Consider the following 60,948-nt stretch of genomic DNA (forward strand, 5'->3'; position numbering starts at 1 on the left):
TATGCTCTGGGTAGATATCAAACTGTGCAGGCTGGCAGGAGTTGACCGGACTGAGGCTGGCAGTCCGAGTTAACGGTGATGACCGCTAGCAGTGGCTAACTGAAGACTAGCTAGTAGCTAGTTAGCTGGCTAGCCTCTGAAGGGGGTTCCGGTTCAAAAGTGTAAAAATAGCATATCCATAACACATTGGGTGAGGCAGGTTGCAGGAGAGTATTTTCAGTCCGTAGATGGAAAATGAGATTTAAAAATAATACAAATATATACGAAGAAAAACGATATATACAAGGGACGGGACAAGACAGTCAAAACAGACATCCCACTGCTACGCCATCTTGGATTTGTTTTGTTTTTAAGATAGCTTCATACGGTCCACCACCTACTATTGGGTATTACTATTGGCCTTTTTTAACATTTGAATAATCCTCAGCATGCTTTGCAATTGCTAATATTTACAAATACATTTCTAATTAGTTCATTTAGCAGACGCTCTTATCACACCATAGTGCTTCTTCTGATAGCAATACAGGGTGAAAGGGGGCCACAAAATTGTGGACAGATGTCATTTTTTATAGAAAAGTATTTTGTATTTTGAAAATACAAATTATAGCTCTCGAAGGTATCTTGTTACAAAATACATTAGAGTGTAGTTCAGTCCATTGTAATAAAAAATTGCTAAATACTCAGGAGTAATTTAAATACATATTTAAATATATTTATTTATTTATTTATTCAGAAATAGTGCCCATCTCTGCTCCTGACCAGACATGGTCTGGTTATCAATAATCTATAGGAGTTATAAGGGAAGGATGAGAATAGCTATCTTGTGAACAAGTCATTTCCTATTGTATGTATAATTTAGCTGTGAAATAGGAAGGGATGGAGAGGAATTCACAGCCACCAATAAATCAGATGACAAAGGGGGGGGCTTTATGGCTTTATGGCTAGGAGAGATGTAGAGAAGAGGAGCACCTGGTAATCATCTTTATAAAGATCCCTTTGAAAGTGCTGATTCAGGAGCTGTGTATTCTGGTGTGGCAGTACTGGTGAGGCTCAGGATGCTGACAGGAGTTTGGGTGAAATACTAGCCTACATCTGTTCTTTCAGCCATGCAGGATTGAGGGCACTAAATGTAATTGATTACAAGGGGTAATGGATCCATTTTGCCACAGTTTGATTATCCAACAGGGCTCTCTTCAGAAATAAATAACACAAGCAGATTAGGGTTTAACCATTAATCTCCTCAGATGGGCCACTCCTCTATCACTCCCACACACACTGAAGTCCCCGTCACAAACGGCATGTGTGGTTTTAACGTCATTATCCTAGCCTATATAGACAAATAAATATCCTCCCATTATACTGTCATTTCAAAAAGGTTAGGAATGCCTCTCCATGACATCCTTATTGGTTGTTACTGTTGTGTCCATGCTGTAGCAATGGCCACAATGGCTCTATTGAAGAGATTGCTACCAATGAATCCATTTCAACATATCATATCTAAGTGAAAAATCCTTCCAAAGCAACCTCCCCCAAGCAGTAGTCAGCCACTTAATTATTTTTTATTGCTCCATGACAACTGACATCAGACAATCTGAGACATCTCCTACTGTACATATAATACATATTACACCTAATATACCACCCCCTGTGCAGTCCTTTCAATTGATGCATAGAAGGGGTTGACCGTCTTGAATGGTCCTATCTCTGGTATACTACGGGAGGCATAGCCGCAGGATGTAGTTTGGGGGTGCTACTTCCCACAGCTAATATGGAATGTATGGGATTTGGCAAAATGTTTATGACTATGTTAAAAACACTGTCTAGTAACCCCTCTTTTATTTTTTATATTTCACCTTTATTTAACCAGGTAGGCTAGTTGAGAACAAGTTCTCATTTACAACTGCGACCTGGCCAAGATAAAGCATAGCAGTGTGAACAGACAACAACACAGAGTTACACATGGAGTAAACAATAAACAAGTCAATAACACAGTAGGAAAAAAAAAAAAAAATGAGTCTATGTACATTGTGTGCAAAAGGCATGAGGTAGGCAATAAATAGGCCATAGGAGCGAATAATTACAATTTAGCAGATTAACACTGGAGTGATGAATCATCAGATGATCATGAGCAGGTAGAGATACTGGTGTGCAAATGAGCAGAAAAATAAATAAATAAAAACAGTAAGGGGATGAGGTAGGTAAATTGGGTGGGTTGTTTACAGATGGACTATGTACAGCTGCAGCGATCGGTTAGCTGCTCAGATAGCAGATGTTTAAAGTTGGTGAAGGAAATAAAAGTCTCCACCTTCAGCGATTTTTGCAATTCGTTCCAGTCACAGGCAGCAGAGAACTGGAAGGACAGGCGGCCAAATGAGGTGTTGGCTTTTGGGATGATCAGTGAGATATACCTGCTGGAGCGTGCTACGGGTGGGTGTTGATATCGTGACCAGTGAACTGAGATAAGGCGGAGCTTTACCTAGCATGGACTTATAGATGACCTGGAGCCAATGACCTGGAGCCATCTGCGATGGTCTTGATGGGTCACCAATGCTCCTCACAGTTCGTCATCAAATAGGGAACTCGCCAAGGCTGTCCAGCGTCCAGCCTCCTATTTGCCCTATCACTGGAGACTTTAGCTAAAAAAAAGCATGTCAATCCCAAGGTATAGGGCAAATATCAGTTAAGGACACGGGCCACCAAATCTCATTATATGCATATGGCATATTATTGTACCTTGACAATGTACCACAATCCCTCCCTAATGTATTAAGTATATTCAGACAATTCAGCAGTATATCAAGTGTTAAGATCAACTTCACTAAATCATGTCTGCTCCCACTTAACAAAGCAATGTTAAATCTCAATATAGAATTGAAGATGCCAATTGTGACCCAATTTAAATATCTGGGCATTGACATTTTTCCCTCTCTAAATAAAATTGTTTTGGAGAACTACAAAATGTCACAACTGCAATTATAGCAGATCTCGCCAGATGGTTTAAACGAACATTAACTTCATCAGGTCGAATTTTGATAGTCAAAATGAATGTCTTGCCTTGTCTTGCCAATTTCTTTGTTAGCATGCTTCCTTTGTCCTCGCCATTAGGGTGCTGGGTGTCACGACTTCAACCGAGGCAGGCTCTCCTTCCCGTTCGGGTGGCGCTCGGCGGTCGTCGTCACCGGCCTACTAGCTGCCACTGACTCTTTTTCCTCCCCCTCCTTATGTGTTTATTTGTATCACCTGGTTTGAGGTAATTGGTAATTAGTGTGGCTTTATTAGTCAGCCAGCCTGTATGCTTCTTTGTGCGGGATTGTTCGTCTGTAGCTGTGGATTTCGGGAGTGGTTATTGTATTGTGTACTGGGTTTGTCTCCCGTGTTTGTAGACAGGTGTTTATGACACCCAGTAAGTCCGTGTTGGACATTTTGGTTTGCCGGTTGGGCATTAAAAATCACCGTATTGAAGCTCTGCTGTTCCTGCGTCTGATTTCACACCCCCCGACACCCAGGTCGTTACAGAATCCCGCACCAAACAAATGGAGTCAGCAGGAGCAGCAGCTAACCCTCTCCCATCGATGGAGGAACGGGTTCTCCACCACACCACCGTCCTCCATCGGATCGGATCAGCCATGGACCAAATGATGGAGAGAATGGAGCGATGGGAGAGGAGTGGGCTCCTCTCTCCACCTTCGGCCCCCCCCCCCCCAGGACTCTCCATCCCCCGGCTCCAGCGCGCTCCGTCTTACGCTCCCGAGGGATTATGATGGAACAGCGGCAGGTTGTCAGGGGTTCTTACTCCAACTGGAGCTATACCTGGCCACTGTTCGCCCCACTCCCTCGGGAGCGGAGAGGGTGAGTGTCCTCGTCTCCTGCCTAACGGGTCGTGCTCTGGAGTGGGCCAACGCAGTCTGGAATGGCCCGGACTCCGCGAAGGAGCACTACCCGGAGTTTACCCGTCGTTTTCGTGCCGTGTTTGACCACCCCACAGACGGCCGAGCGGCGGGTGAGAGACTATTTCATCTCAGGCAGGAGAAGAGGAGCGCACAGGATTTCGCGCTGGAGTTCCGGACCTTGGCCGCGGGATCAGGGTGGAATGACAGGGCCCTTATTGACCACTACCGGTGTAGTCTCCGGGAGGACGTCCGCAGGGAGCTAGCGTGTCGGGACATCGCTCTTTCTCTAGATGAGCTTATTGACATGTCCATCCGACTGGATAATCTGCTGGCTGCCCGCGGGCGTTCGGAGAGGGTCCTGTGCGTTCCACCACCCAGCGCCCCGGCTCCCATCCCGATGGAGTTGGGAGGGGCCGCGCCTAGGGGTACCGGAGGAGGAGGCCCCCCCTGCACCAGCTGTGGTCGGAGAGGACACACGGTCGATCGGTGCTGGGGGGGTCTGTCTGGGAGTCGAGATGTCAGGCGGAACGCTTCTCGATCACCCCAGGTGAGTCAGCACCAAACTCACTCAGAACCCCCTGTTGGTCACATGTTTGTCTCAATTTTTTTCCTTTATTTTTTCCCCTCTTCCCAGCATAGGGCACTAGTCGATTCAGGTGCAGCTGGGAACTTTATGGATTGCGGACTCGCCCTTAAGTTGGGCGTTCCGCTTGTGCCGATAGATTCTCCCTTTCCCGTTCACTCCCTAGATAGCCGGCCATTAGGGTCAGGGGTGGTCAGGGAGGCCACAGTTCCCCTGGACATGGTGACGCAGGGGAATCATAGGGAACGTATCAGTCTATACATTATTGATTCGCCTGCGTTTCCAGTGGTGCTGGGTATTCCCTGGTTGGCCCGGCACAATCCCAATATTTCGTGGAGACAGGGGGTTCTCCAGGGGTGGTCAGAGGAGTGTTCTGGAAGGTGTCTGGGAGTTTCCATTGGTGCCACGTCGGTGGAGAGTCCAGACCAGGGTTCCACGGTGCGCATTCCCCCCGAGTATGCCGATTTGGCAATCGCTTTCTGTAAAAAGAAAGCGACGAAATTACCACCACATCGACCGGGTAGGGATTGTGCGATAGATCTCCAGGTTAACGCTGCGCTTCCTAAGAGTCACGTGTACCCTTTGTCCCAAGAGGAGACGTTGGCTATGGAGACATATGTCACGGAATCTCTGGGACAGGGGTACATTCGGCCCTCCATCTCACCCGTCTCCTCGAGTTTCTTTTTTGTGAAGAAAAAGGAGGGAGGTTTGCGTCCGTGTATTGATTATAGAGGTCTAAATGCCATCACAGTGGGGTTTAGTTACCCACTACCTCTCATCGCTTCGGCGGTGGAATCATTTCACGGAGCGCAGTTCTTTACAAAACTGGACCTCAGGAGCGCGTACAGTCTGGTGCGTATTCGGAAAGGAGACGAGTGGAAAACCGCATTTAGTACCACATCGGGCCACTATGAGTACTGCGTCATGCCGTATGGGTTAAAGAATGCTCCAGCCGTTTTCCAATCCTTTGTAGACGACATTCTCAGGGACCTGCACGTGCAGGGGGTAGTTGTGTATATCGATGACATTCTGATCTACTCAACTACTCACGCCGCGCATGTATCTCTGGTACGCAAAGTGCTTGGCAGACTGCTGGAGCATGACTTATAAGTCAAGGCTGAGAAGTGTGTGTTTTCCAAACAAGCCGTCTCCTTCCTGGGTTATCGCATTTCCACCTCGGGGGTGGTGGTGGAGAGTGACCGCATAAAGGCCGTGCGTAATTGGCCGACTCCGACCACGGTAAAAGAGGTGCAGCGGTTTTTGGGTTTTGCCAACTACTACCGGAGATTTATCTGGGGTTTTGGCCAGGTAGCGGCTCCCATTACCTCACTGCTGAGGGGGGGTCCGGTGCGGTTGCGGTGGTCAGCGGCGGTGGACGGAGCTTTCAACAGGTTGAAGGCTCTGTTCACGGATGCTCCCGTGTTGGCGCATCCGGATCCCTCTTTAGCATTCATAGTGGAGGTGGACGCGTCCGAGGCTGGGGTGGGTGCCGTGCTATCACAGCGCTCGGGTACGCCACCAAAACTCCGCCCCTGCGCTTTCTTCTCTAGTAAGCTCAGTGCAGCGGAGCGTAACTATGATGTGGGGGATCGGGAGTTGTTAGCGGTGGTCAGGGCTCTGAAGGTGTGGAGACACTGGCTTGAGGGGGCTAAGCACCCTTTTCTCATCTGGACCGACCACCAGAATCTGGAGTATATTCGGGCAGCTTGGAGACTGAACCCACGTCAGGCAAGGTGGGCCATGTTTTTTACCCGCTTTCGGTTCACGTTGTCCTATAGACCCGGCTCCCAAAACGTAAAGGCAGACGCACTGTCCCGCCTTTACGACACGGAGGATAGGACCACCGAACCCACTCCCATCATCCCCGCCTCGAGGCTGATCGCGCCAGTGGTATGGGAGGTGGACTCGGACATCGAGCGGGCGCTACGGGCGGAACCCGCGCCTCCTCAGTGTCCGACGGGCCGTAAGTACGTACCGCTTGGTGTTCGGGACCGACTGATTCGGTGGGCTCATGTCCTACCCTCCTCGGGTCACCCTGGGGTGACGAGGACAGTGGGGAGCCTTCGGGGGAGGTATTGGTGGCCTACCTTAGCTCGAGACGTTAGGGTTTATGTCTCCTCCTGTTCGGTATGCGCTCAGAGTAAGGCTCCTAGGCACCTTCCTCGAGGGAAGTTGCAACCCCTCCCCGTTCCACAACGGCCATGGTCTCATCTGTCTGTAGACTTCCTGACCGATCTTCCCCCCTCTCAGGGAAACACTACGGTTCTGGTAATTGTGGATCGGTTTTCTAAGTCCTGCCGTCTCCTCCCGTTGCCCGGTATCCCTACTGCCCTACAGACTGCGGAGGCCTTATTCACCCACGTCTTCCGGCACTACGGGGTGCCGGAGGACATCGTTTCTGATCGGGGCCCCCATTTCACGTCCCGAGTGTGGAGGGCGTTCATGGAGCGTCTGGGGGTCACGGTCAGCCTGACTTCCGGTTATCACCCCGAGAGTAATGGGCAGGTGGAGAGAGTGAACCAGGAGGTGGGTAGGTTTCTGCGGTCGTATTGCCAGGACCGGCCAGGGGAGTGGGCGAGATACATTCCCTGGGCTGAGATGGCCCAGAACTCACTACGCCACTCCTCTACTAATGTGTCCCCCTTTCAGTGTGTGTTGGGGTACCAGCCGGTCCTGGCACCATGGCATCCGAGCCAGACCGAGGCTCCTGCGGTGGAGGAGTGGGTACAGCGCTCCAAGGAGACCTGGAGGGCCGTCCAGGAGTCCCTTCAACAAGCTACTAGAAGGCAGAAGAGGAGCGCTGACCGCCACCGCAGTGAGGCCCCCGTGTTTGTACCGGGGGAAAGGGTCTGGCTCTCGACCCGAAACCTACCCCTCCGCTTGCCCTGCCGGAAGCTGGGGCCGCAGTGTGTAGGGCCCTTCAAAGTCCTGAGGAGAATAAACGAGGTGTGTTATCGATTAAAACTCCCTTCCTATTATCGTATTAACCCCTCGTTTCATGTGTCTCTCCTCAGGCCGGTGGTAGCTGGTCCCCTGCAGGACGGTGAGGTGCCGGAGGTCCCTCCTCCCCCTCTGGACATCGAGGGGTCCCCGGCGTACACGATACGGGCCATTCTGGACTCGAGACGCCGGGTGAGGGGCCTGCAGTACCTCGTGGACTGGGAGGGGTACGGTCCGGAGGAGAGGTGCTGGGTACCGGTGGAGGACATTTTGGATCCATCTATGTTAAGGGATTTCCATCGCCTCCATCCGGATCGCCCTGCGCCTCGTCCTCCGGGTCGACCTCGAGGCCGGTGTCGGCGCGCTGCGGGAGCCGCGCGTCAGAGGGGGGGTACTGTCACGACTTCAACCGAGGCAGGCTCTCCTTCCCGTTCGGGTGGCGCTCGGCGGTCGTCGTCACCGGCCTACTAGCTGCCACTGACTCTTTTTCCTCCCCCTCCTTATGTGTTTATTTGTATCACCTGGTTTGAGGTAATTGGTAATTAGTGTGGCTTTATTAGTCAGCCAGCCTGTATGCTTCTTTGTGCGGGATTGTTCGTCTGTAGCTGTGGATTTCGGGAGTGGTTATTGTATTGTGTACTGGGTTTGTCTCCCGTGTTTGTAGACAGGTGTTTATGACACCCAGTAAGTCCGTGTTGGACATTTTGGTTTGCCGGTTGGGCATTAAAAATCACTGTATTGAAGCTCTGCTGTTCCTGCGTCTGATTTCACACCCCCCGACACCCAGGTCGTTACACTGGGAAAAGATCCCAAGTTTAGTCTTACATTTTATATGGAAAGGGAAACGTCACAGAATTAAAATGACTACACTCCAGCAACCCAAAGGTTTTGGGGGTCTAGGTTTACCCAACTTCAAGTTCTATGCTTTGTCTCTAGTGCTCTGCCCACATAACAAATGGTTTGATCAAGATAAATGTCTTCCTTGGTTGGAAACAGGAAAATATAGTGTCACCATTTACATTGAAAGATGTACTATTCTCTGCCTTAACTCCTATATTTTGCCGTACTCAGTTTGGACCAATCGTCGCCCACTCAATACAGACCTGGCAACAAATTGAAAAACTGGGTAATTGGGAAGTGCAATGGCATACCCAAACACCAATATTTAGGAATAACTCCCTACCTTTGGGAGCGAAACATACTTTTTTTTAAACAATGGTCTGAACAAGAAATTAAACTTTTGGACATAATGAATGATGAAGGTTTATTAACCTTTCATGACCTAAAAAATATGTATAATTTAACTCGTTCGTCATTTCGATTTTTTTTGTTGCAGTTAAGAGCCGCTATGCGCACTTATAGAGTCAACCACTCCCATTCCATCCACTCACTGAGATGTTAGCCAGTCAAAACAGAAGTGGAGGTTTTGTATCCAATCTATATTAAAAAAAACTGCTAGAAGCCCTCCGTAAACCAATAGGAATAGTTATGGTATGGAATCGAGATATTAAAGACTACAAAAAAAAACAGATTGTAAAAGACTCTAAAACAATATCCCAATGTCCTCCCAGAATTTGAATCATCAACTAATACACTACAAATTAATTCACAGATGTTATTTGACTCCGGAAACACTGCCAATTTGCTTCTATTCCAAATTGTCTGTTGTGTTCTCAATTCCCTATCTCCCCAATATATTATTGTTGAAGTATGACTCTTCACTGACTCTCATAGTACCACAGAAACGAGCATGGTTGTCTGGACTGACTGCGGCAAAAATAATGTTAGTGACCAGATGGAAGCCTCCACATAAACTCAGCATAACTCAAGGGGTACAAAACTTCCATGACATTCTTTCACTAGAGCTCTCCATAGCTCTTTTGAACAGCGCCAAGGAAACAATATTAGATACATTCAGTAGAGGAATCGAAAAGGTCAAAAGCTTATTATTAGTTCATGTAATGTAATCACGTTTGAACGTATCAATTGTATTTTTAATATCTGTAGCGAATATCGATGTATGCAGGCTGATTCTATTCATGTGTGCCTTGGTCCCACAAACAATTATACAAACATAAGATGAGTTGCCCATGACGTTTTGTTTCATGCATAGATATGTCCACAACATGAGCCAGTGGGGGGAGAGAGGGAGGGAGGTGGGAATAGGAATGGGTCACACCTACTGAGAACGGGGGAAGGAGAGAGGAGATGGGACAGACAGGACAAATATATATATATTTTTTTAATCTACTGTTTTTTGTTTCTATGTACTATTTGAAAATTATTGCCTGTCTGATCTGAACCCCTCACAAAAAAAATAAAAAAAATAAATAAAAGTTGGCCACAAAAAAAAAGAAGGGATGGAGGGTCACAGCCATCAACAAATCAGATGACAAAGGGGAGGCTTTATGGCGAGGAGAGTTACAGAGGAGAGGAGCACCTGGTAATCATCTTTATAAAGATCCCTTTGAAAGTGCTGATTCAGGAGCTGTGTATTCTGGTGTGGCAGTACTGGTGAGGCTCAGGATGCTGACAGGAGTTTGGGTGAAATACTAGCCTACATCTGTTCTTTCAGCCATGCAGGATTGAGGGCACTAAATGTAATTGATTACAAGGGGTAATGGATCCATTTTGCCACAGTTTGATTATCCAACAGGGCTCTCTTCAGAAATAAATAACACAAGCAGATTAGGGTTTAACCATTAATCTCCTCAGATGGGCCACTCCTCTATCACTCCCACACACACTGAAGTCCCCGTCACAGACGGCATGTGTGGTTTTAATGTCATTATCCTAGCCTATATAGACAAATAAATATCCTCCCATTATACTGTCATTTCAAAAAGGTTAGGAATGCCTCTCCATGACATCCTTATTGGTTGTTACTGTTGTGTCCATGCTGTAGCAATGGCCACAATGGCTCTATTGAAGAGATTGCTACCAATGAATCCATTTCAACATATCAAGCGAAAAATTCTTCCAGTTAATGCCAAACCTGAGACTTTCCCCTCCTCCTCGTCCAGATTCAGACAGAAATGACATTAGTATTCTGAAGCGGCCTCCCCCTAGCAGTAGCTGGTGCCAGCCACTTAATTTGTCATTTATTGCTCCATGACAACTGAAGTAACTGAACCTCTACCCAATGGAACATCTCTGCCAGCCTGGTGGCCTTTTTCCTCATTGTGGCCGAGGCAGTGTTGAGAGGACCTTGGTGGAAATAAGGGCACAAATACAATTTTGTGGGGAAATGAGTTGGTTAGTAGGAACCCTGGCCACTAAGCCTTCTGAGCTGTTTATTGTATGCACTCCCATGAAGGCTGGCTGAGCTTAGGGGAAGATAGGAGAAGGGGGAGGAAAGAAAGAGGAGAGAAGAGGAGAAGGGGGAGGAAAGAAAGAGGAGAGAAGAGAAGAGAAGAAAGCGGAGGGAAGAAGAGAGGGTGGTTTTTCCTCACTAAAAACTACATCAGACCCCCGTTGAGGACAGATGTACAAATGCTATACGAGCATTCATGTTGTCAAAATAACCAAGCCAATGCAATACAAGTAAATTCAAGCGAATGAAATTTTCCAAAACAACTAAAAGAGTGCTAAAAAACACATTGCAGGTTTGTATTCAGATGCTGATTCATTGCAGTCTTGTTTGAGAGGCATCAGTGACATGGGGATCCAAATATCAGTGCAAGTGCTTTTGAAGTGTGTAAAAAAATATGGAAAACAAATGTAGCCTTCTATGTCAGGCTCGCACAAACACAATCCAATGTCAAAAAGCACCATGTTTTCTCAGATTTCAGCCTGTTTGAACTCCCTCTGCTTGTCTGACACATAATATTTGTGAGCCCCAGTGTAGGACATGAACTCAGCATCTCTCCAGAGCCAGCTACAGGCCCCTGTTTGTAGAGCTGCTCTCTGGGTCCTGTCTGCTGATTCACAAGGCATGACCTTCAGAGGGACTGGGCCAAAGCGCAATGTCTGTGTCACCAGCAAATGATTAATGAGAGGCAGAGATAGGAAGGTGAGAGGGAGAGAGCGAGATAGAGAAAGAGCGGGAGGAAGTTGAGAAAGAGAGAGAGAGGGATAGGAGAGAGAGGGGGGGGGGGGGGGGGGGGGAAGTGAGAGAGAGAGCTATAACTCAGTTGGTCTAAAACCAGGCAGGTTGTCAGTGCCCTTAAATCTTGACACTACCTCACCAATATTTACCTCCCCATCTTTCCTCCATACTATGTACTGCAAGCTTCAGATTTAGACCCTCAGATTTCTGTAATGGCTGTATAATGGGTGCTAGCTGATGAGTATTCAGTGATGCATACACATAATTCTGTAATAAAACAGGCCTACAACTAGTCTGTGAGAAATGGGGTTTTATCAACATATGTTTGAGGTGCTTTAATTCAGCTATAGTCAACCTGACGTCTCCAACTACAGTTTGTTTTGATCAAAAGAGTTGAGAACAAGGTTGCCATGAGCAGTGTGAGTGTGATGAAATCAATTGAACCTTTGAGGGCGGTATAACCAAAAAGTCAAAAGTCCCTCCATCAATCAGCCTCATGGTATCTGACAGCTTTTTGAGCAGCATATTGTTTCTAACTTCTCCCAAAGCAATTGTGTATAAGCTTCAAGGCTACCCCCTGTCTCATGAGCCATTACCCATCTTCATCTCACCTCAGACACTGCTAATTTGGCATGTCTAGACAACCTTGACATCAATCACTGGATAACGACCAATTAACCTTTTAGCCTGGGCTCTCACAGGGCTCCATTACATATCTGAGTTGGCAGCTCTGCCAATTTGCTACAATACACTTCAATCAAATAGTTTCTAAGAATATCAAAACAATGCCCACTCAACATATGTTCAAGGATTGGCCTTCAATTGTGAATGAAACCAGACTCAATGTTAAGATGACACAATAAAGACTTTTCCATATGCAGAGCCTTGATTCAATACACAACCATACATATAATGTGTCAAATTCAGTTAATTCTCTAAGCATGCACACACACACACACCAGTTTGTGTCTTGCTCATCATATTCTTGGTCATTAGTACACAGATGGTCACATTGTGTTTTATAACGCCTGTTTATTTGGGTACAAATGCATTTATTTAAACAACTTAACTTCTTCTGTCACTCATGTAAACACTGGATAGTACCATTCTCTTGCTAAGCATGCCCTCCAGCATACTCTCTGGACGTTGGGCTTCAATCACTACAGAAAGAGATTGACTGAGATCGAGAAGAATTGCCATAAACGGGAGGATTCAATAATGTCAAACATGCATGGGGAGGGAGATTGATCCACATTCCTGATCTCCATTTGATGAACTGCTTCTGTTCTCCGGTCAAAGGATAATCTCACCCACTGATTTATCTGTGATGACAATGTTTTACAGAACATTGATCTCTCTCCCTTTCCTCCCAATCCACTTCCATCCGCTCACTCTCTCTGTCACACAAAATGTAATGTAACAACAAAACAAAATGGAGCACATGACAACGACATGGATGCAGCGCAGAACAGCAATAACCTCACATTTAAAATGTCAGCACCACTGAAGATGTCAGCACCACTGATATGGACAAAACCGTATCAAACTAAATCATAATGGATCTGATTACGATTCTTCCATAGAAAAAGAGTTGGAAATATCATGTTTTCCATTGCCAAAAGTTCCATCTATTGATATTCTATAGGCTACAAGAAGCTGTAGCAGAGATGATAAATGAGGTAAGAATGGTATAAAACCATGGGAACCTGTAAACAATTATCAGTCAAATATATTTCCATTCAGAAAATGGAGGGAAAATTGATCAGTATAAAGGACTGGGTCATGGCATCTCCATTCTGATTAAAAGATTAATCTGAATAGTGGTATCATGAACTAGCCATTGAGTGCTGTTGAGGAATATTAGGAGGATGCTGTCCACCTGTTTAACCAAGGAGATTACTCTATGTCTGATTCAGCCATACTCATACTCTAATCTAAATTCTATAAATCAAATCAACCTATACAGAAACTCTTTCCTTGATTTCAAAGAAAGGGAGTGATACTTGAAACATAAACAGACCAGGGGAGCCATAGAGGAAGGAGAGATTCTGTGCTTTACTATATCATTACATCTCCCTCTCTATTGAATGACTCACAGACATGCAGCCTGGTCTCATAGACTAGATGTAACATAGTAAATATGGGCCACTCAAATTAGTATGATATGTTACGTTTGATATGGTTACATACACAGAAGGTTACTTAAGCCAAAAATGGAAGGAGGGTGGTTGGTCGGGGTGGATAAGTAGTCGTATAACACAAACGTCTAGCAACCCAAAGGTTGTGTGTTTGAACCTCATCACGGACAATTTTAGCTAATTAACAACTTACTACTTTTTAGCTACTTTAATTAGCATGTTAGCTAACCCTTCCCCTCAACCTAACCTTAACTCTTTTAGCTAACCCTTCCTCTAACCCTAACCCTAACCTTAACCCTTTAACCTATCCCTTAGCCCTAACCTTAACCATAAACCCTAGCCTAGCTAATGTTAGCCAGCTATTCAGATTTGTAACATTTTGTACATTTTGCAAATTTGTAACATTGTGTACGTTTTTCAAATTGGTAACATATCATACGAAATGGATCATGGACATCCACAAATGAATACATACCATACGAAACGTAACATATCATACTAAATGGTGTGTCTCGGATTTACAGTACCAGTCAAAAGTTTGGACACACCTACTCATTGAAGGGTTTTTCTTTATTTTTACTATTTTCTACATTCTAGAATAATAGTTAAGACATCAACACAATGAAACAACACATGGAATCATGTAGTAACCAAAAAAGTCAATATTTTATATTTGAGATTCTTCAAAGTAGCCACCCTTTGCCTTGATGACAGCTTTGCACACTCTTGGCATCTATATTTTGATTTGTTTAACACTTTTTAGGTTACTACATGATTCCATATGTGTTACTTCCTATTTTTGATGTCTACACAATGTAGAAAATAGTACAAAATAAACACCCTTGAATGAGTAGATGTGGCTAAACTTTTGACTGGTACTGTACATACAGAATAATACAAAATTCTCTGAGACCAGGTTGTAACATGAGAGCACAGCTTGAAAACACAAACTAACAGCTTTTACATTACAAAGCAAGAGGGAGGGCAAAATGAGATTGTAGAGACAAGAAAGTAGGGCTATTGGGGCGTGAAATGTTTACACCTGAAACCGGAATGTGACCATAAATGTAATTCAAATGTTAATTGTCTCATATTCAGAGGACATGTTTAAGCTTGCTCTGCATTCTGATGTTTGGCATAAAAGAGAACTACAGAAATCCTATTACATTTCCAACTGCTCTGGCTGCCCATTGAGGAGGAGAGGACAAGGGATAATAGAGATGAGGAAAACCTCTGCTCTATTCATCTGCAAGGCTATTAGTTATTCTGCCAACAGAAACCAGATTAAGTATTCCATTTAGTGCTCTCATATACCACATTAGACAAATCCAAGCCAGGACAGCCCGAATTTTTTGGGGGGGGATCTCAGATTGTTCTGGAAATTGTCACATAGATACTTCATTGGGAGGACTGACCAGGTAAAAGCTATGATCCCTTTTTTGTGTCACCTGTTAAATCCACTTCAATCAGTGTAAATGAAGGGGAGGAGACAGGTTAAAGAAGGATTTTTAAGCCTTGAGACATGGATTGTGTATGTGTGCCATTCAGAGTGTGAATGGGAAAGACAAAAAATGGAAGTGCCTTTGAACGGGGTATGTTAGTAGGTGCCAGGCACACCGGTTTGAAAATATTTTTTCCAAGCAACATGTCTAGAAATGAACAAAATCAAAAGGAGTACATTGAGATAATATAATATCTTAAAGCACACTGTAAGGAGTATAATGACACCAAGATGTTGTCTGTATCATGTGCGGTTCACGGATCATAGGATTTGTCACGATCGTCAAAAGGACTGAGAGAGGACCAAGGCGCAGCGCGTGGAAAGTACATCTTCTTTTTATTTCAAGAAGGAAAAACAAAACAACAAACGACCGTGAAGCTATCAAACATAAGTGCTGACACAAAACACTTCGACATAGACAATTCCCCACAAACAGCTAAAGCCTATGGTTGCCTTAAATATGGCTCCCAATCAGAGACAACAATAACCAGCTGTCTCTAATTGAGACCCAATTCAGGCAACCATAGACTTTCCTAGATACCTACACTCAACCATAGACACAGCTAGACTTCTATACTAAACATAATCCCAACTACTCTAATAAACCCCCTAAACCAAACAACACCCTAGACCAGGGGTGTCAAACTCATTCCACGGAGGGCCGAGTGTCTGCAGGTTTTTGGTTTTTCCTTTCAATAAAGCCCTAGACAACCAGGTGTGGGGAGTTCCTAACTAATTAGTGATGTTAATTCATCAATCAAGTACAAGGGAGGAGCGAAAACCCGCAGACACTCGGCCCTCCGTGGAATGAGTTTGACACCTGTGCCCTAGACAATACAAAAATACATACTTCACCATGTCACACCCTGACCTAACTAAAATAATAATGAAAACAAAGATAACTAAGGCCAGGGTGTGACAGGATTTTACAGGATGCAAGGGTACTTTTGAAATATTAATATAAATATTTTTGATGTTGAATAAATTAATGTAACATTTTGTGAGCATAAATATACCAAGATGTTGTTTGTATCAGGTACGGTTCACGGACAATAGGGTCTTACAGGAGGCATGTATAGTCTAAAAAGGGCCTAAAATGACAACTTTCATCTTGCTTGGTTACCCAAACTTTTTTTGTATAACACCCCTTGTGCCCATAGTCACCACAAATGACTTCAATGATGGCAGTCTCAGACTAAAGTATGCAGCGAACGATAGAGCAGCAGAAGGATTTTAATGTGAGTCGTCAGGCTAACTTATTTTTTTATTTTATTTAACCATAATTTAACTAGGCAAGCCAGTTAAGAACAGATTCTTAACGTTCATCATGATTTTCTAAAAACAAATTGTGACACAAATGTAAAAAGCATGTCAAACATCCTCCCTCCCTATTATTAAGTTTCTATGTGAGAACTGCCATGACAATTTCAGATACCCAAAATATTTCTGGGCTGTCCTGGTTTGGAATCGCCTCATTCTCATATAAGAGCAAGATAGACAGACTGCCTCAATTCTTCTCATCTCAGCATTCTCCTGCAGACTGTGGTTGAGAAATGTTCTGCAGAGGACGTCCTCCTGACTAGAAACTGTTCTGCACCTGTGCAATTAATAATGGATGACATTACTGAGAACATGCATCTAAAATACATTTGTGCTTTCGCCTTCGGTATGTTATGTGGGATTTGAGATACTTGAGGAGGAAATGAAGAAAAACATACTGTAACGAGGCAAAGCACTGGTAAATGGTGCTAAAATATTATAGGAAATAGAAACTACCTTCTATAATATTGGTGTAATTCATGAGCAACCTTTCTCCACTCCAATGTGTATGGGCTTTTTGGCTACCAAAGGGAACACTGAGTCAGAGAGAAAGGTGCAGACTTAAGTGGCCCTACTATATCTCCCTAAACAAAGCATGCCCTGTTAATCATTATCTACCATTCTGCCAAAAGCCAACAAGCAGCAATACAGGGAAAGACAGATACATGGCATCAGGGAAAGAGAGGGCACACGCAAAAGTGCCTAATTAAGCATGTGCAAATCAATAAGAATTTCTGTGCGACTTCCTCCCTCAACTCCTTAGCATCTGTCTGTGGTCCTGAGAAATGGTCATGTAAAAATAAGCTATGCAGCATGAATTTCCATCTTCAGTAGTCAAAATATGAATGCCATTGCTTTACTTTTGATAAGTATTATTTCAATGTATGGTATACTGTAATTCTGCAGTTGTAAGGTAAAATGTGCGAAATAGACTGGCTTAATCTGATTAGATGCCTTGTAATTAAGGGGGCCAGAGGGCCATAATATCAGTTCACATTATTATTATGCTGAATTTGTAAAGCTTAACAGTATGAGATCTACTGGGGCACCCTATGTCAGAATTTTTTTTAAATCTGTTTGCGCAATTACGCAATGTTCCTTCTCTTTCCAATAATTATTTTGTCTGGGAAACAAATCAATGAAATGATGACCATAAATCCACTTAATCTTTATCAAATGAGGCTTTGAGAGACATCAGAGGAAACACAGGTGGTTGGCTAAAATAGTGGTGATATGTTAAAGGGTAAAAGTAGTAAAGGGAAAACCTTCTTTCAACTTTCCTTCTCCTCACTACTCTACCTATCCCTTCTACCTCTACCTCAGTGGTTTCCAACCTTTTTCAAAACTGAATTTTGCTCTGCCCGGAGTACCCCTGAAGAACCCCTCATGTGCATTTTACCAGTAGGCCTATGGTCTCATGAGTCTTCTCAAGTACCCCCTGTAGTACCCCTGGTTGGGAAACACTGCTTTACAGTATACATTCCTTTGTTACTCAGTTCTAAACCACTCAGTGTAGCTCGCTACACAGCCTCTCACTCAGTCTCAGATCTCCAATGCAGACTTCCAATTTTCTGTTAATAAAATCAAGGTCTTTCTTACTGTAAGAAAACAGCCTGATTGCAGGCTTACAACATCAAGGGCATCTGCTTACTGTGGTACTACATTGTCAACAAAAACCTGCCTGGTTTTGCACCTCTTTGGCTAGAACCAGAAACATCTAATGAAAGAGGCATAGAGAGAGAGAGAGAGAGAGGCCAGGTTTGAGATAATACTGTAGATCGAACTTATCTCAATAGAAATAGAGTGTTTTCTACTGAGGATCTCCTGTACTTGATAATTCAATATCTTTACTGAGCTTTAATGTCATGTAATATACCAGCCATTACACCCGAGAGGTGATAAAGGTATAGCCTCTGTCAATTTATCACAATCAAGATAGTAAGTAAGAGAGTGAGAGAGTTAAAATAAGACAATAGTGACATTTTACCACATACTGTATAAAGCCATCGGCAAGGTATGCTGTTGTAGCGAATATACACGATAGGCAAAGACTCACTGCACAGTGACTTGATATGGTACGTAAAAAAAATAAAAATCATTCTATTTTGCCTACAGTAAGATATATATTCAAACAGGAGTGCAGGAAAGCTCAAGCTTCACTCTCTCTTAATCAATTCATGATACTTATTTTTTGACTGAAAGAGGCATACTGTACTTTACAACATGACCTGGGTTTACAAATGGATCTGAACTAGCCTGGCATGTTATGACTCAAGTCACGATGCATTGACTCATATTTCCTATCCAACAAACAAACAGCAAAAGGATAATGTAAAATATATTTTTATCCCCAAAATCACTGAGAAATTTACCTCTGGTGCCCCGCAGTGGAAATGGATCATACCTCACATTCTCTGGAGCCTGAGATTGTGTATGTGTAGGGTCCAGTCCCATTAACCAGCACATCCATAGTTGCAGAGTTTGCAGGTTTGTAGTCCACATAATACTCTTGCAGAGGTGAGCTGAGAGTGCTTTCTGTTTCCCGCACATTTTTTCGCCGCTTTTTGACCATGGAGCGCTGCTGGAGCTGCTTAATGCTGTTGGGGTAGCGCTTCCAGGACACATAAATAACCAGGAGAATTATAGCCACCGACAGGAAAAGTGCCACACAGCCAGCAATAATTTTATGGAGAGACACATACTCAAAGTCCTGCTCTGGGGTGGTAGGGGAGACCCCTGAAGGAGACGGAATGGTCGTAGCACTGCGAGTCAACTCCTCCTCAACCCTGAGCAACGTGGGAAGGGGCAGGAGCTCAGGCTGAGATGGGATGTTGAGGGAGGCTGTGGTTGAGACAAAAGGGGTGGTGGGAGTGACCTTACAGATACTAAATGTCTCTACTGCATCGATCACTTTCTCTCCCTGGGCCTCCTTAGGCCCAGCACAAATCATAGTGGTCTCCTTGTTCCCCTTGAAGTTCCTCAACCAGGCCACTAAGGGGCAGATGGTAGGGCTACAGTACCACACATTACCAGCGAGGCTGATGGTGGTGAGGGAGATCCAGCTATCCACTGTCTCCTGGGACATGTTGCTAAGCTTATTGGAGTCCAGGTTCAGGGTCTGTAGGTTGGGGAGACATTGGTACGTACTGGCATCCACAACTTGCAGTTCATTTCCAGAAAGATCCAGTTTTTGCAAGGACGTCCACGTCCAGGTTAGACCCTGGTTTATTGACTTAATTCGGTTCCATTGCAAATAGAGTGCCCGCAGGTTGGTGAGGCGGGGAAAGTGAGAGAAGTTGATCTTTGAGAATTGATTGTGTTCCAAATGAAGCTCGATCAACTTGAGCAGTCCAGCAAAAGCATTTCGAGTCAGGCTTCGCAATCGATTGTAGCCAAGATCGAGGAACTCCAAATTGCGCAAATCCTGAAAAACACGCATTGGGACCGTTTTCAGGGAGTTGGACCGCAAGTGGAGACTAAGCAACTTCCGCATGCCCTGAAATTGACTGGGCTGGAGGGCCTGCAGCTTGTTGTAAGAAAGGTCAAGATTGCGTAAGTTAGGGACAGTATGGAAAGTGTTGTTTTGTAGCTGTGTGATCTTGTTAGAGCTGAGAATCAACTCCTTGAGCCTCCGTACCCCATGGAAGGCTTGGCTGTCCACTGTATTAATGTAGTTGTGGTCGAGATAAAGCCAAACAAGCTGACTGAGGCCTGAGAACTGACTAGCTCTGAGATTCACTAAACTGTTGTAACGCAGAGAGAGGCCCTGGCATCCCACAGACACATTGTTTGGCACATCCCGGAAGGCATTGGACTCACAGTATACTATTTTCCCATCACATCTACAGCTTTGAGGACAGGCTCGCTCACGAACACTGATTGGAGACGCTAGCAGCCAGCCCTGCACCAACAATGGGATCATGAGCCATCTACGTCGCATCAGGGATCCTGCAGACACGGGGGAAAAAGATAAGGACACTCAAAAGGTGTATATGTTTGTCAGTATCTGTTAAAATGATCATGCTGAGAATAAACATGTTGACACTATGAATGAAGTGGGAGGGAAAATATTATCTACTTTTCTGCACTATTTTCTTAAACAAGCTTTATCAACTTGTTTTAGGGGACCAGCAGGCTATAGTCCTTCCCTGTTCTAGAACCGCTTACATTCAAACGAGCACTTGAGATGAGAATAAATCGGTTTCATCCCAGGGACCAGTGCCTATCCACGGTCAGAGGTTGAGAAACACTGATCTGAATGAAAGCACCGTACCTAGGGGTTGTTTAGGGGAATAGTGGAGAGTGGTTGTGGTACTGTGTGGTAAAACATCTAACTTACACTGAACAAAAATATAAATGCAACATGTACAGTGTTGGTCCCATGTTTCATGAGCTGAAATAAAAGATCCCAGAAATATTCCATACTCACAAAAAGCTTATTTCTCTCAAATCTTCTGAACAAATTTGTTAACATCCCTGTTAGTGAGCGTTTCTCCTTTGGCAAGATAATCCATCCACCTGACAGGTGTGGCATATCAAGAAGCTGATTAAACAGCATGATCATTAAACAGGTGCACCTTGCGCTGGGGGCAGTTAAAGGCAACTCTAAAAACAATGCCACAGATCTCTCAAGTTTTGAGGGAGTGTCCACCAGAGCTGTTGTCAAAGAATTTAATGTTAACGTCTCTACCATAAGCTGCTTCCAACCTGCTTCAGAGAATTTTGCAGTACGTCCAACCGGCCTCACAACCGCAGACCACGTGTATGGTGTCAAGTGGGTGAGCGGTTTGCTGATGTCAACGTTGTGAACAGAGTGCCCCATGGTGACGGTGGGGTTATGGTATGGGCAGGAATAAACTAGGGACAGAGAACACAATTGCATTTATCGATGGCAATTTGAATGTACAGAGATACCGTGACAAGATCCTGAGGCCCATTGTCGTGCTATTCATCCGCCACATCACCTCATGTTTCAGCATGATGATGCACAACCCCATGTTGTAAGGATCTGTACACAATTCCTGGAAGCTGAAAATGTCCCAATTCTTCCATGGCCTGCATACTTTCCAGACATGTCACCCATTGAGCAAGTTTGGGATGCTCTGGATAGACGGGTACGACAGCATGTTCCAGTTCCCGCCAATATCTGACAACTTCACACAGCCATTGAAGAGGAGTGGGACAACATTCCACATGCCACAATCAACAGCCTGATCAACTCGATGCGAAGGAGATGTGTCGCGCTTCATGAGGCAAATGGCGGTCACGCCAGATACTGACTGGTTTTCTGATCCACGCCCCTACCTATTTAAAAAGGTATCTGTGACCAACAGATGCATATCTGTATTTCCAGTCATGTGAAATCCATAAATTAGGGCCTAATGAATTTATTTAAATTGACTGATTTCCTTATATGAACTGTAACTCAGTAAAATCTTTGAAATTGCTGCATGTTGAGTTTTTATTTTTGTTCAGTATAAATACAAAAGCTGCATGCTGCAAGTGTTCAGCTGCTGGTGTGCTTTTATAGATTAATTAGCAATCACATCCATCAATCCCATCAATGTTGTATTCCTGTGGGTGATATTGAGAGTAATGTGAGGTAATATTGAAGGTTAGTAGTTCAAGAGGTATAGCAGCTATAAAGGAATCATGCGCTTGAATTGTTTTGGAATGAACTACTATTAAAAGAATGGCCAAGCAGTAATATTTGTAAATTAAAAGAGAATTGATGGGGATTTGTAATTTGAGAAAATATATTAGTGACCCATGCATGTGAGCTCAAGCCACAAGAAGTCTATGTGGCATAAAAGCTGTTATAAAAGTGGTTAACTTCCATCTCACATGTCATAATACTTTCATTGCAATAATTGGACATTTAGTGGAGTACTATATCATGGGGCAAGAGAGGTATCTGGAAAACAATTGGCCAGCCCAGTTGTGGGACTGTGAACAATGTATGCATAAATGCAAATAGAGACTGAGACAGAAAAAGACTAAAGAGTCAGTGGTAGGCTCGGCTATGTTTCTGGTTGGCAATTATACAGAAAAATCCATAAGAATCAGCCCATGATTCCCTTGCCCTGTTCATTTCTCTGTCTCTATGTAACACATTGCCCTGGGAAAAAAATGTTCCCACAACGTTCCCTTAAGAGTCTAATTTGGTCATGAACTAACGTTTTCATAGAAATGTTCCTGTGATGTGCAAGGAATGTTTCCAAGAGACCATTCCCTTAATGTCAAATATAACTTACCCAGAACGTGGTTACCACGTTCTCATAACATAAGATATTCATGTTCTAGACAAGTTTCATGGGAACGTTGCAAAAACATTTTGTGTCCAGTTTTCTGAGGGTTAGGAGACTATTCCATCAACATCCCACTAAACATATACAGAACACGGTTGCCATGTTCTCAGAACATAAGACATGAATGTTCTGGACAAGTTTCATGGGAATGTTGCAAAAATGTGTCCAAAAAAGATCATTATACATCATGTCATGTTACCAAGCTCATCAAGGCCCTGATTGGTGAACCACTCATAGTTCTTTGTCTCTTGGCAAGGTTAGGGATACTCACACACAATGCTTTTAAGATACAGTTTTTTCAGTTTACATATTTGACACACATGACAACATTGTGCGTGTTCAATTCATCCGAAATTATTATTCAACATGTCCTCACCTGGAATTTGAACTCACAACCTCTTGGTTCACATTACTTTGATCTTCCTGAATCCTGCTATACCACCATGTCTGTGTAAGGTACTGTATAAATTAATCTGATTATTCTCACTTCAATGAATTTATTTACTTATTTCAGCTATTTAAGAGCTTTCTATATAGTTGTCTGATGTCGGTGGGGCATGTTAACCTGTTTTAATGATACTCATGAATCACTATGATCGATAAAATATTTTCTTGAGTGTAATTTTAACAGAGCTGAGATTGACTCAGCACATTCACCCTATTGCTTACACCTATCAAGTTGTTTCAGATATACACAAGTGCCTATGGGAGGAGGGGTTAGGCCAGCGGTTCCCAAACTAGGGGTCGCGATCCCATGTGGGGTTACCTGATATTAAAATGGGATTGCGGGAGCATTTCCAAAATCCTGGTTAAAAATCTTTACTTTTTAAAAATAATATCGTCTTTGTCTCTCAAAATCATTGTAATGTGGTTAACCATAAAAATTTAAATTATTCAAATCTGGATGCTTTTCCTTCACTCTGCGGTCCAACTCATCCCAAACCATCTCAGTTAGGTTGAGGTCGGGTGATTGTGGAGGCCTGGGCGGCAGTTAGCCTAGTGGTTAGAGCGTTGGGCCAGTAACCGAATCCCTGAGCTGACAAGGTAAAAATCTGTCGTTCTGTCCCTGAACAAGGCAGTTAACCCACTGTTCATAGGCTGTCATTGTAAATAACAATTTGTTCTTAACTGACTTGCCTAGTAAGTTAAAACTCAAACAGAGAATGCCCTTAGATTGTGGGAAAAGGCTGCACTTCAATCATTTGGTGAATGACTAAGCTATGAAACCACGCACTATTACAGAGACTTTGATATTATCAGCTGCAATTGATATGATGAAAACAATGTATGGGGAGGTAGAGGCACAGGAACTCACATCAAAACCTTTGTCAGATAACCCTGTGAAACTAAGAATTGATGCTATAGCTAGTAATCAAAAGGAAAACGACTCAAAAACTCTATCACGGAACGGCTGGCAGTCCTCTGCACTCTAGTTATGTCTCCCTCTGCCATATGGACGCATTGTATGTTACACCCACTTAGCTATAATGGATACACCGAGAGCAACTGGTGGAAAAAGAGCTGAGTGCAAAACTCTGAGATATTCAGAACGTAATTTTGATTGTAAACTACATTGCACACGCCTGTTCGCAAAACTATGTGGAGATATGGGATCAGATGTTCTATTTTCACACCGAGAGGAAATATTGGAAATTGGAAATTGTTGGAAATATTTTTCGAATTGAGAGAGGAACTGTTGTCATCTGCAATGGATGTAAAAAACAGCCTTTGTAGACTTTCTGTGTAATAAAAAGAAATGTGTCTCCTTGCCTAGGTAACAGACATATTTGGGAAACTCAACAAACTGAACCAAAGCATGCAGGGGAAATACCAACAAATTCAACAGATGAGTGACCGATTCAGCTAAATCCACCTGACTGTGATCCTGGCTCAGTTGACATGCCGGTAAGTGAAATCGAACAGCTGATCGAGCTGTCATGTGACCGAATGCTGCAGACAACCCATTCACGGGTCACTACGGAAGAGCTTTGGTTCCTGACTCAGAGAATACTGTGCCGTCTCCCTCCAAGCATTAAAACTTATGGTATGCTCATTCAGTGCTCTCGTCTGCATAAAAAATAAATAAAGATCCAGGTTGAATATCGACCACGCCTCCTGACTTTGAGAAGCTCCGACGCAACATGCATCAAGCACACCCATCTCATTAGTGGTGGTAAGATAAGATAAATATGTCAGACTCATTTGCAATTGACTGTCATAGCCCCACATTAAAAGTATATGATGGTGAGTTGAGAATACAATCAGAAATACTGTTTTGCAATCGACTGCGATAGCCCCAATTAAAAAAGTAAACATTGGCTGTTAATAACATGGTTGGGGTCGCGAGAATTTTCAGATATCAAAATATCATTTGCGAACCTCTGCATTAGGGATTCCTCTGGACAGGGCCTAACTATACTGGCCCAATAAGCACATGCACTAGAGATATCCCTTATTGGGAGAGTGGTTAGGGAGCTCGTCATTGGTGCTGATAGCCTGGGTTTGAGATCCGGTAGGGGAATCATCTTAATGTCACATTCTTAGCAATTTATATTAATGTCATTATTTGGCAACAGTTACAACACACTTATCTGATCTATTTCAAATGAGTGTCTCATTGAAAGATTGGAATCTGTAGGATTACCCCTTGAGCATGAATTATGACCACATTTCCACTACCTTTCATGAATTATCAATATTTATTAATTCTATATAGCTGAGCATCTCTCCATTGTCTTCTTGACATCCACACCACATACCATCTATATCACGCATTTACAAGTTCAAGAATGGATGTTCAACTGCAGATTGCCCCCTTTAACATATTGTGATGTCTGTGATTTGTCCCAAGTGATTCTGTTGCAATTTACACATTAAAACCTGGAGCTGGAACTCTGTGTTGTGTATTGTTTTGGTATAACTGGCATCATCATTGCTTAAATGGCAAATGTGAGAAAGTATAAGACATGCTACTGTAAATATGCACATTTCTGATATTCTGAGAATATGGCAACCATGTTCTGGGCATGTTTCTATCAGAAGCAACACTACCACCTGGGCCATGTTTTGGCAACAAATTAGGAATGTTACAGATAGAAATGCACAGAAGCGGTGCTTGAGAAAACTCACCAGGGAAGCCAGAAAAAAAGGCATATTACAACCTTTGTGTTATGATAATCGCACTGTTTGCTCTATAACCTGTTAGTTCATATTCCTTGACACTGTGGTATACTGTATAGGCCTAAGGCCGAGACAATAAGAAGACACAGTGGCTGTCCGGTGAAGTGCATAAAACATATTGCATTGAACAAACAGTTACATGACCTACAGCATGGTCAAGCAAGGTAATGTTTCCAACATTTTCGGACAACTAAACAACTATTTATTTAGAACCACGGAGAGTTACCGCAAGTTGCAAAGAAAACAGGAGCTGCCTCCTATTTCAGCACCATTTCAACTTCAACATTTCAACATCATCTACCGTAATCACCTCTGCTTAGTGTAATACAGCGACAACTAAAAGATACCAAAAACGATTTAGTGTCCAATCAAAGTAATATAAATATGATGTTGGCTGTCCATGGTACTGATTTCTGTTGTGTGTGTGCCTGCATGCGCGTGTGTGTAGAAAAAACATGGTGACTCACCCTACTTGTAGAGAAATGCCGATGCCATCCTCCTCTTTCATTTTGCCTAAATGGTTTTATATTTTGTATTACTATTATTATTATTTTTCGGGCCTTTCGATGTAAAATGAAAAGTACCTTGTTTGAACATTCTACACACATTTACATACTGTACATGTTTTTTTTTACAGTAGTTACATAGCAAGAATAAAGTAAATTGATTTTTTGATATACATTACATCTGGATAGATAGTACTAATACAATATACATCATGTTTTCAGCCATAACTATTATTGAACATGAGCTTTTAAACCCACACCTCAGCTACTCTCAGTCCAACCCACCTATCTCCATAAACCGCCTGTTTATGATTTCCATGTGCCATATTTTTCAACTGTTCTGTGATGTTTAACATACATTCTGAACTGGTCTAATCGCATAGTATAGGTTAAAGATATATCTTTTTACTAAAAGTACTATTTTATTGTTGATTGATTGACTATGGCTCATAACAGTGCTATTTGTAGGGTTCATTTTAGATAAATGTGGTGATTTTTTCAGCCATTCCTGAACCTGTGACCGGAAACAAGCTATAGTACACGATTTCAATTTGTTGTTGTCCTAGGCTACCTGGCTAAAATGCTTGCTTGCTAGCCTAACTTCCTTTCGTGGGCAATGATACGCCAGGCCATCTAATTAACATTAGCATACTACATCTAGCTACATGTCGAACTTCCATCCTCTTAGGCCAGGGGCACAATGTGTGAATTTATGGTTGGATCAGAATCGTCGTTATTGTAACGACTCCCACCGAAGGGGGCTCCCCTTCCTGTTCGGGTGGCGCTCGGCGGTCGTCGTCACCGGCCTACTAGCTGCTTTTCCTCCCCCTTCCTTTTTGTTTAGTGGTTACACCTGTTTGTGGTTAGGGTGATTAGTGGGGCTTTATTACCCAGCAGCCCGGCCTGCTGGGTGTGCGGGATTGTTGTGTGTACAGGTAGTACATTCTTGTGTGTCACGGTTCGTGTACGTTGTGTCTTGTGATTTCGTGTTCTCACTTTATGTGGTGGAGCATTACTTTTAGAGTAGCGTCGTGTTTCACCCGTGTTGGGGAATTAAATTGGAACGCTACTCTGAACTCTCTGTCTCCTGCGTCTGACTCCGTCATCCACTACACCCCGGGCATTACAGTTATAATCATTGCTCAGACTAAATCCCTATCTCCATCCATGGCTGATTTAGGAAAGGGACAATTTTACCACCACGAGATGCAACAATTCAAATTTTTGTTCTGTCAATGACGTTTGGCTTTTGATGTGATTGGTCTGAAGCCAAATACAAACTAGCTTTCCTTGACACTTTTTTTGGTGCACCAGGACCATTCATAGCTGAGCTCACCCAGTTTAGCTCAACGCTGATTGGCTATTATTATTTTAATTTTTTATCAAGGGAGGCCAAATGGTCGCTGGCTTCCCTTGCAGTCAATCATACTGGCGGCAATAATGGCATTCTCTTTTTGACCAGACAGCATCAGGTAGATACGCTACACATACTGAGACAGAGGGGCGCTGTTTCATTCGCTCAAATGCTTTCTCTGGTGAGATACATTCAGCCACCTGTGAATTGAAGGAAATTTATGAAACACAGCGAGACGAAATAATAAATGATTTTGTTCATTTTTTTCTTGGTACATTTTTGGGGGAAGCCTGGCTTCCCTTGGCATCCATGAATACAAGCCACTGGAAATGCAATGAGGAGAGCTGATGTGATTCCTAATGAGAGACACATGTTAGTTCTACATAGTATATGTGGTGTGGATTTCAAAAAGAAGATAGCTGAGCATCTCAAAGAGAACTATCTAGAATTCTACCGATTCCCATCTTTCAATGAGAAACTAATTTGAATTAGATCAGATACGTGTGTTGTAACTGTTGCCAAATAATAACATTATTAACATATATTGCTAAGAATGTGAGTGTAGGGTGACTCCCCTAGCAGGTCTTGAACCCAGGCCACCAGCACCAATGACAAACACCCTAACAACTGTCTCAATAAGGGATATCTCTAGGGTATGTGCTTATTGGGCCAGTATAGTTAGGCCCTAGCCAGAATAAACCATAACCCCTCCTCCCTAAGCACTTGTGTAGATGTGAAACAACTTGATATGTGTAAATAATAGGATTAAGTACATCTCAGCTCTGTTAAAAGTACACTCACGAAAACTTGTATTGATCATAGTGATTGAGGAGTATCATTAAAACAGCTTAATATTCCCCACCAACATTAGATACCAATACAGAAAGTGCTTAAATTGTTGAAATAAGTCAATCAAATCAATGATGAGAGCATAGTCAAATGAACTGATAAATGACATAGACATAGTGACGTAGCAGGAAGATCTGAATGCTGTAAACCAAGAGATTGTGAGTTCAAATCCCAGGTGACAACATGTCGAATAATATTTGCTCTATAAATGATCATGTACAATGTAATTGTGTGTCAAATATCTAAGTTGAAAACACTATGTTAAAACCACTGTGTGTGAGTATCCCTAACCTTGCCAACAGACAAAAAGAGCTATGAATGGATCAGTGATTCACCAAACATGGCCTTGGCAACAGTAACAATGCATGATATGTATGGGGGGGTCCTTTATTTTGGACCATTAGGCGACATCCTAACAACTGATACACATGTTCTTGCAATGTTCCTATGAAACGTGTCAAGAACATTAAAATTGTACATTCTGAGAACATGACAACCATGTTTGGTGGGACATTGATAGACTATTCTCCCAACCCTCAGAAAACTGGACACATGAATGTTCTTCCAACTTCCCATGAAACGTGTCTAGAAAATGTATATCTTATATTCTGGGAACATGGCAACCATGTTCTGTGTATGTTTGGTTTGTGAAATGTTCTACATTTAATACCAAAACATGCAACAACAAAAAAATGGCAGGTTATTGCTAACATAGATAGAATGTTTCTCTAACTAACAGGAACACTGGACAATCATACATTAAGGGAACCAACAAAAACAATCTCAGAATGTTTTTGCTAACGTAGATAGAATGTTCCCTTAACTAACAGCAAATCTGGACCCTCATACATTTGGGGAACGTTATGGGTAACATTACAAAAACGATATATCTTCCTAGATTTGTTAGCTGGGGCATTATGCTCAGGAGAACAGTGTCAAAACATCATCCAATGAAGGCAGACACTGATAAAACCAAAAACATAGCAAACCTGTTGATCAAAGTGAAAACGATTTATCTAGGCTATTATATATAAAATATGTATTATGTTTAGTGACCATAGTCTGTCCTCGCTCTGGTTCCCATCTCGAGACAAGGAATAAAGTTATCAAAGCTATAACTTAATAGCAAGACATTTGAGATACAAAGCCTGGTAGGCTAATTTCATAAAGGCTGCTACCCTAGCCTACCCTGAGGCACATTCGCATTGGCATGCGGCAGATTGATAATGGTGTTCCGTTCAATGTGTGAGGGTCTGCATGGCATTATGCCTCTAGGGATTTTCTCTATGTTGTGAAGAAATTATAAGCCTATCAAAATATTCCAGTAGCATAGAAAATACATAACATATGGGTTTTGAAACAATCATGTCATCAATGACGTGATTCCTTCGCCTTTGCGCTGTTGTCTTGTCTAACATGAGCACAATGTATATGGGCAAATGGAACACATTCTTTCATAGTGTCTTCAACATACCCATGTCTGCGTGCTGTTCTTTCCACAGGTTAGAGCCTTCTGATGCTCGACTCCAAAGCCCGCATGTCACGCGCAGTCCTCATTTGGTTGGACAAATAACCAACACCGCTCAACTAACCAGTGCAACGAAGTCAATGCAGCCAATATGCTCCGCAGCCAAACGCAGTGCACTGTGCACACCTGCCGCTGTGCTCAAAAGTCTTGTAAGTATGGAGTAGCCTTATTTAGCGCTCGTATCCTTATATCAGTTGCATACCACGACTCCAATTACACAAGCAAAGCAAAGCGTTGTACTCTAACAGATTATGATGTAAAAGCCCATACACAGCATATCCCCCCATGGAAAAATACACTTTGAAAATAAGTTTAGGCCTATGTGTGGGTTGACTCAAGAAACGCCAAATTAATAGCCTATCAAGTAACAAAATACGCTGATATTCCCGCGCAGCAAGCGTGTAATCCAGTCAGCAAGCGCCAGTTAAAGCCTATGTTGGTGGGATTTAGCCAAGCAGATCACTGGCAAAGGTTTTCGCTCCATAGTCCAGTCGCAACTGGTCCTGATGAGAGAAATACATACAATTATACAGTTCTGTCGAATGCCAGTGCGCTCAGCCTCGCCAGACAAGGCTATTAAGGATGCCCTCTCCTGGCCATAACGCGTGCCAGCAGTTGCCATCAAATGGATGGATGAATATACACAAAATTAATAGACAATTTTTTTATGTCTGAACAATGAACTGTAGGCTACTACACAATAAAATAACGTTGCTGATTATTTGTTGATTTCAACAAGCATATTAGGTTGCAGGCCTAAACTTAAAGCCAAGGCTAAAAGCATCTAGCCAATATATCAAGAAATAAAGGCATCAGGTGTAGGCTACACTAGTAATTTCAGTATCATTTTTCTTCATAAGCAATATGTAATGCAGTTTATTCCGTGCCATTCATCATTTAAACCATGCAGGAAATAAAAGGCTTAGAGGCACAGTAAAGATACACTACATGACCAAAATTATGCGGACACCTTCTTGTCGAACATCTCATTCCAAAATCAATGGCATTAATATGGAGTTGGTCCTCCCTTTGCTGCGATAACAGCCTCCACTCTTCTGGGAAGGCTTTCCACTAGATGCTGGAACATTGCTGTGGGGCCTTGCTTCCATTCAGCCACAAGAGCATTAGTGAGGTCGGGCACTGATGTTGGGCGATTAGGCCTGGGTCGCAGTCGGTGTTCCAATTCATCCCAAAGGTGTTCGATGGGGTTGAGGTCAGGGCTCTGTGCAGGCCAGTCAAGTTCTTCCACACCGATCTCGACAAACCATTTCTGTATGGGTCTCGCGTTGTGCAAGGGGCATTGTCATGATGAAACAGAAAAGGGCCTTCCCTAAGCTGTGGCCACAAAGTTGGAAGCACAGAATCATCTAGAATGTCATTGCATGCTGTAGCGTTAAGATTTCCCTTCACTGGAACTAAGGGGCCTAGCCCGAACCATGAAAAACAGCTCCAGACCATTAATCCTCCTCCACCAAGCTTTACAGTTGGCACTATGTATTTGGGCAGGTAGCTTTCTCCTGGCAGCCGCCAAACCCAGATTCGTCTGTCAGACTGCCAGATGGTGAACCGTGATTGATCACTCCAGAGACCATGTTTCCACTGCTCCAGAGACCAACGTCGGAGAGAGCGTTACACTACTCCAGCCGACGCTTGTCATTGCGCATGGTGATCTTAGGCTTGTGTGCGGCTGCTCGGCCATGGAAACCCATTTCATAAAGCTCCCAACGAACAGTTGTTGTGCTGACATTGCTTTCAGAGGCAGTTTGGAACACGTTAGTGAGTGTTGCAACTGAGATGATTTTTACGTGCTTCAGTACTCAGCGGTCCCGTTCTGTGAGCTTGTATGGCCTACCACTTTGTGACTGAGCCATTGTTGCTCCTAGACGTTTCCACTTCACAATAACAGCACTTACAGTTGACCGGGGCAGCTCTAGCTGAGATTGCATGGCTGTGTGATCGATTTTATACACCTGTCAGCAAGTGTGGCTGAAATAGCCAAATCTACCAATTTGAAGGGGGTCCACATACGTTTGGCCACTACTCAGCCATTGTTGCACTTTGCACTTACTCACTTAAATGTGTCATGAATAAACAAAAGCTGCCTCGCATGACCTCTTAATGGGACTTTGACTCGAGCTCACAGTAATTTCTGGTGTGGCCCTTTTAATGACCACACTAACTACAAAAATGGACACTTTAGCTCACATTACTAATACACTGCAGTTGGCATGTGATATGACAACAAAACAGGTGACACCAATCAAGCCAATTCAGCCAGTAGGCAGGCAACACAGCCCAAGAGATAACATTGTGATGCCCTCATGCGTTTTATGAATGCATAAAGTATAGACTGATGACCAAAGATAGTTGTTACATTGGAGGAATAACCAGGAATGGAGTTCCATCACAATACAATGTCCAAAATCCACATTTTATACCTGCATGTAACCACATTCGGAACATTAAATACTTACTTACGTAATAAACATCTTAGGGACAAATAACCAACACATTTTAGTTCATTTAGTTTATTTTGGTAATCAGGGTTTTAAAAAGTCTCTGGGAATGGAGCCCAGAGCAAATGGAATATTTATACCCTGACAATTGGAAATTAAAACACTGCAAGTAGTCATGCTACCAGTGTGAGTTGGCGCTAAGAATAGAGCAAGCATAAAATCTTTCCAATAGCCACTGACATGAAAACATGCTTTAAAGGAACAATATCAAGACCTATTGTAGGAGTAAATGTGAATAAACACAATCAGACTTCAACAGAGTAGACAGAAGAATAGAAAAAAAAATGTAGTGTGATGTTCCTCCTACAAAACATTTTAAACATCTTCAACAATGAATCCATGAGAGAAACTGGACTGCCTGTCATGCACTGTCCCTGGCCTGTGCATGTTTGAATGTTGTTGTTGCAATTCAACTGAACATTTAACTGTCCTTGAGAAAGAATGTCATTTTTACTTCCTTTCCCATCTCGGTAAGATTTCTGTCAGCAATTTAGAGCACTGCATTTTATTTGTAAAATATTTGTAATCTCTAAAAACAAATTGCCTGGGATTTTTATTTAGGAGATTCAGATATTTTCCAACCTAATCTTTATCAGCAAAGTATTACAGTAAGCTGCTGTTGTGTATGTATTATCCCATGTCAAGCCACATACACTCAAAGTTTTAATTACCTCCCTAAAAAAATCTTACATGACCCATTTTCTACTCAAGGATATTTATGTGGGCATATGCTTTTGCTGTTAAGAGGATTCAAGGCATGCAGAATGATCAAAGTCATATTTTAGTAATATTAGTATTTCCCAAAACAAGTGTTATTTCTAAGTGTGCATGTTACCTCTTAGTTTTTAAGCACTGGCAAGAATACATTTCTAAATCTGACAAATATAAGGAGACAAACTTTTTGGGGCATCTATTTGTGTGCATCAGTGTTAAATGTTGTCTTGATCAACATTCAACATTCAACAATTCAACAATTCCTGACTATTTTGTGGATGTGTTCCTCAGTCTCACACAGCAAATGAGTTAGCAAGTTCTTTAGGTTATCTATAAGGCTATCTTTGAGAGAGAAGAACTTTGAGTGACATACCTAATCAAATACATTTGGTCCACAAATGTAATGATGAATTTCATTTTCCCTCAGTCACAAGTTCACAACATGCACTTCCAAAGGCAGCGAGGGCTTTTTGTTTTCTAAAGCAACCAGCACTGCCTCCAAATTGCCTCCCATGAAACTTTAATGACTGTCTGTGACTGAGCCCTGAATAATTGAACAAGGGAAAGACCTGTCCTGGATGATTCCCACTGTAACACATTATGGAAATATACAAATAATACTATTAGGTGAAACAAGCCACCTCAGCAATTAGGTGGGCTGCAGGAGAGGTTCAAACTCTGACACTTTTGCTTACTTCAATTGCAATGAGGGCTACTCCGACGACTTGTGCTTGAGGAATGTCTGGTTCAGTATTGAGACTGTAATGACCTTTTAAGATGGTCTCCCTTTATTCTCAAACTTCTTCACAAGGACTTTGTTCTTTTTCTGACCAATTGTGTTCCAACTTCTTCTTGTATTGCCTACATAAGAAAAAAACTAGAAAACTGGCAAACCTATTTCCCATCAATATTGTGATATCTTGGTATCTTTTGATACTTTTGTTCCAAGTCTTAATAATACTATTAATGAGTTAGGTGTACAAGAGAAGCTTGGGAAAAGTGTATTTTGTTGATAATCTGAGTGCAGACTTCAGCTCTTCTATTTCCAGATATGACAGTTACTGTATGTTGATATTTGTGAAGTAATGAAAACCACTACTCCTCTCTGTCACGTTCCTGACCTATTGTTCCTTTTTCTTGTATTTATTTAGTTGGTCAGGGCGTGAGTTGGGGTGGGTTGTCTTTGTGTGTTTTTTGTATTGTCTAGGGCACAGGTGTCAAACTCATTCCACGGGGGGCCGAGTGTCTGCGGGTTTTCGCTCCTCCCTTGTACTTGATTGATGAATTAACATCACTAATTAGTTAGGAACTCCCCACACCTGGTTGTCTAGGGCTTTATTGAAAGGAAAAACCAAAAACCTGCAGACACTAGGCCCTCCGTGGAATGAGTTTGACACCCCTGGTCTAGGGTGTTGTATGGTTTAGGGGGTTAAGTAGAGTAGATGGTTTAGTGTTCAGTGTAGGTGTCTAGGAAAGTCTATGGTTGCCTGAATTGGTTCTCAATTAGAGACAGCTGGTTATTGTTGTCTCTGATTGGGAGCCATATTTAAGGCAGCCATAGGCTTTAGCTGTTGTGGGTAATTGTCTATGTCAGTGTGTAGTGGTCAGTGTCAGCACCATTTCTGTTTATATAGCTTCACGGTCGTCAGTTTGTTTTGTTTCGTTCGTTGCTCTTCTCAAATAAAAGAAGAATGTATTTCTCACACGCTGCGTTTTGGTCCTCTCTACAAAGTCAAGACGATCGTGACACTCTCCGACTAGAGGTTTGAGAGATACAGTATGTAATCTTGGTAAATAAAATATTTCAGCCTCGATGGCATCACAATGTTTAATGAAAATAACTTTTGGAACACATGTGTACTGAATAATCTTGCCTGAACCTGTTAACTCTCAAAGGTAATGCAGAGACTTCAACTCAGAAGTCTACCAGTCTTGTGGTACTTTCAAACCCAATCAGTCATGTCTTTTTAGCTGGTGCAGTCATTACGTTACAGAAAACTACTGTATGATAAGTATGCAGGGCTCAGTCACTGGAACCTGTGTCTTGGAGTACAAATTAAGTCATGCATTTTGTGTATCTTTAGATCTGTGTTCTTTAGGCAGTCAGAAAACATCACTTAATTCCCTTCCATTTGGGAACCTGTGATCAAATGACCTTTGATGTGCTACAGAACTCTAAAGGTTATTTACCATGGTGCCAGTCCTCCTTCTGAAGGCTCAGTACCCTTCTTACAGTAATCCCAACAGAGAGAACAGGAAGAATGCGGTTACTGCACCCTCTTAAATGAAATGTGAAGCCATGCAGAGGAAGCGACCAAGAGAATGTAGCCGTGGGGCAGCTACTGAGACCCAAGTCTAAATGGACCGAGTCAGGCCTCCTGTTTACCTGCACAACATACAGGCAAATACAGTTATTTAGAATAATTCTGAGTTTAATTCTGCCATATAGCTTAATTACCCTAGTGATGCTCCATCTTCAAAAATGTAACTGATATCCCTTTAGACAAATCCAAACTCTGTGGAATTAGAAAGCACTTCCAATGAGGAGTCATGAAAGTGAATGGACAATATCCTCAATTAAAAACTGCAATCTACGGTTAAAAATGTAAAAGCATTATAGTCTGAAAATTATTAATGGGAGAAACTGAACATCAAGACCACTTTGCATAGACATCAAGTTTAAAATCCTCCATCATTGTCAAATAAAACATTCTCAAACAAAATGGTGTAAGCATGCCATCTGCTGTCAGAACATCTGAAAGTGCTATTACACAGAGAGCAGGTAAAGTTGAGTCTTATTAAAAAATAAAAATAAACTGCTCTTTATTTTAAAATATAAGGCAATCAAATTGATCACAACGTTAATTTTAACTGACGACAAATACAATATGAAAACAAACTTTAAATATTGAAAATAGATAAACAATGAATGATTAGTGCAATTTAGGTAAATCATTTACTGCTGTTTGCATAAATCAGCTTGCTTTGGTGACAGGCCACCATTCCTCCTTTTTATCCACAGTTGCATCTGAAAAGAGGAAAAATAGAAGACCAAATGAGCCAAAACAAAAAAATTCCTAGGCAAACAAACCACCATGCAAAACCAAAGCAAGCCTGGTATTTTTGTCACCGCCACCAAAAATCGTTTGTAATATGCCGAAACCGCATGCTTAGACATAAGTGGTATCCATGAGTTTACAGATTCCCATGAACTGGGTAAGTAGAAAAAGTGCTTAATTGCCGAAATCTCGCACTATCTCTTTAAGATCAGCGTCAAGTTACAACAAAGTACCAGTCAAAAGTTGACAACTACTCATTCAAGGGTTTTTCTTTAATTTTACTATTTTCTACATTGTAGAATAATAGTGAAGACATCAAAACTATGAAATAACACATATGGAAACATGTAGTTACCAACAACAACAAAAAAGTGTTAAATCAAAATACATTTTATATTCTTCAAATTAGCCACCCTTTGCCAAGAGTGTGCAAAGCTGTCATCAAGGCATTCCCTCAACCAGCTTCATGAGGTAGTCACCTGGAATGCATTTCAATTAACAGGTGTGCCTTGTTAAAAGTAAATTTGTGGATTTTCTTTCCTTCTTAAGGCGTTTGAGCCAATCAGTTGTGTTGTGACAAGGTTGGGGTGGTATACAGTAGACAGCCCTATTTGGTAAAAGTCCATATTATGGCAAGAACAGCTCAAATAAGCAAAGAGAAATGATAGTCCATCATTAATTTAAGACATGAAGGTCAGTCAATCTGGAAAATTTCAACTTTGAAAGATTCTTCAAGTGCAGTCGCACAAACCATCAAGCGCTATGATGAAACTGACTCAAGAGGACCACCACAGGAAAGGAAGACCCAGAGTTACCTCTGCTGCAGAGAATAAGTTCACTAGAGAGTTACTAGACTCAGAAATTGCAGCCCAAATACATGCTTCAGAGTTCCTGTAACAGACACACCTCAACAACTGTTCAGAGGAGACTGCGTGAATCAGGCCTTCATTGTCGAATTGTTGCAAAGAAACCCCTACTAAAGGACACCAATAATAAGAAGAGACTTGCTTGGGCCAAGAAACACAAGCAATGGACATTAGACCGGTGGAAATCTGTCCTTTGGTGTGATGAGTCCAAATGTGAGATTTTTGGCCCCAACCGCCGTGTCTTTGTGAGACGCAGAGTAGGTGAACGGATGATCTCTGCATGTGGTGTAATGGTGTGGTGTGCTCTGCTGGTGACACTGTCAGTGATTCAACCAGCATTCCAAGTGAAGCTGGTTGAGAGAATGCCAAGAGTGTGCAAAGCGGTCATCAAGGCAAAGGGTGGCTACTTTGAAGAATCTCAAATCTAAAATATATATATATTTTGTACATTTTTGGGGGGGGTTACTTCATTATTCCATATGTGTTATTTCATAGTTTATGTCTTAACTATTATTCTACAATGTAGAAAATAGTAAAAATAAAGAAAAACCCTTTAATCAGTATGTGTCCAAACGTTTGACTGGTACTGTATATTTGAAGCAAACAGAGCGAGCCACGAGCGCATAGCCACCAATTGCTCCTCATCTCCCAACAGTGCGGTGGCACGCATCATTACATTTTTATGCATTTTGGAGTTAAATATCTTTCTTTAAAGTCACCAGAAGTGACCTTCTCAGTCGTTCCAAATGTTTTAAATATCCCGGGGGGCTTGAGCCCAGACCAGTGCAGTGAAGAGACCCACCCCCGATACCTTTGCTTAACAAAAATTCTAGAGGAAATACTGGGTATAGGTTGCAATTCCAAAGATGGAGGAAGTGTTAGAGAGAAATCAGTGATTAAGTGTTATCCAACTGTTTTTACCAACCCCTATGATACAGTACCTTACTCAATTAAACCAGTACGTGACAAGTGACATTAACTGCCAGAAGAGAAGGTTTTTGTGCTCCAATTAATAATAACACCACCATTTTATCCCAAACACAGGGGATAACATTACACCAATTACCCACTTCTGCACTTCCAGCAGCCTCCATATCTGATGTTATGGGAATACACACCACCTCTGGTAAAATGTAATTTCATTAAGGCAAACTGCTGATTGGTGACCGGATACAAACTTTAAATATAAGGTAAACTCAGGTAAATTTGACTGTAATTACCTTGAACGGTTCCAAGGTTGGAGTTATCAAAAAACTGCTTGGGACAGTTAATCGACATTCAGAGCCTGGACGGACATCAAAGAACTTTCTCTTGGGCGAGTCGAGGAACTTCTTGGGAGAATAAATAAACTTTTTGGGGTAGTCTATGAACTTCTTGGGAGAGTGAAGGAACCTCATGGGAGAGTTGAGGTCCTCAGAAGTCATGGGAAGGCGTCGTTTTGTATGAGTACATGCAGATGGAGGCGTTTCTACCACGTCCCTCCTCTCCTTCAGCGTAACTGCTCTAGCATTCCACTTGGCAATATCTCCTTGCTGAGTGGAAACATGGCTGTGAAAACAGAGAGAAATGGCAGAATGTCAGTGATACGATATCTCAAGAAACTTCGAAACATTACAGTAATCTTACAGATTCATCTTTACCTTACCAATTCAGAAATTCTCTTTTGTAGCCGTTTCACTTCCTCAAGTTTGTTCTTTTCAAGGAGAATGTTGCTTTGGACCGTACGTCCTCTGGTGGTTGTCAGTCTGGCATGCAGATCCTCTCCCCCCATGACTGCAATAACAAACATCTCAATTAGGGCTCATAACTATTCACTTGTTGTTTTGTGGTCATTTCAAATTCTATTCTTAATATTGTCTGTGGCAGACTTACATAACTGTTCTCCCTCCTGCTGTGATCTTCTCAGAGTCTCCTTCAGCGTTCTCAGAGCGTCCTCCGTGTGGTTCAGGAGCGTAGTCATCCTCAGTAACCTTGGGGAAACAAATGCAGAACGTCATAAACATGCATCTTCTCCAATGACGACCCAGGGAGAGATACTTTAAACAAGCCCTGCTCAAATTCAGCAGTGGTACAAACCTGATGGAACCAAAGGAAGAATACACATTTAAAATGACATTGAAGCTCATGATTAAAACAAATGAAGCCTTACTCTTCTTGGTGTTTAGAGCACAATGCAGTCATCTCATCTTCATTTTCACAACTTTAGCATTCAGCTTTTCAAGCTCAAGAGCACTAGGTGATGCTCTTTTACAAGTGGTTTTGGCTAAAATGGCTTTAAATGGTTCCTTTGCATTGCCCTCAGATGAAGCAGTTGAAAGAAGAATTGCAAGGCTTCAAAGAAGGACAGTCTGTTGTTTCCTTCTGCTGTGTCTGAAGTTGCTGTGGTATTTGCCCCCATTCCAGATGCTCAGTGATGCAAATGCGACCATGTCCATATTGACAGAGCAGTTCAATAACCTGGAGCAGAGCACAAAGTGTTTTACCACCAGGGAAGTAGAGGGAATTTGCTCCAGACTCGAGGCTTCCACTCAGCAGCTCCAGGTGGGCTAGCACTGAATTTTCTGTTTCAAAATCTATACAAATGCATCATTCAATGACATCATAATAAAAGCAATTTTATCCCTTTGCAGGCGTCCTTTGTGAGGCTCCAGTTTGTTATCAATGGTAGACCATTGTCAATGATAGACCACTTGGTCTAGGGCACTGCATCGCAGTGCTAGCTGTGCCACTGTCGCAGCCGGCCGCGACCGGGAGGTCCATGGGGTGATGCACAATTGGCCTAGCGTCGTCCGGGTTAGGGAGGGTTTGGCCGGTAGGGATATCCTATGGGTTGTGTTTCGGAGGACGCATGGCTTTCGACCTTCGTCTCTCCCGAGCCCGTACGGGAGTTGTAGCGATGAGACAAGATAGTAACCACTAACAATTGGATACTATGAAATTGGGGAGAAAAGGGGGTAAAATTCAACAACAAAAAATATATTATAATATATATATTTTTGCTCCTGCCTAAACATTTTGTAGTCTCACCTCAAGCTCTTGAGATTTGCATCCAGATGCCTCCACAGCCTTCTTTAAGGAGGACATTTCATTCAGTAGTTCTTTCTGTAGTTAAACAAAAGGTTACAAGCACAAACCATCTTAATGACTTATAGTAAGTCCCTATGACATTCATGGACTTGCAATTGTCTTATGCCATACATAGTACATTCCAATTTGCTTAACTACTACATTGAAATAGATTGGTTATACAACTTTGACATATCTACGCAATCTTTGCAGCAGTCTATTACCTCATATTCTCTTTTGCTCTCCTCTTCCAGAGAATTGAACTCATCCATCTCTTTCTTCTCCTCCATCTCCTGAAGAAGTGCAGCCTTTTCTTTCTTCAAGTTTTCAGTCCATCCCATTAGAATGTTGAGCTCCTGCTTGAGATAATCACGCTCAGCAGCAACCATTTCCTGTTGACAGACCACATGGTGAGGTGAGAATTCAATACAAAAATAACAGAAAAACAAATTATAGCTAGATACCTTCTCAGACACCAACGTCTCACAGAGTTGAATTGTCTCCTCAAATCCCCTTTTCATCTGTAAAGAATGACAGTTGGACCATTTTTGCATTTAAATGAAATGATTTCTGACATTCTGCATGATAAACCAGTGAGAAGGCATTGGTGATAGCCAACCTGCTCCTGTGAGTCAGTGGAAATTTGAGACTTTTCCTCTAGCATCTTCTGCAGTTCAGCAACCCTCCTCTCAAAAGTCACCACCTTCACCAGGGCCTCCTGCGCATCAGCAGGCATTTGTGACTTTTCTTCTAGCCGCTTCTCTAGTTCAGCAATCCTGCTCTCAAAAACCGCCCCTTTCTCCATGGCCTCCTGGTTCTGCTGAACTTTGTTTTCCAGCTGTGCATCAGTGGGCATTTGCAACTTCTCTAGCTGCATCTCCAGTTCGGCAACCCTCCTCTCAAAAGTCTCCACTTTCTCCATGGCCTCCTGCTTCTGCCGAGCCTCATTTTCCAGCTGGATCTCCAGACGGGACACCTTCTCAGACAATTTGTTCAACTGGTTTGGAGATAAAAATTCAGAACAGAAGAGAATGCAGGAACATGAGTATGAAGGACAACAAGAAGGTAATGCGGCGTTACGATAAGATGGCAATAGTTCATGTTCACCTTTCTGATAAACTACGCAGTCACACTGCTCTGGTTCATCTCCATGTCAAAGGTATAATCTAACTCATCGCCATCTGTGAATACACAAACAGAAAAAAAGCTATTGAACATGATTTATGCGCCAGTATGGCAAAATATAGCATACCGTATAGCAGAATAAAAGCTACCACTGACATTGATATTTAGTTTATTTTTCCTGTGGTTATTACCCTCATTCTGCTCTGTCAAGACAGACATATCAGCGTTTCTCTTTTTGAGAAAAGGCTCAGCAAAACTTAGGTCAGACTCTCCAGCATGGTGGAAGGCTGGTGATGGCAGTTTTCCCCCCCACGTAACCCTCCGTTTCGGCATCTTTACCAATATAAAGACATGGTTAAACAAAGTAAAAAATAACCAAAAAGTACAACTGTTAAGGAATTAAGCATCAGATACATATCTGTAAGGCACTAAAAGTTAACATTTTTGATGGAAACAAAGTCTGAGGAGGTGACTAGAAGTTTGGTTAAATTCTTAATCCTGTCCTCTTGTTCTCTTTGGAGCTGATCCTTCTCTTGCAAAATCTGGGACAGAGTCTCCTTCTCTGTCGCGGTTGTTTGAGTGACTGAGGAGACGTAAGGCAGTGCACAAAAATAAAGGTTGAAATTGCAGTTGTAAAAAGGGTCAATTCTTCGAAAGGAAAGCCGGCAACATTTCTAAGGAACCCCAATAGCCAGTACAGCTAGACTTGCCTCATGAAGTCGGCGCTTGAGGTCCACAATTTCATTTCTGTATCTTCTAAGAAGGGCTCCGTCATCAGAAACCTCTGTGACATGCGGGTCATTCTTCATGTTCTTTGCTGAACTAGCAAACTACATTGTAGAGATGGGCAGATACTTTATTTAAAAATGAATGTTACATTTGTCTGATATTAATCATTTAAAATAAGGATTTAAGATGGACAAATATTTCACCCACTTGAAGAGTGCTAATTGTTTCTTCCAGAGTAACTGGGGTGATAGTGCAGATGATGACAGTTTTTGCATTTCCACCCAAGGAATTTTGGAGGATACGGTTGAGTTTACTGTCCCTGTAGTTAGTAAAACCCCTGAATGTATGGATAAAAATCACATTAATGAACATTAAACAAATTGCATAAGTTACACAAATGCTGTGGAAAATGGTGAGAAACCAAACACCTACTTCTGGGTTTCATCAGACAGTTTCTTGATCACTTGAGCGAGGGTGAAAAGGCTGCGATTTATATTACATCCTTCTTTGAAACGTGTACCTACAATATCAGATGTCAAAAATCCCAAAATGCAACTGAACTCAACCACCAAAGGAAGGTTGTTCAGATATTTCACACTGTTGTTACATTAGCACAAATATCAAGCCACGTACCTTCAGCGCCTGTTTGACTTGCTCTCTCAGCCCCGGCTGAGAGAGCAGAATTTGTCAACCAAATTCTACATGAAAATGAGACTGGTAAGAAAATACAAAATGGAGGACACATCTGAGTTCACTAAACTTCCTTCACTGTGGCAGCTTACCAAATGGAACACAATAATGGCGCTGTCTGAATTTTCACCAGATGCAGGGTCACCCCTGTCACGACTCTCCAAGATCTGAGAAAAAACACCAGCATTATCTCCAGCACACAGATAACCAGATATGCATTGTTTATTGTGATGTATAATAAAGTGTCTTACCATGCGGAAAATTGTGTGTGAACAACTGCGTCGCTGGTTCCTTTTTGTCTTTCCATAATGGAGATTCTCTAGGGCGTACATTTAACATTGAATAGTGTCAGTATGTTAAAGTCAATACATGGATTATATTTAATCTAACACGATGGTTTAAATAAGGAATAAGAGAATTTTACTTCCTCCTTTTCTAACCCACGCAAGGACTTGCTCAGTAGATGTCACCAGTTCCTCAGTAAGGTAAGCTACATAGACATTTCACCATTTAAAAACACCAGTCATGTCTTGGTTATTGTAGTCCAACAGTTCTATTGTCTTACAATATTTCCATCAAACTTACATTGTTCCCCTCTCAGGTTTCTAGAGGCTTCCTTATCCATCTGTCACAGAGCAAATCTGTCACAGTTTTATTGTAGATCTCCAAGTATGACACCCTCAGAAGGTACTCCTTTTTTGGACGATGAAGTAAAAAATGAAAATCCAACGACTTACAACACATCTTACACATGCATATGACTGTTTATTTTCTATCTACAACTACTCACGTTTTTTATAGTCTGGAAGACATCCTCCATGGCAAAGGGTATAACTCCTGGAGTAAGAGAACTCCCCATCATAGTGAATGTCTTCCCAGATGCAGTTTGTCCATAAGCAAATATTGTTCCTGAGAAAATGTTAGCCATTTAATATAGTTATGTCAATAAAGAAGTCAAAGCCATAAAGATGTCAAATACAATTACTGTTTAAATAGTGTTACTTAGTGTTCAAAATATATTTATATGGTCAACATACTATAATCTTTACTGAACAAAAATATAAACTCAACAATTTCAAAGATTTTACTTAATTACAGTTCATATAAAGAAATCAGTCAATTGAAAAATTCATTAGGCCCAAATCTATGGATTTCACATGACTAGGAATACAGATATATCTGTTGGTCACAAATACCTTTAAAAAAAAGTTTTTTAAAAGTAGGGGTGTGAATCAGAGCACCAGTCAGTATCTGGTGTGACCACCATTGCCTTATGCAGCACGACACAGCCACTTCACAGAGTTGATCAGGCTGTTGATTGTGGAATGTTGTCCCACTCCTCTTCAATGGCTGTGTGAAGTTTCTGGATATTGGCAGGAACTGGAACACGCTGTCGTACATGTCAATCCAGAGCATCCCAAACATGCTCAATGGGTGACATGTCTGGTGAGTACGCAGGCCATGGAAGAACTGGGACATTTCATCTTCTAGGAATTGTGTACAGATCCTTGTGACATGGGGCCGTGCATTATCATGCTGAAACATGAGGTGATGGTGGCGAATTAATTGCACAACAATGGACCTCAGGATCTCTTCACGGTATCTCTGTGCACTGAAATTGCCATTGATAAAATGTAATTGTGTTAGTTGTTCGTAGCTTATGTCTGCCCATACCATAACACCACAGCCACCATGGTGCACTCTGTTCAAAACGTTGATGTCAGCAAACCGCTCGCCCACGCGACACCATACACGTGGTCTGCGGTTGTGAGGCCGGTTGGAAATACTGCCAAATTCTCTAAAACTACATTGGAGGTAGTTTTAAGGTAGAGGTAGAGAAATAAGGTAGAGAAATAAGGTAGAGAAATTAACATTCAATTATCTGGCAACAGCTCTGGTGGACATTCCTGCAGTCAACATGCCAATTCTGTGGCATTGTGTTGTGTGACAAAACGGCACTTTTAAGAGTGGCCTTTTATTGTCTCCAGCACAAGGTGCATCTGTGTAATGAATACGCTGTTTAATTTGCTTCTTGATATGCCACAACAGTCAGGTGGATTGATTATCTTGGCAAAAGAGAAATGCGCACTAACAGGGATTTAAACAAATTTGTGCTCTAAATTTTTGTGCGTATGTATAATTTTGGGGATATTTTATTTTAAGATGTGACCAAAACTTTACAGGTTGTGTTTATATTTTTGTTCAGTGTACATGAGGCTAGAATGAAATGTGATGTTCCTCTGGTCTTCTCTGTCTGAATGTGTCCCTCTCCTACACAGGTCCATGTCTCCTCTGCGTCAGTTCAGGATGCTTCCAGAGGAAGTCATCAAGAAGATTGAAAAGAAGAACTTCCCCTTCGAGCGCCTCTATGACCTTAACCACAATGAGATTGGTGAGTCTGCTCTGCATTGCACCCCAAATGCCCCACCTCGATCTGGACCCACTAACACTACACACTCATTGATTCATCCCTGGTTGTTGAAGTTGTCACTGCCTCTAGCAACTTACCCCGAAAATTAGTTGGCAACACTGTTCACAATCCCTTACCATTATAACCTTGAACAGTGGAGACAAGAGGCTTTGTAAGTTCCTGGTACAGCTGTAGAGTTGTTTCTTCAGCACTAAATACACGGTCTGTAAGGAAACAAATCATACAAATAAGTGATTCACGTTATTGCCTGCATGTCCGGCCAACATTCATACTCGCCTTTAGGAAAACTCACAGAAACTGAAGTTCTTGGTCAAATTTCCATCGTCAACCTGATGAATTGTCTGCTTATCAGCTTTCCAATAGAACTTGACCGGCTCGGCGCTTTCTGCAGCAGTTTCCTCCCTACGATAGATGAACAACATTAGAGAGATCCACCACAGATAAAGCTACTGTAGGTAGTTAGCAAGCCAATGTCTCAACTTTTACAGTTATTTTACAGTTTACAGTTTACAGTTATTATACAATCATGTAGTTGGTACAAATCAGATCTGTTGGCTTGCTAGATTAATTAGTTACCTACTAACTTACTGTAACTAGAACTAAGTCAGCGCAAACTATTTTTATTTTTTTATTTCACCTTTATTTAACCAGGTAGGCTAGTTGAGAACAAGTTCTCATTTGCAACTGCGACCTGGCCAAGACAAAGCATAGCAATTCGACACACAACAACACAGTTACACATGGAATAAACAAAACATACAGTCAATAATACAGTAGAACAAAGAAAACAAAAAGTCTATATACAGTGAGTGCAAATGAGGAAAGATAAGGGTGTTAAGGCAATAAATAGGCCATGGTAGCGAAGTAATTACAATATAGCAATTAAACACTGGAATGGTAGATGTGCAGAAGATGAATGTGCAAGTAGAGATACTGGGGTGCAAAGGAGCAAGATAAATAAATAAAAACAGTATGGGGATGAGGTAGGTAGATAGATGGGCTGTTTACAGATGGGCTATGTACAGGTGCAGTGATCTGTGAGCTGCTCTGACAGCTGGTGCTTAAAGCTAGTGAGGGAGATATGAGTCTCCAGCTTCAGAGATTTTTGCAGTTCGTTCCAGTCATTGGCAGCAGAGAACTGGAAGGAAAGACGACCAAAGGAGGAATTGGCTTTGGGGGTGACCAGTGAGATATACCTGCTGGAGCACGTGCTACGAGTGGGTGCTGCTATGGTGACCAGTGAGCTGAGATAAGGCGGGGCTTTACCTAGCAGAGACTTGTAGATAACCTGTAGCCAGTGGGTTTGGCGACGAGTATGAAGCGAGGGCCAACCAACGAGAGCGTACAGGTTGCAATGGTGGGTAGTGTATGGGGCTTTGGTGACAAAACGGATGGCACTGTGATAGACTGCATCCAGTTTGTTGAGTAGAGTGTTGGAGGCTATTTATAGATGACATCACCGAAGTCGAGGATCGGTAGGATGGTCAGTTTTACGAGGGTATGTTTGGCAGCATGAGTGAAGGATGCTTTGTTGCAATATAGGAAGCCGATTCTAGATAAAATTTTGGATTGGAGATGCTTAATGGGAGTCTGGAAGGAGAGTTTACAATCTAACCAGACACCTAGGTATTTATAGTTGTCCATGTATTCTAAGTCAGAGCCGTCCAGAGTAGTGATGCTGGACGGGCGAGCAGGTGCGAGCTGTGATCGGTTGAATAGCATACATTTAGTTTTTACTTGCGTTTAAGAGCAGTTGGAGGACACGGAAGGAGAGTTGTATGGCATTGAAGCTCGTCTGGAGGTTAGTTAACACAGTGTCCAAAGAAGGGCCAGAAGTATACAGAATGGCGTCGTCTGCGTAGAGGTGTATCAGAGAATCACCAGCAGCGAGAGCAACATCATTGATGTATACAGAGAAGAGAGTCGGCCCAAGGATTGAACCCTGTGGCACCCCCATAGAGACTGCCAGAGGTCCGGACAACAGGCCCTCCGATTTGACACACTGAACTCTATCAGAGAAGTAGTTGGTAAACCAGGCTGTTGAGTCTGCCAATAAGAATGTGGTGATTGACAGAGTCGAAAGCCTTGGCCAGGTCGATGAATACGGCTGCGCAGTATTGTCTCTTATCGATGGCGGTTATGATGTCGTTTAGGACCTTGAGCGTGGCTGAGGTGCACCCATGACCAGCTCTGAAACCAGATTGCATAGCGGAGAAGGTACGGTGGGATTCGAAATGGTCGGTGATCTGTTTGTTAACCTGGCTTTCAAAGACCTTAGAAAGACAGGGTAGGATAGATATAGGTCTGTAGCAGTTTGGGTCTAGAGTGTCACCCCCTTTGAAGAGGGGGATGACCGCGGCAGCTTTCCAATCTTTGGGAATCTCAGACGATACGAAAGAGAGGTTGAACAGGCTAGTAATAGGGGTTGCAACAATTTCGGCAGATCATTTTAGAAAAAGAGGGTCCAGATTGTCTAGCCCGGCTGATTTGGAGGGGTCCAGATTTTGCAGCTCTTTCAGAACATCAGCTATCTGGATTTGGGTGAAGGAGAAATGGTGGGGGCTTTGGCGGGTTGCTGTGGAGGGTGCCGGGAAGTTGACCGGGGTAGGGGTAGCCAGGTGGAAAGCATGGCCAGCTGTAGAGAAATGCTTATTGAAATTCTCAATTATTGTGGATTTATCGGTGGTGACAGTGTTTCCTAGCCTTAGAGCAGTGGGCAGCTGGGAGGAGGTGCTCTTATTCTCCATGGACTTCACAGTGTCCCAGAACTTTTTTGAGTTAGTACTACAGGATGCACATTTCTGTTTGAAAAAGCTAGCCTTAGCTTTCCTAACTGCCTGTGTATATTTGTTCCTAACTTCCCTGAAAAGTTGCATATCATGGGGGCTATTCAATGCTAATGCAGAACACCACAGGATGTTTTTGTGCTGGTCAAGGGCAGACAGGTCTGGAGTGAACCAAGGGCTATATCTATTCCTAGTTCTAAATTCTTTGAATGGGGCATGCTTATTTAAGATGGCGAGGAAGGCACTTTTAAATAATAGCCAGGCATCATCTACTGACGGGATGAGGTCAATGTCATTCCAGGATACCCCGGCCAGGTCGATTAGAAAGGCCTGCTCGCTGAAGTGTTTTAGGGAGCATTTGACAGTGATGAGGGGTGGTCGTTTGGTCGCAGACCCATTACGGATGCAGGCAAATGAGGCAGTGATCGCTGAGATCTTGATTGAAAACAGCAGAGGTGTATTTGGAGGGCGAGTTAGTTAGGATGACATCTATGAGGGTGCCCGTGTTTACGGATTTGGGGTTGTACCTGGTAGGTTCATTGATAATTTGTGTGAGATTGAGGGCATCAAGCTTAGATTGTAGGATGGCCGGGGTGTTAAGCATGTCCCAATTTAGGTCACCTAGTAGCACAAGCTCAGAAGATAGATGCAAGATAGATGCAAGCAACCTAGTCCCCATCAGTGATGTCCCAGGAATTTGTACTAAACTGCAACGGAAATTGGAGGGCAATGGAATTCAGCACCTCTTTCCAGGTTAGCAGGCATGAAGGAGTATAAGTTAAATCTGTTTTGCTATCATAATATGGGGAGGAAAGTACTCCTATTCTATTGTGTCCACTGTGCAGTACATGCAGAGGTCATCCCAGCCATTTTAGAGAATGTCTCAAGGTCTATTGATTGGAAGAGGGGGCTACAAACCCAGTGTCACACCTTGGCCTTAGTTAGCTTTGTTTTCTTTATTATTTTAGTTAGGTCAGGGTGTGACTTGGGGGATGTATGTGTTTTGTATTGTCTAGGGGTTTTTGTATGTTTATGGGGCAGTGTTCAGTCTAGGTGTATGTATGTCTATGGTTGCCTAGATTAGTTCTCAATTAGAGACAGCTGTCTATCGTTGTCTCTGATTGGGAACCATATTTAGGCAGCCATATTCAAAGGCAAAGGCTGGTAGGAAACCTGCGCCAACTCCCCGTGCTTACCGTGGAGAGCGAGAGTACGGGCAGACACCGTGTTATGCGGAAGAGCGCACGGTGTCTCCTGTACGTGTACATAGCCCGGTGCGGTACATCCCAGCTCCTCATATCGGCCGGGCTAGAGTGGGCATCGAGCCAGGTGCCATGAAGCCGGCTCAACGCATCTGGTCTCCAGTGCGTCTCCTCGGGCCGGTGTACATGGCACCAGCCTTACGCATGGTGTCCCCGGTTCGCCAGCACAGCCCAGTGCGGGTTATTCCACCTCCCCGCACTGGCCTGGCTACGGGGAGCATTCAACCAGGTAAGGTTGGGCGGGCTCGGTGCTCAAGAGCTCCAGTACGCCTTCACGGTCCGGTCTATCCGGTGCCACCTCCTCGCCCCAGCCCATTACCACCAGTGCCAACACCATGCACCAGGTTTCCAGTGCGTTTCCAGAGCCCTGTTCCTCCTCCACGCACTCGCCCTGTGGTGCGTGTCTCCAGCCCGGTACCACCAGTTCCGGTACCACGCACCAAGCCTCCTGTGCGTCTCCAGAGCCCTGTACGTCCTGTTGCTGCTCCCCGCACTAGCCTTGAGTTGCGTGTCCTTAGCCCGGTACCACCAGTTCCGGCACCACGCACCAGGCCTACTGTGTGCCTCAGCAGGCCAGAATCTGCTGTCTGCCCAGCGCCACCTGCGCTGCCCGTCTGCCCAGCGCCGCCTGCGCTACCCGTCTGCCCAGCGCCGCCTGCGCTACCCGTCTGCCCAGCGCCGCCTGCGCTGCCCGTCTGCCCAGCGCCGTCTGAGCTGTCCGTCTGCCCAGCGCCGCCTGAGCTGTCCGTCTGCCCAGCGCCGCCTGCGCTGCCCGTCTGCCCAGCGCCGTCAGAGCTGCCCGTCTGTCCTGAGCCGTCAAAGCCGCCCGTCTGTCCTGAGCCGCTAGAGCCGTCCGTCAGTCAGGAGCCGCTAGAGCCGTCCGTCAGTCAGGAGCCGCCAGAGCCGCCCGCCAGTCAGGAGCCGCCAGAGCCGCCCGCCAGTCAGGAGCCGCCAGAGCCGCCCGTCAGTCAGGAGCCGCCAGAGCCGCCCGCCAGTCAGGAGCCGCCAGAGCCGCCCGCCAGTCAGGAGCCGCCAGAGCCGCCCGCCAGTGAGGAGCCGCCAGAGCCGCCCGCCAGTCAGGAGCCGCCAAAGCCGCCCGCCAGTCAGGAGCCGCCAGAGCCGCCCGCCAGTCTGGAGCCGCCCGCCAGTCCGGAGCCGCCCGCCAGTCCGGAGCCGCCCCTCAGTCCGGAGCCGCCCCCTCAGTCCGGAGCCGCCCCTCAGTCCGGAGCCGCCCCTCAGTCCGGAGCCGCCCCTCAGTCCGGAGCCGCCCCTCAGTCCGGAGCCGCCCCTCAGTCCGGAGCTGCCCCTCCGTCCAGTGGTGCCCTCTAGGATGGTCTTCAGTCCGGGACTTGCTGTAAGGGTCCCCGCCCCAGAGGCACCACCAAAGCGGGTATTGACTATGGTGGAGTGGGGTCCACGTCCCGCACCCGAGCCGCCGCCGTGAGAAGGCCCACCCGGACCCTTCCCTTCTGTGTCAGGTTTTGTGGCCGGAGTCCGCACCTTTTGGGGGGGGGGGGGTACTGTCACACCTTGGCCTTAGTTATCTTTGTTTTCTTTATTATTTTAGTTAGGTCAGGGTGTGACATGGGGGATGTATGTGTTTTGTATTGTCTAGGGGGTTTTGTATGTTTATGGGGCAGTGTTCAGTCTAGGTGTATGTATGTCTATGGTTGCCTAGATTGGTTCTCAATTAGAGACAGCTGTCTATCGTTGTCTCTGATTGGGAACCATATTTAGGCAGCCATATTCATTAGGTAGTTCGTGGGTGATTGTCTATGTCTTTATGTTAGTTGCTTGTGTCTGCACTTTTGTTTTATAGCTTCACGGTCGTTTGTTGTTTTGTATAGTTTGTCAATGTTCGTTTCGTTTTCGTCTTCGTTTATTAAATATGTATTGTTATCACGCTGCGCCTTGGTCCTCCTCTCTTCAATGTTACGACGATCGTGACACCCAGAAACATTTTTGTGTCTGCACCAACGGGGAGTGGCAATACTGGCATTCGTTATACCTGTTATTCAGGTATGAATTAAACCATCAGCCATACATTTTTTTATGGAAGGTGTGTTTTCTTTCATTAGATCGAATGTAATCAGTTTGATGTTCTCATGTCGTTTTAGGCACTGATGGAGCGAGTTGTATGTGACATCCGGGTTTTGACAGTGTTGCCCACCAAAGAGCTTGCACAGCAGGTAACTAGGGTCAAACCTTCAATCTCCATGATGGAGATAACTTGTGATTATTTTTGGTTAGCTCACATCCACTGAAAAACGTTGAATGTTTTTCCCCAAACAGGTTTGCAAAGTATTCAGTTCATATGCGGAGGGCACCAGCTTGAAAGTGGTCATACTCGCTGGTGGAAAAAGTTTTTTTCCACAGAGCAGGCATCGCTCTCTGAAACCCAGTCAAGACACATCAAGGTCTTTCTTCCTTGGTAGATATTCAATTATTCTATTTGTTTAAGCTTAGAGTTTCCTTTCACTCAAAATAGTCCTTTGTGCATAAATGACACCATGATTTTAAAGAGAAAATCAGTCTGAAAGAGATACATTTTGCTCTTTGTACAGAGGTGGAACAAACCACAGTTTGGCAGACATTGTTGTCGCAACCCCTGGGAGACTGGTTGATCACATCAATAAGATTGATGGTTTCAGTTTGGAACACCTCCGCTTCCTTGTGGGTCACTAATACAAGTACAGTGTCCATTTTATTTGCATGGATGTTATGACTAACAGTATTTAAATAAACTATTCATAATTCATGATGGTCTCAATATAAATCCTTCTCTCAGATCATTGATGAGGCAGACCGGATGATTGACAGCATGCACCAGTCTTGGCTCAGTCAGGTGACCAAGGCAGTTTACAGATCCAAGAGGGGTTCTGAAGCAGTCTCAATCTTCAAGAGGACAGAGCCTGCACTTATCACTGCAGCGAGGTAAGACCTCACTTCTCAGGATTCTTTCAGACAGTACTGGAAATTCAGGACTGGCAACTATGTGGTTTGTTTGTTAGAGAATACAAACTGTACTACACCTATGGATTGTGTGCTTTCACACATTATTCTCGGATATATGCATTTCGGTGATTTAAACATTTCTGTTTTTTATTTGTGGCAGCTTGTCACCAGCCTCAGATGCCTCTAACGGAAGCTCCTGTTCTCAGCCACACTGACTCAGAATCCAGAGAAGTTGTAGCAGCTAGGCCTGCATCATCCCAGACTCTTCAGCTCGGTCCATAGTCAGTCAACGACCCCACCCTGAGTCTCAAGAGAGGTTCAACTTCCCCCAGGGCCTGACAGTACTTTACCAAAAAAATAATCGCAAGAGATTTTTTATTTCTCCTATATCCTAGAGCAATGTGTCACTGTGGTCTCTTTTTGGGGGGAGTACTATGTGCCCTGAACTCTGAGTAAGAAGCCTCTCCTCATCCTCCATTTCATACTGTGCCTGAAGTTTAGTCCCATTCTGTGCTTCACCAATTCCAGAGAAGCCGCTCACGGGTTGGTGAATCTTCCATGGCCTTCTCCTTAATGCATTATTTGATGATGTCCACAGCCATAAGATTTGCTCTCTGTTCTCTCTAGCAGACTGTGTCTGCTAGTGCAGCTTTTTGGTGGAGTGCAGGCACCTGAGTTCTCCTCACGACTCCCAATGACAGGAAGAGAACCCTCAAGGAGTTTGAACAGGGAAAGATCCAACTGTGAGTATGAGTGTCTGTTTGAGGATAATTGAACGTTCTATTTTCTTTGCCAAATATATAATATATACACTGCTCAAAAAAATAAAGGGAACACTAAAATAACACACCCTATCTGAATGAATGAAATATTCTTATTAAATACTTTTTTCTTTACATAGTTGAATGTGCTGACAACAAAATCACACAAAAATTATCAATGGAAATCAAATTTATCAACCCATGGAGGTCTGGATTTGGAGTCACACTTAAAATTAAAGTGGAAAACCACACTACAGGCTGATCCAACTTTGATGTAATGTCCTTAAAACAAGTCAAAATGAGGCTCAGTAGTATGTGTGGCCTCCACGTGCCTGTATGACCTCCCTACAACGCCTGGGCATGCTCCTGATGAGGTGGCGGATGGTCTCCTGAGGGATCTCCTCCCAGACCTGGACTAAAGCATCCGCCAACTCCTGGACAGTCTGTGGTGCAACGTGGTGTTGGTGGATGGAGCGAGACATGATGTCCCAGATGTGCTCAATTGGATTCAGGTCTGGGGAACGGGCGGGCCAGTCCATAGCATCAATGTCTTCCTCTTGCAGGAACTGCTGACACACTCCAGCCACATGAGGTCTAGCATTGTCTTGCATTAGGAGGAACCCAGGGCCAACCGCACCAGCATATGGTCTCACAAGGGGTCTGAGGAGCTCATCTCGGTACCTAATGGCAGTCAGGCTACCTCTGGCGAGCACATGGAGGGCTGTGCGGCCCCCCAAAGAAATGCCACCCCACACCATGACTGACCCACCGCCAAACCGGTCATGCTGGAGGATGTTGCAGGCAGCAGAACGTTCTCCACGGCGTCTCCAGACTCTGTCACGTCTGTCACATGTGCTCAGTGTGAACCTGCTTTCATCTGTGAAGAGCACAGGGCGCCAGTGGCGAATTTGCCAATCTTGGTGTTCTCTGGCAAATGCCAAACGTCCTGCACGGTGTTGGGCTGTAAGCACAAACCCCACCTGTGGACGTCGGGCCCTCATACCACCCTCATGGAGTCTGTTTCTGACCGTTTGAGCAGACACATGCACATTTGTGGCCTGCTGTAGGTCATTTTGCAGGGCTCTAGCAGTGCTCCTCCTGCTCCTCCTTGCACAAAGGCGGAGGTAGCGGTCCTGCTGCTGGGTTGTTGCCCTCCTACGGCCTCCTCCACGTCTCCTGATGTACTGGCCTGTCTCCTGGTAGCGCCTCCATGCTCTGGACACTACGCTGACAGACACAGCAAACCTTCTTGCCACAGCTCGCATTGATGTGCCATCCTGGATGAGCTGCACTACCTGGGCCACTTGTGTGGGTTGTAGACTCCATCTCATGCTACCACTAGAGTGAAAGCACCGCCAGCATTCAAAAGTGACCAAAACATCAGCCAGGAAGCATAGGAACTGAGAAGTGGTCTGTGGTCACCACCTGCAGAACCACTCCTTTATTGGGGGTGTCTTGCTAATTGCCTATAATTTCCACCTGTTGTCTATTCCATTTGCACAACAGCATGTGAAATGTATTGTCAATCAGTGTTGCTTCCTAAGTGGACAGTTTGATTTCACAGAAGTGTGATTGACTTGGAGTTACATTGTGTTGTTTAAGTGTTCCCTTAATTTTTTTGAGCAGTGTATATTTGTTCTGTTCAAGTTTGATCAGCACTGATGCTGCTGCCAGAGGCATTGTCATCAACGGGGTGAAATGTGTTGTGAACTACGATGCACCACAGTTCTTCAGGACGTACATTCACAGGTAAGCTAGCTTGATCGTTACACCTGTAACTGCATTCGCTAAATTGTATTTGTTGTTGTAGCTTGTATATGCAATGAATGTTATTAGGTGTTCTGCCTTCCTGTGACAGTATTTGTGTTGGAAAAGGGTTGGAAGGACTGCAAGAGCTGGAAAAGCTCTTACAAAAAAAACATAGTACACAAAGAGAAATGGAGATTATGTGGATGTGTGGCCAAGGCTGAAATGAGATCACTGCAGAAAGTAATATTCTGTAAAACAGCTTTGCTCCTGCATTAAAACAACACATTTCACTGCACCTATCTGGTGTATGTGACAATAAAACATATTGGATTATATAATACACTGAAAAAACATAAACGCAACATGTAAAGGGTTGGTCCAATGTTTCATGAGCTGAAATAAAAGATCCCAGAAATGTTCCATACTCACAAAAAGCTTCTTTCTCTACAATCTTGTGCACAATTTTGTTAACATCCCTGTCATGTGAAATTCATAGATTAGGGCCTAATGAATGTATTTCAATTGACTGATTTCCTTTTATGAACTGTAACTCAATAAAATCTTTGAAATTGTTGCATGTTGCGTTTATATATAGTTTTCTTCAGTGTAAATGCTTTAGTTAAAGATCTACAGTCCCTGTATGCTAATTCTGGGTGATGTTGGTGGTTGCTATTCTACAGGAGAATAACTTCAGATGGTGAAGGATGCAGGCACCCCTGGGATCCACAAACAGATAGTCAAGCCTGGGAGCATGAAAAGCATGGAACCCCACTATCAACAGACGCTACTGGAGCTGGGGAATATCATAAAGGTACTGTAATTGACCCAGATCACTGAAATACACTGTAAAACTCAAACAGAAAAGGTACAACTGTTGATCTTGTCCGTTACTGGTTGCTCTAGTATCATCGTCATCATTATGTCACAAGTTGTCATGACTTAACAGTAAATCTGTTTTATTTTTCTCCCCAGGGTGAAAAGGCCAAGAAGCATATGTAACAGTGACTTACGTCAATATACTGTAAGATTGTTTCTTCTCTCATGACAGACAAAACCAGAGGTCAGTGCACACACAAGATTTGTATTGTTTTTTTCCTCAAATAAATATGGGACATGTCAATTAATCTTTGTTCTTATCACGTTTCAGGAGAAGACCCAGATGCAGACAGTGTCGAAGTAACAAAAGTTTATTACTAGAACAGGGGGCAGGCAAAACAACAGGTCAAGAGCAGGCAGAGGTCAGTAATCCAGATCAGAGTCCATAAGGTACAGAATGGCACACAGTCTCGGGGTCACAGCAGGCAGAGGTCAATAATCCATGGTGGTGTGACAAGATACCGAACGGCTAGCAGAATGGTCAAAACAGGAACTATATAAAGACAGGAGCAAGGGGAAAACCGCTGGTACCGTAGGCTTGACGAACTGGCTACAGACAGAACACTGTCTGTTGGGGATAATGGGGAAGATGGGCGACACCTGGAGGGGGTGGAGACAAGCACAAAGACGGGTGTAACAGTTTGATGAAATTATCAATTAAAAAACACTGCTGAGCATTGGTGGCAGAGTTCACATGACCCACTGTGTGAACAACGACCCATTACAAAACTATAGTGCCATCATGTCCGTCCTGACGTGTGGTGGCTAGAGATTTAAAAACTCAAATCCAATCTTATGTCTGATAAGAAATCGAAGAAGGCCAAAATGTCCTTTTATCCTGTCAGTATAAACGGCACTGATTTCCCAAATGCATTGAGATATTAGGAGAGATTGTTATCTCTGTTATTGCTGACCTGCACATGTTCTAGACACGCTTCATGGTTACATTGCAAGAACATTCATGTTTTCAGTTTTCTGAGGGTTAGGAGAAAATTCCATCAACATCCCACCAAACATACACAAAACATGATTGGCATGTTCCCACAATAAAATATATCAATGTTCTAAACACATTTCATGGTAACGTTGCAAGAACGAATGTGTCCAGTTTTCTGTGTGTTAGAATAGTCCAACTTCACACTAAACATACACAGAACATGGTTGTCATGTTCTCAGAACGTAAGATATTGTTCTAGACATGTTTCATGGGAACGTTGCAGGAACATATGTGTATCAGTTGTCAGGATGTCGCGTGATGGTCCCAAAGAAACAGTCTCCCAAAAAATGGTTTCATAACACATCATGCCTTGGTACTGTTGCCGAGCCAATCAAGGCCTTAATTGGTGAACCACTGATCCAGTCACAGCTCTTTGTCTGCTGGCAAGGTTAGGGATGCACACTGATTTTAACATAGTGTTTTCAACTTACATACAGTGGGGCAAAAAAGTATTTAGTCAGCCACCAATTGTGCAAGTTCTACCACTTAAAAAGATGAGAGAGGTCTGTAATTTTCATCATAGGTACACTTCAACTATGACAGACAAAATGAGAAAAAAAAATCCAGAAAATCACATTGTAGGATTTTTTATGAATTTATTTGCAAATTATGGTGGAAAATAAGTATTTGGTCACCTACAAACAAGCAAGATTTCTGGCTCTCACAGACCTGTAACTTCTTCTTTAAGAGGCTCCTCTGTCCTCCACTCGTTACCTGTATTAATGGCACCTGTTTGAACTTGTTATCAGTATAAAAGACACCTGTCCACAACCTCAAACAGTCACACTCCAAACTCCACTATGGCCAAGACCAAAGAGCTGTCAAAGGACACCAGAAACAAAATTGTAGACCTGCACCAGGCTGGGAAGACTGAATCTGCAATAGGTAAGCAGCTTGGTTTGAAGAAATCAACTGTGGGAGCAATTATTAGGAAATGGAAGACATACAAGACCACTGATAATCTCCCTCGATCTGGGGCTCCACGCAAGATCTCACCCCGTGGGGTCAAAATGATCACAAGAACAGTGAGCAAAAATCCCAGAACCACACGGGGGGACCTAGTGAATGACCTGCAGAGAGCTGGGACCAAAGTAACAAAGCCTACCATCAGTAACACACTACGCCGCCAGGGACTCAAATCCTGCAGTGCCAGACGTGTCCCCCTGCTTAAGCCAGTACATGTCCAGGCCCGTCTGAAGTTTGCTAGAGAGCATTTGGATGATCCAGAAGAAGATTGAGAGAATGTCATATGGTCAGATGAAACCAAAATAGAACTTTTTGGTAAAAACTCAACTCGTCGTGTTTGGAGGACAAAGAATGCTGAGTTGCATCCAAAGAACACCATACCTACTGTGAAGCATGGGGGTGGAAACATCATGCTTTGGGGCTGTTTTTCTGCAAAGGGACCAGGACGACTGATCCGTGTAAAGGAAAGAATGAATGGGGCCATGTATCGTGAGATTGAGTGAAAACCTCCTTCCATCAGCAAGGGCATTGAAGATGAAACGTGGCTGGGTCTTTCAGCATGACAATGATCCCAAACACACCGCCCGGGCAACGAAGGAGTGGCTTCGTAAGAAGCATTTCAAGGTCCTGGAGTGGCCTAGCCAGTCTCCAGATCTCAACCCCATAGAAAATCTTTGGAGGGAGTTGAAAGTCCGTGTTGCCCAGCAACAGCCCCAAAACATCACTGCTCTAGAGGAGATCTGCATGGAGGAATGGGCCAAAATACCAGCAACAGTGTCACGATCGTCTTCGTGAGAGAGAGAGGACCAAGGCGCAGCGCGTGAAAAATACATCTTCTTTTAATGAAGGAAAAACAAACACTTACAAAATGAACAAAACAAACGATCGTGAAGCTAAACCTGAACTAAGTGCACACATGCAACATAGACATAGACAACTACCCACAAAAGCCTACTGCCTATGGCTGCCTTAAATATGGCTCCCAATCAGAGACAATGAATGACAGCTGTCTCTGATTGAGAACCAATCTAGGCAGCCATAGACATAACTAGACAACTATACTCTACTCTGCCCCATACACATACAACACCCCATAGACACTACAAAACACATACATTCCCCATGTCACACCCTGACCTAACTAAAAAACATAAAGAAAACAAAGAATACTAAGGCCAGGGCGTGACAGTACCCCCCCCAAAGGTGCGGACTCCGACCGCACAACCTGAAATAGAAAGGGGAGGGTCCGGGGTGGGCCCCATCATGGCGGCGGCTCGGGTGCGGGACGTGGCCCCCACTCCACCATTGTCAATACCCGCTTTGGTAGCCTCCTCCAAATGGCCACCCTCCAAATTAACAGCACCGGACTAAGGGGCAGCACCGGAATGAGGGGCAGCTCCGGACTGAGGGGCAGCTCCGGACTGGCTGGCGGATCCTGGCTGGCTGGCTCTGGCGGATCCTGGCTGGCTGGCTCTGGCAGATCCTGGCTGGCTGGCTCTGGCGGATCCTGGCTGGCTGGCGGATGCTGGCTGGCTGGCTGGCTCTGGCGGATCCTGGCTGGCTGGCTCTGGCGGATCCTGGCTGGCTGGCTCTGGCGGATCCTGGCTTGCTGGCTCTGGCGGATCCCGGCTGGATGACGGCTCAATGCTGGATGACGGCTCTGGCTGGTCATGGCTGGATGACGGCTCTGGCTGGTCATGGCTGGATGACGGCTCTGGCTGGTCATGGCTGGATGACGGCTCTGGCTGGTCATGGCTGGATGAAGGCTCTGGCTGATCCTGTCTGGCGGAAGGCTCTGGCTGATCCTGTCTGGCGGAAGGCTCTGGCTGATCCTGTCTGGCGGAAGGCTCTGGCTGATCCTGTCTGGCGGAAGGCTCTGGCTGATCCTGTCTGGCGGAAGGCTCTGGCTGATCCTGTCTGGCGGAAGGCTCTAGCGGCTCCTGTCTGGCGGACGGCTCTGAAGGCTCATGGCAGACGGGCGGCTTTGCAGGCTCATGGCAGACGGGCGGCTTTGAAGGCTCAGTACCGACGGGCAGTTCATGCGGCGTTGGGCAGACGGGCAGTTCAGGCGCCGTTGGGCAGATGGGCAGTTCAGGCGCCGCTGGGCAGACGGCAGACTCTGGCCGGCTGAGACGCACTGTAGGCCTGGTGCGTGGTACCGGAACTGGAGGTACCGGGCTAAAGACACGCACCTTCAGGCTAGTGCGGGGAACAACAACAGGGCACACTGGACTCTCAAGGCGTACTATAGGCCTGGTGCGTGGTACCAGCACTGGTGGTACCGGGCTGAGGGCACGCACATCAGGGCGAGTACGGGGAGAAGGAACAGTGCGTACAGGGCTCTGGAGACGCACAGGAGGCTTGATGCGTGGTGCCGGAACTTGAGGCACTGGGCTGGATACACGCACCACAGGGCTAGTGCGTGGAGGAATAACAGGGCTCTGGAGACGCACTGGAAGCCTGGTGCGTGGTGTAGGCACTGGTGGTACTGGGCTGGAGCGGGGAGGTGGCGCCGGAAATACCGGACCGTGCAGGCGTACTGGCTCCCTTGAGCACTGAGCCTGCCCAACCTTACCTGGTTGTATGCTCCCCGTCGCCCGACCAGTGTGGGGAGGTGGAATAACCCGCACCGGGCTATGTAGGCGAACCGGGGACACCATGCGTAAGGCTGGTGCCATGTAAGCCGGCCCGAGGAGACGCACTGGTGGCCAGATGCGTTGGACCGGCTTCATGACATCCGGCTCAACGCTCAATCTAGCCCGGCCGATACGTGGAGCTGGAATGTACCGAACCAGGCTATGCACTCGTACAGGAGACACCATGCGCTCTACTGCGTAACACGGTGTCTGCCCGTACTCTCGCTCTCCACGGTAAGTACAGGGAGTGGGCGCAGGTCTCCTACCTGACTTCGCCACTCTCCCTCTTAGCCCCCCCAAGACATTTTTGGGGTTTACTCACAGGCTTCCTACCGCGTCGTCGTGCTGCCTCCATTCGCCGGTATCCCTCCTCGCACTGCGCCAGAGAATCCCAGGCGGGCTCCGGCACTCGCCCTGGGTTGATCGCCCACCTGTCGATCTCCTCCCACGTAGTGTAGCCCAGATCCTTCTCCTGCTTCCGAGCTAGCTCCTCGAAATGCCGCCTCTCTGCTTTCGCTGCCTCCAGCTCAGCTTTGGGGCGGCGATATTCCCCTGGTTGAGCCCAGGGTCCCTTTCCGTCCAATATTTCCTCCCATGTCCACGAGTCCTGGTTTCTTTT

General features: G+C 44.1%; 1 protein-coding gene and 1 pseudogene across 1 annotated transcript; one reads left to right on the forward strand and one right to left on the reverse strand.

Moving 5' to 3' along the window:
* Positions 1–18,818: 18,818 nt before the first annotated feature.
* Positions 18,819–43,772, reverse strand: LOC120051097 (leucine-rich repeat transmembrane neuronal protein 4-like). The gene is made up of 9 exons (XM_038997757.1): positions 43,701–43,772; positions 43,003–43,077; positions 42,854–42,889; positions 40,986–41,363; positions 40,591–40,758; positions 40,328–40,402; positions 39,173–39,270; positions 38,592–38,848; positions 18,819–20,368 (listed from the first exon to the last, which is right to left on the reverse strand). The coding sequence occupies exons 1-9, from the start codon at positions 43,770–43,772 to the stop codon at positions 18,819–18,821; spliced, it is 2,709 nt and encodes a 902-aa protein (XP_038853685.1).
* Positions 43,773–44,453: 681 nt separating this feature from the next.
* LOC120051104 lies at positions 44,454–55,029 on the forward strand (annotated as a pseudogene).
* Positions 55,030–60,948: the final 5,919 nt, after the last annotated feature.

This window comes from Salvelinus namaycush, chromosome 1 (assembly GCF_016432855.1).
Source record: "Salvelinus namaycush isolate Seneca chromosome 1, SaNama_1.0, whole genome shotgun sequence".
NCBI classification, from domain to species: domain Eukaryota; kingdom Metazoa; phylum Chordata; class Actinopteri; order Salmoniformes; family Salmonidae; genus Salvelinus; species Salvelinus namaycush.

Excerpts from the sequence above, each read along its gene's own strand:
- LOC120051097 (XM_038997757.1), bottom strand. The coding sequence starts at position 43,772 with ATGATGGGGAGTTCTCTTACTCCAGGAGTTATACCCTTTGCCATGGAG. Across the intron at positions 43,078-43,700 it reads TCTTCCAGACTATAAAAAAC|ATCTTGGAGAGTCGTGACAG; the intron begins GTGAGTAGTTGT and ends GTTTTTTCTCAG. Across the intron at positions 20,369-38,591 it reads GAGAAAGTTCTTTGATGTCC|GATCCCTGATGCGACGTAGA; the intron begins GTCCAGGCTCTG and ends CCGTGTCTGCAG.